The sequence below is a fragment of the Haliotis cracherodii genome, unplaced genomic scaffold (genome assembly GCF_022045235.1).
Source record: "Haliotis cracherodii isolate W230 unplaced genomic scaffold, xgHalCrac1.p SCAF_27, whole genome shotgun sequence".
NCBI lineage: Eukaryota > Metazoa > Mollusca > Gastropoda > Lepetellida > Haliotidae > Haliotis > Haliotis cracherodii.
Window position 1 is genome coordinate 1261050 of NW_027266283.1, and position 69794 is coordinate 1330843.

Genomic DNA, 69794 nt, shown 5'->3' on the forward strand with positions numbered 1-69794 from the left:
ATTTACCAATAAGTTAGCATGTCTATATTTGGGCATTTTAGTATTCATGCGCAACCAGAGTTAGAGCCAGTTTGCGTTTGGCGTAAAAAGTAACGAAAACGCTTTTTTTCGTGCATAGAAAAGTGGGTAATAAATAAAATACTACACTCGTTCTCGTGAGATATATTTTTACGAAACTCGTGAACTTTCTATGGTATCTGACCTCGCTTTCGCTCCGTCAGATACCATAGAAAGTCCACTCGTTTCGTAAAAATAGTATCTTACGAGAACGAGTATCTTACCACCAGCATCTGGTGGGCAATAAAACATCGTATCGCACTTTTTAATGAATTCGAGAAACGTTAATTTATAACAGTCTCCATGTTTAGCTGCCAACTTCATATCATCGCAGTTTAGCATCGTATTTGTTCTTCGTTCTTCGTCTTTCTGCAGCATTTTTGTCCTCAGATTTCACATTGTGATAAAGGCGTAAATTGACATCACATTTATATGATCTAAACTTGTTCAGCAACCTATGTTTTCTAGATTTTAGATTAGTACACTTTATATGAAACAAGGGCGATTGTTGCCTATCGTGTTTTGTAGCTTCTTGGACATATGCCCCTGCATTTTTACCACAATGAATTAATATATAACTAAATCTTCCTGCAGCAGTATCAACATTATGTTCTAATGATATAGAAGAATCATTAAACATTTCTTTACTCGCAGTGCTGCATAAATATTTATGATACGAAGTGGTCTTATCTACAGGGAGCCGTAAATAACTATATGATTTATTAACAAATAGGTAGTTTCAGGCCTCTTATTGGGTTGACAGGCTGAAGGTAGGATGTTCTTCAGAGTACATAGGATTGGCAAATGATCTGACTCAGTTTGCTAAAGAACCGACATAGCTATTATATTTGTGAAAATATCAGTAGAAATAATAAAATAGTCAACAGCGCCGCATCTAGGATGTGATACATAAGTCAAATCGCCTATCTGATTTAAATCTTCCATTAACTATATGAAAACCAAGTATCTTACACATATCTAATAAATTTAAGCCATAGTTAAACGTTGTTTATGCCTTTATATAGGTATTGTCGAGGACGAGAAAAGTTATCGGTTTTATAGTCCATGTCAATAGGTAAGTAATCAACATTATCATTTATTATATGATCTACCTGATTTCGATTCCTGGGTAGAATAGGTCTTCAGCAACCCATGCTTGCCGTAAAAGGCGACTATGCTTGTCGTAAAAGGCGACTGACGGGATAGGGTGGTCAGGCTCGATGACTTGGTTGATGCATGTCATCGATCCCAATGGCGTGGATCGATGCTCAGGATATCAATCACTGGATTGTCTGGTCCAGACTCGATTATTTACAGACCGCCGTCATGTAGCTGGAATATTGCTGAGTGTGGCGTTAAACAACAAACCAACCAACCAACAACCTGATTTCCACTCCTGGCATTGAAATCTCAACATAAAATGAATTTGCATGAATCGCCATTATCATGAAGAATGTTAGTAAGTTCCCTGTAAAGACTATCGCAGGAACGAACGGGAACCAGTCTAGGTTGATGTAAACAAACACAAGGAAAATATGTAAGGGAGACAACTCATTCTTCATCCTGAAAATAGAGCATTATCGCTATGGCCGTAAACTCAAGAAATGGGGTCATACTATGTTTAATACATACTGATATTCCTCCTGAAAACCTTCCACGCGATTTCTAACGTTTTGGAGTGCAACTGAAGATGTCATAGTCTTTAAATAAATTTTGCAAAATATCATGCACATTCATACACATTGTCTCTATTAAACAAAAATGTCATATTTTTTACAAAAGGCAGAAAAAAATCCGGATCCATATTTTTTTTATTTCAAACCGTTAATACTCTGGCAGTCGTCTAAGGTGCTGTGATTTGCGGTGCAGAGTTGCGTCCCTTGGGCACGCCAGAAACCTATCATTGTGGGTTCGAATCCCGGTTCGCCCCAATTATGTTTCTAGGTTTGTCAGCACCATACCCGTGCTCGTGGGTTTCACCGAAGTGGTAAACGTCTGAGACCTGCATCACTTCGGGCTTTCCTCCCACATTAAGCTGACACGCCGTGATATAACTGGAATACTGTTAAAAGCGGCGTTACACCCAACTCACTCACTCACTCACTCACTCACTCACTTGGGTAGCCAAGTGGTTGAAGCGTTCGCTCGTCACGCCGAAGACCCGGGTTCGATTCCCGACATGGGTATAATATGTGCAGCCCATTTCTGGTGTCACCCGCCATGATATTGCTGGAATATTGCTAAAAGCGGCGTAAAACCATACTCACTCGTTCGGTCTAGAGGGCGGGATTGGCACCCTCAATCCTGCTACCATGACAACGTCCAGAAGGCCTATAGTGCACTCCCTGCCTCGACGTTTACAGGAGTTACTTTGGTGCAGGTGGTAGAGTGCATGTAACTAACACTTTGGGGCTGTCGACTATACTGACATGTGTTCACGACTCACATCACTGAACAGGTGGCGCAAATGCAACCGATCACGTGACTTTACTTCCTTGTTTCGCTTCAGATAAAACTTAAAGTAAGGATTGGGATAGCAGTTCACCAGTCACTAGATTACACTCACCGTGCAAGTTTTAAGGCTGTAAACACGTGAACAGGTAGTGTTGTAGAATGTCGACAAGCGTTCGGTGCATGGATCTACCCGACATGTATGTGTTCTGAAGCGCTAACCATTCTATTGCAGGTAGGTTATCTGCACAACAGTTCAACTGACAGTGTCAATGGGGTTTTATTGTCCTTTTCTATGACAGCCGGGTATGGCAGTACAGTAGCCATTTGTGTACAACATGCAAGCTATTTACGGTATATTATGGGATAACGGTGGTGCACGAATCTGACTCGGCAATTCCAGAGAACAAACTGATTTGACCGGTATATGGTGTCTGGCATTGCACACCAAGTTGGCGGACAGTGACGTCGTGACGCCGTGCGACATTACTGGACATCAAACATGGGTCCAACTATTTAACGCCCGGGAACGTCCGGGAGGTTTCATCAGACGTCCGGGAGTTTAATTATACAGGTATCAGTCAATAAAACATTCTTTCTCAGTTTGGTAAGATCGTGAGAATATCAACGGACGTTATATAGTAGGACCGTCATACACCTACTGCCGTTGTATGACCTGTTAGGTGTATGTACTGCTTGTCGCATAGCCAGTATTAATATAACCTGCACAGTTCGTGTAGCGTGACGCCAACACTACCTGCGTGTAGCTATTCGCTCCCGACGGAGTACAACAGAGTTAGAGGGGGGGGGGGGGGGGGGGGGGTCAGTGTCATTGATACGGTGACGGGAATCAGACACACATTATTTTGTTTCATCAATTAGGCGCATAACCTTTTAATGACTATAAAAAATAGCTGTAACTTCAGTTCAATATTGGGAAAGACTTCCACCCATATCACCCCTCCAAAATATTTTTATGTATACATTGCCACCTTTTCATCATATATATTTTTAAGGGGGGAATACGGGTCTTACCCAATATTGTTCTGGTTCAAGGACCTTCCACTACGCTGCACATTCTTTCGCTCGTTATCGACACTCCACTATCTAAAGTCTATACTGTGTCACTACAGGCAGCTCATTGTTGAGATTGAACTGTGACTGAATGTTAAGATAGGCGTGTCAGCAATGCTGCACTTTGTATGGGGGTTCTGTAAATAATGTATTTTATCTCTAGCAAATTCATTCATTGGACCTGATCAGACATTGTGACCTACCGATTCTGACCCATTTTGTCAGGCCTTAAACAAGGATGGGGAAACGAAGACCAATTTGACCCTAGATGACAAAGCAGTACATATTCGCTCTACAAACACGTACAGTAGCATACAGTAATATAATAGCGATTGGACAGTCGAGCCATTAAAGTATCGGCTCATCGTGCCAAAAGTCCGGGTTTGATTCCCCACATCAGTACTATGTGTGAAGCCCATTTCTGGTGTCTGCTGAAAGTAGTTGAAATATTAGTAAAAGTGAAAACTTCACTCATTCACTTTTCCTACCCCCCTCCCCTTCCATCCTCACCCCTCCTTCACCCACCCACCCGCCCCAACTGGCATGAAAACCTACATTTATGCAAAAACTTTTTGTCTCATTATGTCATTAAGTAACTGTTACTCAAACTGTGCAAGGAACTATCAAGGCTACTCTAAGTGATATGCACTCTGTTACTGTAGGTGTTGGAGGTATAGTACCTTCTACCTTGGCAACTTCATCTTACCACTCCTTGGTTCTGGGGATGATGAAGCTCACTCAAAGTACAACTTACATTAGTTGCTCAAGTCCATTTATTGTTCACGATTGACTGTTACACACAACAGGTCATCAGGTGTTTCTGTAGCCTGACTTATTTATGCCAAAGGGATGCATAGAAGAGTCTGATAATACTTCTTATCTTTCTTTAACTCCACCACTTTATCTAATCTGGGCTTTCCATGTACAGACAGAACCTCTCTGGTCAGCATTTCAGGACAACTAACAAAATACTGTTAACAAAAAATGTTGAATGTGATGCGAAACGAGTCCTAATGCTTATCTCAATTATAACTAACTTCCATTCCCTCAAGTTGTAGATTTAGTTTGTGATATCAAACTCTTGTTGTCTTCTTGCCATCAGACCTAGGAACACAGCTCCTCTCTAATCGGGGGATGTTCAAAACTGTCACAACTGAAAACTTAGTTCCAGGATACATCCAAATTTAAGGCACCGTGAAGAGTGAGTGAGTGAGTGAGTTGGGTTTAACACCGCTTTTAACAGTATTCTAGTTATATCACGGCGTGTCAGCTTAATGTGGGAGGAAAGCAGTGATGCAGGTCTGAGACGTTTACCACTTCGGTGAAACCCACGAGCACGGGCATGGTGCTGACAAACCTAGAAACATAATCGGGGCAAACCAGGATTCGAACCCACAATGATAGGTTTCTGGCGTGCCCAAGGGACGAAACTGCACAGCGAATCGCGGCACCTTAGACAACTGGGCCACCCGTGCCCCCGGCACCGTGATGTATGCTCATGTAAGACACACTATGTGGTCTTGCAAAATATCAGTGAGAAGGTATCGGCACATGGTACTGGTTCAGGTATCCGCGCATGCATGCTCTGATATTAGATTGTCTATTACTCTTAAGAGAACTTAGCTATTAATTGTCAAGTCGCCATTTATATACCTTTAAATTCTTCTGTAATAGATGAAAGGCACACTTTTTGAGTTACCTAATATTAAATGGGGGACAAAGATGGCCCAGTCGCCTAAGGTGCCGGAATTTGCTGTGCAGTGTTGCGTCCCTTGGACACGCCAGAAACCTATGATTGTGGGTTCAAATCCTGGTTCACCCCAATTATGTTTCTAGGTTTGTCAGCACCATACCGTGTTCGTGGGTTTCACTGAAGTTGTAAACGTCTGAGACCTGCATCACTTCGGGCTTTCCTCCCACATTAAGCTGACACGCCGTGATATAACTGGAATACTGTTCAACGGCGTTAAAACCCAACTCACTCACTCTCTCCTGTTACACACCGTCTCTGTGGTCTAGTGGTAGAGCGTCCGCCCGGAGAGCGCAAGGTCCTGGGTTCGATCCCCGACCGAGTTATACCAAAAGACGTTAAAAGATGGTACTTGTTGTTACCCTGTCTGGCCCTCGGAGTTAAAGGGCTAAAAAAAGGACTGGTCGGCTCGGAGTCAGTATACTGTGTCTGAGTGGGGTGTTCATGTTAAACTGCAGCATGGTATCTCAGTGAGCTAGCACTATAAATCGGCATCATTCCGGACTAGTACAAGCAGCCACACAAACACACACACGTGCATGCACGTCGCTATATAAGTGCAATAATCTTGGCGCAACGTTAAACCCCATTTCACCTCACCTCACTTCTCCTGTTACAGTGACTAACGATGGAGGACAAGCACCGGAATATCCTGCGTGTGAACCGCACAAAGCTGATGGGGGAGATGGATGATGTCAAGAGCATCATGGACAGGCTGATGGAGAAGGGGACGTTCTCCAATGCTCTTAAAGACAAAATACTTGTAAGTCTGTTCATCAGATCTCTGTACCTAGCAGTAATTTCCTTCTTTTTCCTCCCACGTTAAACCGGCCGCGTCATACCAATAGACGTTAAAAGATGGTACTTGTTGTTACCCTGTCTGGCGCTCGGCATTAAGGGGCTAAAACAAGGACTGGTCGGTACTAGTCAGTATACTGTGTCTAAGTGGGGTATTCATGTTAAACTGCGGCATGGTATCTCAGTGAGCTAGCACTATAAATCGGCATCACTCCGGACTAGTACAAGCAGCCACACAAACACACACACGTACATGCACATCGCTATATAAGTGCAATAATCTTGGATGCGATGTTAAACCCCATTTCACCTCACCTCACCTCACCTCACCTAAAGTGGTGACATCATTGGTCATCTTGGGGAGGAGGAAGGAAGAGCCAATACAACAGAGTGGTCAATAAGATTCCAATTTGACAGATGGTTTATTTAAGAAGTCAGACTCTTGACCGATAGATTTGCTGCGCAGGGCTTCACACGTTTCATAATTCATAATAAATAGTAAGGATTAGTCCTACATACAATATCAATTTAGTCAAACAATGCACAGCCATCAAACTTGGTAATGGAAATTCTAAGGACCGCATGTCTTTGCATCATACATTCTGTATCATAAGGACACGCTGACGGGAGCTATAGTGACTTAATCAAGTGCTTCTTATCCCAATGTTTTATTGACCAGATGGTATATATTCATCCAATCACAATCGGTATTGCATTTATTTTTATGTTATGGTTTGTCCACAATTTGTGTTGATTTGACTTGTTGACTTTGCCATTGACTTATTACATTTATTTGGTCCAAGTCATTGACCTACATACAGATTTTTATACACCCGACCTTTTAGGTCGGGAATATATAGTTATACCAAGGTTCCGTCCGTCTGTCTATCCGTCTGTCTGTCCGTCCGTACGTCCGAAAACTTTGTCCGTGCGATTTCTCTTAAACTATTCAGTGGATTCATCTCAAACTTAATACATATAATCTGTGTCACATGGAGGGGTGCAGTCAAAAGAAAAAAATTGTTTTTATTAATTTTACATTTTTTTATTAATTTTTCATGACTAAAGCAGAGTTGAAAAGGTTAAAGTTGGGGGGGGGGGGGGGGGGGGGGTATTTGTAAGCTCTGGTTACTTTTTCACCTGAAACTTGGTATTTCCAGGTGAGCTACAGGGCCACCTGTGGCACTATTTTTAAGCTATTTAATTTGAAACTACTGACACACTAGGCAGGCAGGGGGTATTAGTGAGCCACGCTCACTTTTGCCCTTGTTTGTGTCTAAATCACAGTCAAAGCAACACTCACTGACTCTCCTGATAACACACATTCGATTTTGGTTAAACTAATGCTACGTCTATGAAATAATTATGTGTGAGTGATTTTTGTCTTAGAAATCGAGATTGAGTACATGTCAGTAAGCCTAAAGTGGGGACGTCATTGGTAATCTTAGGGAGGAGGAAGGAAGATCCATAACTCATCCGTTTAAGTTAAACTTGACATGTCTGAAATTCAATACAAATGTACCTCCAGTATGCAGGCAACCCGACTGAGGTGAAAAGAGAACTGCTAGACTGTTTGCCACGAAGGGGTCCGACAGCATTCGAAGAGTTTTACCAAGCCCTCATCGAGTCGCACATGGGACACGTGGCTGATATTCTGAAACCAGAAGAATCTGAAGCACGGAAAGCACGGGAACAAAAACATCTCCAAGCCTTCCGTCCAGTCCAGGAGTCCCACCTTGGTATGGAGGCGACATATCACCCAGACGACCACCTCGACGACGACCTCCCGGCTGGTATGTAAAAAGTCTTTCCCAATAGGACTGAGTGAGAGGTGGGGGGCAGGGGGGCACTAGAAATGGGTTTCACATATATATTGTACCGGAACCGGAACCGGACCTCAGACGGGAACAACAGATGAACCCAGAAATCCACACCCCAAAGGAGAATCAGATTGTGTTATTTTGTGTTATTTTGTTACAGTAGAAAAAAAACATATGAAATTGCATTGTGGGGAAAACAGTAAAGTCAACACTACTTTGCATGCAATCTCATTATAACCAGATCTTAGTTCTCGCTATCGCTAAACAAAGATCTAAGGACATCCCATTACGGGTCACATCAGACCGACCTTGCGCGAAGTTTGATCAACCAATGGAAGAACTGACAAGAAGTCGACATTAGCTAATCAGAACGCAGCTTTCTCGTGCTTTATTGCACTAAATCCACATTGGCGACTACGCTCCGAAACATTTCGACAAATTCTCGATTAAAAAATTTAAACCCGAAAAAAAGAAAATTCTGGAATGGCAAATATGTTGTCTATATTGTAAGGATTCAGTCGTTAAACCCATAACTGTCGTTCGGAATACCCCGTTTTAAAGTTTTGGAGGTTGCATGAATCGAAATAACATTCCGATTGTTACTTTCATGATCTGGCCCCCGACGCTCTGATTGGTCGGATGAAAGGTCGTTCTGACGTGACCCCTAATGGGATGTCCTCAGATCTTTGTTTAGCGGTAGCGAGAACTAAGATCTGACTTTAATGAGATTGCTTTGCATGCAGATTATTATTGATAAATTACAGAGCTGATGTTACAGAGCTAGAGTTATTCACAGGGGAAAGGTTCTCAAAGACCTGCATGATGGGGACAATGCAAGCTATAGCCAACACAAACATGGACAAAAGGCAAAAACAAGGGTACCTGTCCATAATTAGACAATACAGACAGACAATAGTTTATTAACGTCTCACTCCTGTACATAAAACAGCTTTATACAACCTGACATAGATAAATACATTCATTAAAAAGAGTTGCCCTGTTATCATCATAAAATGCGCAGTGAAACAAAACATGGACCTCGTCTTCTACGCTGTCATTACAGTGAAAACATTTTCTATTCTTGACAGGTACACCTTCGTATCGACCGGTTTCATCTAGAATAGGAGCCACTCCACGTCTAAACTTGGCTAGTGCCGATCTATAGTTTCTGGGCATCTTATTTGAAACATAGTATTCTGTCCCATATTCTTGTTTGTAACATCGATACATTCTCAATTTATTAAGCCCATTTCGCCCCTCTTCCTTTCTTAACATATCACTCCAACGGGTAACATATTCATTTTTACACCATTGTTCCACCTGTGTACAAACAGAAAATTTATCAATAAAACCTGTAGCGTTTAATAGATGACCTAAATCCATAATTAGACAATACATGTACACAGAATACACAATGGCTGATGTGGGGTTTATGTCTCCAGGATGGCCTGACGAGAATTACAACCCCCTGGTGGTCAATGTTCAAGAGGTCAAGGAAGATGCAAACATGAAGAAAATTTTTAGGAAGTCATCCGAGCCCAGGAGTACTGTGCGTACCTCATGCACCAAAACCAAATTCCAGGAAACAAAATATTGTGAACTTTGTATGTTTAACTGTGGAATACTGACTACACTGGTTAAGTTGTTGAATACTGACTAAACTGTGAATACTGATAAACTGTTTAAAGTGTTGAATACTGATAAACTGGTTAAACTGTTGAATATTGACTAAACTGTTGAATACTGACTTACTGGTAACTGTTGAATACTGACTAAACTGTTGAATATTGTCAAAACTGTTGAATACTAACAAAACTGTTAAATACTGACTAAACTGTTGAATACAGACCAAACTGTTGAATACTCACTAAACTGTTGAATACTGATAAACTGTTTAAAGTATTGAATACTGACTAAACTGTGAATACTGATAAACTGTTTAAAGTGTTGAATACTGATAAACTGGTTAAACTGTTGAATATTGACTAAACTGTTGAAAACTGACTTACTGGTAACTGTTGAATACTGACTAAACTGTTGAATATTGTCAAAACTGTTTAATACTAACAAAACTGTTAAATACTGACTAAACTGTTGAATACAGACCAAACTGTTGAATACTCACTAAACTGTTGAATACTGATAAACTGTTTAAAGTATTGAATACTGACTAAACTGTGAATACTGATAAACTGTTTAAAGTGTTGAATACTGATAAACTGGTTAAACTGTTGAATATTGACTAAACTGTTGAAAACTGACTTACTGGTAACTGTTGAATACTGACTAAACTGTTGAATATTGTCAAAACTGTTTAATACTAACAAAACTGTTAAATACTTACTAAACTGTTGAATACAGACCAAACTGTTAAATACTGACTAAACTGTTGAATACAGACCAAACTGTTGAATACTCACTAAACTGTTGAATATTGTCTAAACTATTGAATAGTGACTAAACTGACGAATACTGTCTAAACTGTTGAATACTGTCTAAACTGTTGAATACTCACTAAACTGTTGAATATTGTCTAAACTGTTGAATACTGTCTAAACTGTTGAATACTGGCTAAACTGTTCAATATTGTCTTAACTGTTGAATATTGTCTAAACTATTGAATAGTGACTTAACTGACGAATACTGACTAAACTGTCGAATACTCTCTAAACTGTTGAACTCTCACTAAACTGTTGAATATTGTCTAGTTGTATACATCTAGTTCTACAACAGTGTGTGTTTATTGTTACATAGAGGTATTGTTTATTGTTACATAGAGGTGTTGTTTATTGTTACATACAGGTGTTTATTGTTACATAGAGGTATTGTTTATTGTTACATACAGGTGGTGTTTATTGTTACATACAAGTGTACAGTGTGCAGAAGGACTTGAGTGGTATATATATATATATATATATATATATATATATATATATATATATATATACATATCTAGTTCTACAACAGTGTTGTTTATTGTTACATAGAGGTGTTTATTGTTACATAGAGGTGTTGTTTATTGTTACATACAGGTGTTTAATGTTACATACAGGTGGTGTTTTTCGATACATACAGGTGGTGTTTATTGTTACATACAGGTGGTGTTTATTGTTACATACAGGTAGTGTTTATTGGTACATACAGGTGGTGTTTATTGTTACATACAGGTGGTGTTCATTGCTACATACAGGTGGTATTTATTGTTACTTACAAATGGTGTTTATTGTTACATACAGGTGGTGTTTATTGTTATTTATAGGTGGGGTGTATTGTTACATGCAGGTGTTTATTGTTACATACAGGTATGTTTATTGTAATTTATAGGTGGGGTGTATTGTTACATGCAGGTGTTTATTGTTACATACAGGTGGTGTTTATTGTTACATACAGGTGTACAGTATGCAGAGGAACCCGAGAGGCATGGTTTTAATTATCAGCAATGAAGACTTCTCACAAGCCAGAGCGAATAAGGAAAAACTGGATGACCGGAAAGGATCAGAAACTGACACCACATCTTTGGATGTGTTATTTAAACAGATGCATTTCCAAACTATCATTTATAAGAATGAAACAAAAGAAGTAAGTTGATATGAGATAATCATGCATATGAGAAAGCTACGCAATAACTCGCAAAGTACATTGAAAAACAAAGTGTGATTTATTTCACAATAAAACATTGTTCTATCATGACGTCATTTTTGGAGATTCGAACATGCGCTTGCAATTTGATGACGTCGCATATTGGAAAATGTTTTTGAGGGGAGTGTCTAGTGAGTTGTTCCCCATAGATGTAGCTGGGCAACACAGATAAACGCGATGGCCTAACGATGGCATCCAAAAGTGGGAGAGATATGACAATTGGAATTGTGAGAAAAGGTACAGGTTATCTATGTGAGGATTGTGAGAATATGCAGCAAATACCCACCTGTGCATAACATTTCTCCAAAATCGGATTCTATTGAGGGAGTCATCATTATTAAAATATGAGTAAATATTTTAAAGCATGTACATTTCATCAACATATTTAAAGAGACTGTGCCTAATATTGATATCTCATATGAAAAAAGAAAGGACGAGTGGGAGTTGATCTAATTGTTGTTATTATTTGTCCAACTCGTCATTTATTTCTTAAATAAACTAGTCACGATAAATGTAACATTTTAGGGATAATTATGATAATACCACAATGGTAATCAGTGACTTCATGGTTGTGTTGGGGTTTAATGATTTGTAGGGAACTGGGGTTATCCCAGTTCACCCTGATTAGTGAGTGAATGAGTGAGTATGGTTTTACGCCGCTTTTACCAATATTCCAGCCATATCACGGCGGGGGGCAGCAGAAATGGGCTTCACACATTGTACCCATGTTGGGAATGGAAACCGGTTCTTCGGCGTGACAAGCGAACGCTTTAACCACTAGGCTACCCGACCACCCCTCATCCCGATTATGTTTCTAGGTTTGTCAGCATTATACCCATATTGTGGCTTTTACGAAGGTGGTAAACATCCAAGATCTGCATCACTTCCGGTGGTCCTCCCCCATCAACCTGACACGCTGTGATATAACTAAAATACTGTTCAAGACGGCATTAAACCTCACTCGCTCCCCCACCTACTGTTCATTATCAATATGGGGTAGAATAGATCTTCAGCAACCCATGCTGGTTGTAAGAGGCGACTATGCTTGTCGTAAGAGGCGACTAACGGGATTGGGTGGTCAGGCTCGCTGACTTGGTTAATGCAGTCATCATATTCAAAGTGCGTGGATCGATGTGCATGGCGTCAATCACTGGATTGTCTGGTCCATCTGGTCTTATTTACAGACCGCCGTCATATACCGTATTCGACGTAAAAAACGCCCAGGGCGCTCTCAAAATGAGAAATAGGGGGCTCTTATTAGAATATTATTTTGGTGAAAAAAAAACAGAGTTAAAGGATAAATTTCGTGGTTTATGCTGACAGACTGAAATGTTTATATACGACAGATATATTTTTCCAGAATTTAATTGCCCATAATTAACGGTGCATATAACACACGAGTGCGTATTATACGCGAATAAATAAGTCTTGTGTACATTGATCAATCGGAAGGGGTGCTAATTAGGATTGTTCACTAGCCAATATGTTAGCAAATATCGTCGTGGGCGCTTATTAGAGTGGGCCGCTTATTACATTGAATACGGTAGTTGGAATAGTGCCGAGTGTGGCGTAAAAAAACAAACAAACATTATCAATATTTGATTGCAGGGGATCCTGAAGGCAGTGAGGGAGGTACAGGACACCATGGCCATGGAGCATCATCAGCAGGAGTGTTTCATCTGCTTCCTCTTGTCCCACGGCTCGGACGGGGGAGTGTACGGCGTCGATGGACAAGTGGCAGACATCATGGAAATCACGACGCTCTTCGACAACGAGAACTGCAAACAACTAGCAGGAAAACCCAAGCTGTTTTTTATCCAGGCATGTCGGGGAAGTATGTTCAAGCAGCAGCACTTCTCCGATTTTCAGATGATATCCTCTGTATGTTCATTAGCAATACGGGGCAGTCAGGTAGCCTAGTGGTTAAAGCATTCGCTCGTCACACCGAAGACCCGGGTTCGATTCCCGACATGGGTACAATGTGTGAAGCCCATTTCTGGTGGCCCCCGCCGTGATATTGCTGGAATATTGCTAAAAAACGTAAAACCATATTCATTCACTCACTCACTCATTAGCAATACTCGGACCTGGAGATTCACCATCTTCCCGAGGCAAGTTTGTTAACTGACTATAAAAGCCCAGTTTCCACCCTTGCCGAACTTGGCTGGTCTTATGGAGTTTCAATTTGGCTGGACTAACGAGTCTATGCATAGTCCAATTAAAATCGTGCAACGAAATCGAAAATCGGGTTCGTAAACTGTCATGCAGATTTTGGTGGATTGCAGGATTTGCAAAGCATGTACACCGCGGTTGCCAACTCATTGTCAACAGATATTTTCAAACTCTTTTCATGTTTTTAAACAAGGTGCTCATGTGATTTGACGTTTTATCCATAGGAGAGGCTTAGAAGGGACATAACTGGTAATAGCCACTGGTGGCGCTACGATCGAGCCAAGGAATTCCAGCCTTGTTCGGCAAGGGTGGAAACTGGACTTTTATAGTCAGTTAACTCACTTGCCTTGGGAAAAAAGTGGGGGGGGGGGGGGGGGGGGGGAAAGAGGCGAGGGCTGGGATATCTGAAACAGACAGACTATTCCTCACGGTCTCTGCTTATCATTGTGGTTATTTCCAGTATTCTATGAATCAACTTTGACACACAACCCGGAGTGCCGAGCAAACTCTTTAACCAATAAGCTAACCCTCCTTAAGCCGGAATAACCTCAACTCTCCCTGTGCTGCAGACAAGTGTGACATGGGCGTGGCCCTGCCCCCCGACCAGCAGGAGGACCCAGCACACGGCGACATCAGACTGAGAGAACAGAACCAAAACATGGAGGGCGTGGTGAAGTCCTTGAAGGGTGTGACGATTTCCCAGCCCAGTGATACCGTGGCAGACGCATGCTCAGAGACAAGGGTGCCCAAAGGAGCAGATGTCTTTGTGGCATTTGCAACTACCCCAGGTACAGAAAGTAGACTTTTGATCCCCCTGGCATATGATGCCTTGTCTGTCTGTCTGTGTGTTCATCCATCCGAAGCACAACTAAAAAATTGTTCAATATCTTTCAACAAAACTTGCCAGATGTACCAAACAGATCCTAAAATGGTGCCCTTTAGTATTTGCAGATTTTTGGCATTTTGACTTTTCTCCATTTCCATGGAAACAGTTTGGACTTAGTCTCAAGAGGGGTGTCATTTCCAGAGCACAATTTGAAAACTGAAATACTTTTCATCCAAACCTGGTACATGTGTTAACCAAGGGCTGATGTTGTGCCCTATATTATACAGGATTTTTTCAAATTTTGATTTTTCCATGTTTCCATGGAAACATGTTAGACTTAGCTGAAACAGAGGTAGGTGTCATTTCCGAACTTAAAAACTACTCACCATTTTTCATCCAAACTTGGTACATGTATTAATTAAGGGCTGAAGTGGTGCCTTTTGCTAGGAAGGATTTTTTTTTAAATTCCAGTTTCCATGACAACAAGTTTGACTTTGACTCTGTTCAAAGTGGTGCGTTTGTCTGGACCATTTCTAAAAAAGTAATAGGTATTCTTTCATGACACTTTACATACACAAAGACCAGTTTGTCAAATGATGCCTTTTGTTACTTAGGGGTGTTTAGAATTTATATTTTTTTCTGTTTCCATGGCAACAAGTTTGATTTTGACTCTGTTCATAGAGGTGCCCTATAATGGAAATACAAAGTTCCGATTCCCAATCCCATGGTATTAATTTGTAAGACTGTAGAAAGTACTTGCTAGATTACGTGTTCTTGAGCTAATGTCGTGTTCAACATTCTCAGGAACCAAAAGGCAAAGACAGCTGAACCTGTGCATAATAATGACAAGATGAAGGCTAGATGAAAGGCGTTTGACTTTGCTAAACACAGACAATTTTTCGAAATCAAGTTTTTTCTTTTCTTTCGAATTGGTTGGTCGAAATTTGCTGAATTGTGTGTCTCCATTATAAGGTAGAAATGGTTAAATCAAAATCAAATATGTTACTATATTTAAAAAGAATTTTGTTGTTGCAGATTAGATATTGCAGTGGACAATTATCGAGTTGTCAATATTCGTACAGACCATATTTGGATATGAATGCTGGCATAGACTTTGTGAGGCGTCACTGAGCTACTGTCATTATTTTTAGACAGTTAGTATCAGTACCTATTACGGAATTACCGAATGTTCAGTTTTCTGAAGCTGAATGTTGGAGCACGGGTGGTCGAGTTGTCTAAGGCGCAGCGATTTGCTGTGCAGAGTTGCATCCCTTGGGCACGCCAGAAACCGATGATTGTGGATTCGCCCCAATTATGTTTCTAGGTTTGTCAGCACCATACCCGTGCTCGTGGGTTTCACTGAAGTGGTAAACGTCTGAGACCTGCATCACTTCGGGCTTTCCCCCCACATTAAGCTGACACGCCGTGATGTAACTGGAATACTGTTAAAAGCAGTGTTAAGCCCAACTCACTCACTCACTCACTCACTCACTCACTCACTCACCTACCCTCATACCCACCCACCGACTCGCTCACTCACTCACTCACCTACCCTCATAACCCACCCACTGACTCGCTCACTCACTCACTCACTCACTCACTCACTCACTCACTCACTCACTCACCACCCTTGTACCCACTCACCAGCCGTCAAACCGCCCGCCCGCCCACCTACATATCTATATCTATGTCGTAATGGTACATCTCACACTTCCAGAGTACATGTCGTACCGCAGCACGCGGCGAGGGACATGGTTTGTCCAGGCCATCACCTACATCTTCCAGCGCTTCGCCTACCGGAAGGACCTGTCCGACATGATGACTAAGGTAAGTTGTAGGTCGAGGTCATGGGTCTCTCTCTGAGATATCTAAGTTTCCTGATATTGTCAACATTATTTTCTTAGCGGGTAACGGGGGCACGGGTGGCCCAGTCATTTAAGGCACCGCGATTCGCTGTGCAGAGTTGCGTCCCTTGGGCACACCAGAAACCTATGATTGTGGGTTCGAATCCCGGTTCGCCACGATTCTGTTTCTAGGTTTGTCAGCACCATACCCGTGCTCGTGGGTTTCACCGAAGTGGTAAACGTCTGAGACCTGCATCACTTCGGGCTTTCCTCCCACATTAAGCTGACACGCCGTGATATAACTGGAATACTGTTAAAAGCGGCGTTAAACCCAACTCACTTACTCCCTCTAAGGGGGTAACATTTGTTTCTGAAACAAATTGAATTGGGTAACAGGTAAGCCAAATGTTTAGACAAGAAACCATGAGCCTGCCAACATATTGGACTTTATATGTAAACAAAAGCTCATCTTCCCAAGGCAGGGGAATTAACTGACTATGAAAGTGAAATTATGGAGTTATATTTTGACTGGACTAACAAGTCTATGCATAGTCCAATCAAAATCGTGTAACGAAATCAACATCTAGTTTGTAAGCTGCCGTGCAGACTTTGGTCGATTGCAGGATTTGCAAAGCATGTGTAACGTCATCTTAGCGTCAACCGATATTTTCCAAATCTTTTCATGTTTTTAATCAAGGTGCTGACGTGATATGATGCACTTCGCAAAAGTAAGACTAGATGCCACTATTTTTTTTTAATAAAATGCAATTGATATCAGAGGTGGAATCTGATTGGTCAATAGGAGGGACATAGAAGGGACATAACTCATAATAGCCACTAATGGCGCTACAATCAAACTAAAAAAATCCGGCATAGGGTGGAAAGTGAACTTTTACAGTCTGTTAACTCCCTTGCCTCTGGAAGATGACAGAAACTACTAGATTGCATTTCTTTTGTTTATGTATCACAACATGTTTTCAAAGTAGAGTTAATAATGTGAAAATGTTCCGACCTGACCAATGAGTTAATGCTAAGCACACCTCTTGACAGGTGAATCTTCTGGTTACCCGTGGCAACGTGATGCAAGTATCTCAGTGTGTGACGACGTTGCGGAAATCCCTCTACTTCTTCCCTGGACTCTACAGGAGCGACGACGACATCGTCAACCCAGTGCAGGCCTCCGACTGATGTTGATGTTCATTGTCTTCAATATACACTTGAATCTAGTTGAATCAACCTGGGTTGTGTCAAGTGTGTCAGCTCACCTGAATAAAAGTCAAATCGGTTTGTGTTATGGCCTGGTTGTAGTCAGTCGTGTGTCAACACCTTCTCATGTCATTGTATCCGAAATGTGTGGAGCAATGCACATGGTGTCAAGCACTGGATTGTCTGGTCCAGATTTGATTATTTACAAACCACCGTCATGTTGCTGGAAAAGCAACAAACAAACAAACAAACGAATCTGTTTTCATATGACTGCCCTATACTGCTGTTTGTGTTTATAATCCAAACACTTTTATCCATTTTTTTAAAATTGTTTTCTTATTCTTTGGAAGTGGCTGTTAGTTAGCAGTATTAGTTTTTAGTGGAAAGTGAATGAGTGAGTTTGGTTTTACGCCGCTTTAGGCAATATTCCAGCAATATCATGGCGGGGAACACCAGAAATGGGCTTCACACATTATACCCATGGAATCGAACCCGGGTCTTCGACGTTACGAAAGAATGCTTTAACCACTAGGCTACCTGACCGCCCCTTGTAGTGGAGAGAGATGGAAATAATTGTTAAGTAAACAACTTGATCTTGAGGCATCTATAATGTAAAACAGGACAAGTTAATTTAACTGTTGATCTGAGAATGTTATCTAGTATAACACAATACTCATTGTGACAGAAACATTGATGAAATTAGTTACTCCTCGCATATCTGTCATTTGATGCCAATATATATGAAGAAATGTATCAAACCTGTTGATAAGTGTCTGTATTAGGGCTGGGACGAGACCAAATTTACTACCCAGGAACCCACCTCCCTATTACCCGACCCCACCCGGGTACCCGCTGTACAAATCAAGAGATAGGTACAAACTGTCCGATTGGGAAAAGTTTGACCGTAGCCCTGGCAAAATGTATTTAGATACTCGTATTAAACGATCTGGTCATGCATACACTGAAGTTGACTGGATGATGTTTTATTTTTGTTTAGACATATAAAAGTTAGAAAAAATGGGTGGATTGTCGGAAAGAAATGGGAACATTAGTCACTTATAGTGTAACCATAGAGGTTCAGATAATTTTTGTCATTAAACAATATATCACGGGTCTGGGTAGTCCTGTGGGTACCCGGGTCCTACTCAGTACCCACCCGAGTACCCAAGTTACCTGTCTCAGCCCAAGTCAGTATTGTTGACAGAATATATACTTCATTATAGGGAGTATATATATACTATGTTATAGGGAGTATATATACTACATTATAGGGAGTATATATACTTCATTATAGGGAGTATATATACTATGTTTTAGGGAGTATATATACTACATTATAGTGAGTATATATACTATGTTATAGGGAGTATATATACTACGTTATAGGGAGTATATATACTATGTTATAGGGAGTATATATACTACATTATAGGGAGTATATATACTATGTTTTAGGGACTATATATACTACATTATAGGGAGTATATATACTATGTTGTAGGGATTATATATACTACATTATAGGGAGTATATATACTGTGTTTTAGGGAGTATGTATACTATGTTTTAGGGAGTATATATACTACATTATAGGGAGTATATATACTATGTTATAGGGAGTATATATACTACATTATAGGAAGTACATATGCTACATTATAGAGCTGCAACGGGTAACTCGGGTACTCGGGTCGGGTGGGTCCCCTGGTCGGGTGGGTCCCCGTGGTTAGTCATGTTTCTTTACAATAACAAAACTCCATGGTTACACTGCTAGTCAATAATTTTCGCATTTCTTTCTAACTATGCATGCTTTTCTTCTTCCAAATACCGTATTCGACGTAATAAGCGCCTTGGGCGCTCTCAAAATTAGAAATAGGGGGCTCTTATTAGAATATTATTTTGGTGAAAAAACAGAGTTGAAAGATAAATTTCGTGGTTTATGCTGACAGCCTGAAATGTTTATGTACAGATATATTTTTCCAGAATTCAATTACCCATAATTAACGGTGCATATAACACACGAGTGCGTATCATAAGCGAATAAATACGTCTTCTGTACATTGATCAATTGGAAGGGGTGCTATTTGGGATTGTTCACTAGCCAATATATTAGCAAATATCGCCGTGGGCGCTTATTAGAGCGGGGCGCTCTTATTAGAATATTATTTTGGTGAAAAAACAGAGTTGAAAGATAAATTTCGTGGTTTATGCTGACAGCCTGAAATGTTTATGTACAGATATATTTTTCCAGAATTCAATTACCCATAATTAACGGTGCATATAACACACGAGTGCGTATCATAAGCGAATAAATACATCTTCTGTACATTGATCAATTGGAAGGGGTGCTATTTGGGATTGTTCACTAGCCAATATATTAGCAAATATCGCCGTGGGCGCTTATTACGTCGAATACGGTAGTTAAATCCAGGGCCCTGGTACTACAATTCTTGAGACCTACAAATGGTATCCGGGTAGGGTCAGGTTATAGGGGGTCGGGTACCTGGGTAGTAAATGTGGACTCATTCCAGCTCTACTTCATTACAAGATGAGCAACAGTGCCGTCTCATTGTTTCTGTGTGTTACTGATCATAGTGTAAGATGGAGTCCAACTACATCTGTCATCATGGTATTTGTACTGACCAGGAATCAGTATTTGTCTCATATCACCAAGCAATTGTTATATATTTCAAACAGTATTGATAGTTCACAGTGTATATATCGATGTGTGTACCAGTGTATATATCAGTGTTCCAGTGTATACGGGTGTACCACTGTTGACACTTTGATATGTTACAAAAATAGAATAAAAGATGTACAAAGTGTATGTTTTGTGTGTTATAGTTACATCGTCCTGCGAGGTTGACCCAACTACCAGTGTGAAATGTGTCATTAATAAGGTTGCTTGCTGAACTAGTTTCTGAGGATATATGGGTTTGATCATAGCGATCAAACTGTTAGCTTTGTGATATCCTGTATTAGATACATATTGTCGCCCCAGCTTGTGTTAGACAAGCATTATAAGTGTTTGCTTGCATTTCCTTGAGTCACTATTTCCCCTAACTACACCCCTTGCTGAGGTCCCTATGTCACTATTTCCCCAAGCTTCAACCCTGGTTGAGGTCCCTATGTCACTATTTCCCCTGGCTGAGGTCCCTATGTCACCATTTCCCCCAGCTACACCCTGGCTGAGGTCCCTATGTCACTATTTCCCCCAGCTTCACCCCTGGCTGAGGTCCCTCTGTCACTATTTCCCCTACCTACACCCTGGCTGAGGTCCCTATGTCACTATTTCCCTAGCTACACCCTGGCTGAGGTCCCTATTTCCTCTAGCTACACCCCTTGCTGAGGCCCCTATGTCACTATTTCCCCAAGCTTTACCCCTGGCTGAGGTTCCTATGTCACTATTTTCCATAGCTACACCCTGGCTGAGGTCCCTATGTCACTATTTCCCCCAGCTACACCCTGGCTGAGGTCCCTATGTCACTATTTCCCCTAGCTACACCCTGGCTGAGGTCCCTATGTCACTATTTCCCCTACCTACATCCTGGCTGAGGTCCCTATGTCACTATTTCCCCCAGCTACACCCTGTCTGAGGTCCCTTTGTCACTATTTCCCCTAGCTGAGGTCCCTATGTCACTATTTCCCCTAGCTACACCCCTGGCTGAGGTCCCTATGTCACTATTTCCCCTAGCTACACCCTGGCTGAGGTCCCTATGTCACTATTTCGCCTAGCTACACCCCTTGCTGAGGTCCCTATGTCTCTATTTCCCCTGGCTGAGGTCCCTATGTCACTATTTCCCCTAGCTACACCCCTGGCTGAGGTCCCTATGTCGCTATTTCCCCTAGCTACACACTGGCTGAGGTCCCTATGTCACTATTTCCCTAGCTACACCCCTGGCTGAGGTCCCTATGTCACTATTTCCCCTAGCTACACCCCTGGCTGAGGTCCCTATGTCACTATTTCCCCAAGCTTCACCCCTGGCTGAGGTCCCTTTGTCACTATTTCCCCTAGCTACACCCTGGCTGAGGTCCCTATGTCACTATTTCGCCTAGCTACACCCCTTGCTGAGGTCCCTATGTCTCTATTTCCCCTGGCTAAGGTCCCTATGTCACTATTTCCCCTAGCTACACCCCTGGCTGAGGTCCCTATGTCACTATTTCCCCAAGCTTCACCCCTGGCTGAGGTCCCTTTGTCACTATTTCCCCTAGCTACACCCTGGCTGAGGTCCCTATGTCACTATTTCGCCTAGCTACACCCCTTGCTGAGGTCCCTATGTCTCTATTTCCCCTGGCTAAGGTCCCTATGTCACTATTTCCCCTAGCTACACCCCTGGCTGAGGTCCCTATGTCACTATTTCCCCAAGCTTCACCCCTGGCTGAGGTCCCTATGTCACTATTTCCCCTAGCTACATACTGGCTGAGGTCCCTATGTCACTATTTCCCCTAGCTACACCCCTGGCTGAGGTCCCTATGTCACTATTTCCCTAGCTACACCCTGGCTGAGGTCCCTATGTCACTATTTCCCCAAGCTTCACCCCTGGCTGAGGTCCCTATGTCACTATTTCCCCTAGCTACACACTGGCTGAGGTCCCTATGTCACTATTTACCCTAGCTACACCCTGGCTGAGGTCCCTATGTCACTATTTACCCAAGCTTCACCCTGGCTGAGGTCCCTATGTCACTATGTCCCCCAGCTACACCCTGGCTGAGGTCCATATGTCACTATTTCCCCTAGCTACATCCTGGCTGAGGTCCCTATGTCTCTATTTCCCCAAGCTTCACCTCTGGCTGAGGTCCCTATGTCACTATTTCCCCTAGCTACACCCTGGCTGAGGTCCCTATGTCACTATTTCCCCAAGCTTCACCCCTGGCTGAGGTCCCTTTGTCACTATTTCCCCTAGCTTCACCCCTGGCTGAGGTCCCTATGTCACTATTTCCCCTAGCTACACCCTGGCTGAGGTCCCTATGTCACTATTTCCCCTACCTACATCCTGGCTGGGGTCCCTATGTCACTATTTCCCCTAGCTACACCCTTGTTGAGGTCCCTATGTCACTATTTACCCTAGCTACACCCTGGCTGAGGTCCCTATGTCACCTGGCTGAGGTCCCTATTTCGCTATTTCCCAAAGCTATACCTCTGGTTGAGGTCCCTACTTCCCCAAGCTATACCCCTGGTTGAGGTCCCAATGTCCCTATTTACCCAAGCTTCACCCCTGGTTGAGTATTTCCCCAAGTTCCCCCTCTGGTTGAGGTCCCTCTTTCCCCAAGTTACACCCCTGGTTGAGTTCCCTCTTTCACCAAGTTACACCCCTGGTTGAGGTCCCTCTTTCACCAAGTTACACCCCTGGTTGAGGTCCCTCTTTCACCAAGCTACATCCTGGGCTGAGGTCCCTCCTTCCCCAACCTACATCCCGGGCTGAGGTCCCTATTTCCCTAAGTTACATCCCGGGCTGAGGTCCCTATGTCCTTATGTCCCCTAGCTACACCCCTGGTTGAGGTCATTATGTCCCTATTTTCCCTTGCTGAGATCCCTATGTCTCTATTTACCCTATCTAGAACCATACCACTGAATTCAAAGATACAACTGTCTTCAAGATCCTCAAAGTTAGAATCCTCTGTCCAGAAGCAAACAACAAACACAGTTTTGTATTATACACATTTTATTGTTAAAAACAGAATAAATATGGCTCTATTTTGGTTAAATATGTCCAAACAGAACAGCAATATTAACAAGTGTTTACATCAAGTCTTCATTTAGCGAACACAAAAATAGACATGTTAAACGTTACCTATCCCTCTACATTTGGATACTCAACATTAAAATCAAACCTGTATTCACATTACATTGTGTGAAGAGAACCAGTAATGAGTAATAATGTCAGATTTAAACTTGCATTTTTCAAACAGCAGAATTCTGTTCCGTTCATTTTTGAAAGAGCCTCTAGGGGTCCAACTGATAACCAAATGTTAAAAATTTATGATTAAAGAAGACCCTTGATGAAAATAATCACAAGAACCCATTAAATACCGTATTCGACGTTATAAGCACCCAGGGCGCTCTCAAAATTAGAAATAAGGGGCTCTTTTTAGAATATTATTTTGGTGAAAAAAACAGAGTTTAAAGATAAATTTCGTGGTTTATGCTGACAGCCTGAAATGTTTATGTACGACATATATATTTTTCTAGAATTTAATTGCCCTTAATTAATGGTGCATATAACACACAAGTGCGTAATCTACGCGAATCAATAAGTCTTGTGAACATTGATCAATCGGAAGGGGTGCTAATTGAGATTGTTCACTAGCCAATATATTAGCAAATATCGCCATGGGCGCTTATTAGAGCGGGGCACTTATTACGTCGAATACCGTAACTGTTTCTACATTGAGCTGTCCTATGCAACGCCTTTAGCCTGAGTCTGGGGGGCCATGGCCCTTTCTCTCTTCAGTCTCTCCATTTCATACATCATGGAGTACGTCGAGTTCAGCAGATCATTAGTGGTCTTCCGGAGTCCCTCAGACCCAGCTGACAGACTGGAGGACCCCAGGGACTGGATGAAGTTGGCACACCCTGGAGGCCGCGTGACATTGGCGTTGGACAGGTTGACCACGGAGTCCTGGTAGCCCTTCCTCCAGGAGGGGAACATGTCGGGCCGGTGGGTGGTTGCCTGGGGGAATGCCCACTCGTACGAGCTTGCCAGTCGCTCTGCATCTGCCAAAGTCTGAAGAATAGAGTGAGTGAGTGAGTGAGTAAGTTTAATACTCATTTCAGCAGTACTTCTTTCCTATAACATCAAAATCAGATGTTCATTGGTAAAACCCACCACTTCAGAGACGATGGTATCACCCATCACACCCACCAGCTCAGACAATGGTAATACCCATCACACACACCAGCTCAGACAATGGTATCACCCATCGCACCACCAGCTCAGACAATGGTATCACCCATCACACCACCAGCTCAGACAATGGTATCACCCATCACACCACCAGCTCAGACAATGGTAATAACCATCACATGCACCATCTCAGACAATGGTATCACCCATCACACCACCAGCTCAGACAATGGTATCACCCATCACACCACCAGCTCAGACAATGGTATCACCCATCACATGCACCATCTCAGACAATGGTATCATCCATCACACCCACCAGCTCAGACAATGGTATCATCCATCACACTCACCAGCTCAGACAATGGTATCACCCATTACATGCACCAGCTCAGACAATGGTATCACCAATCACATGCACCATCTCAGACAATGGTATCATCCATCACATGCACCAGCTCAGACAATGGTATCACCAATCACACCCACCAGCTCTCAGACAATGGTATCAGCCATCACACCCACCAGCTCAGACAATGGTATCACCCATTACATGCACCATCTCAGACAATGGTATCACCCATCACACGCACCATCTCGGAGAATGGTATCAGCCATCACACGCACCATCTCAAACAATGGTATCACCCATTACACCCACCAGCTCAGACAATGGTATCAGCCATCACCTCCACCAGCTCAGACAATGGTATCACCCATCACACGCACCATCTCGGAGAATGGTATCAGCCATCACACGCACCATCTCGGAGAATGGTATCAGCCATCACACGCACCATCTCAAACAATGGTATCACCCATTACACCCACCAGCTCAGACAATGGTATCATCCATCACCTCCACCAGCTCAGACAATGGTATCACCCATCACACGCACCATCTCAGAAAAATGGTATCACCCATCACACTCACCAGCTCAGACAATGGTATCACCCATCACACCCACCACCTCTCAGACAATGGTATCACCCATCACACGCACCAGCTCTCAGACAATGGTATCACCCATCACACCCACCAGCTCACACAATGGTATCACCCTTCACACCCACCACCTCTCAGACAATGGTATCACCCATCACACCCACCAGCTCTCAGACAATGGTATCACCCATCACACCTACCAGTTCAGACAATGGTATCACAATCTTCATCAATACTCCATTCAGTATCAAATATATGGTCCAATAATATAAAATATCACATCACTGATAAATTGATCCTCTGGATATAAACTACTTAAATGCCAGGACAGATTAACTATAGCAAATTTGAAAGAATCGCCACGACAGATTAACTATTGTAATATGAAAGAAACTTGTTTTTTTAGTAAGATAGGCGACGTGAGAGGCACAGTATGTCTTTAAGTGTGCAGTTTAATTACCGTAGCCATCTTGGATGTAATGCCATGCGTGGCGTCGCTGATGCCGAGGTTGGATGCGGCTGGCATCATGGCCGGCCGGGAGTTCTCCCACCCCAGAAGGCAGTGCTGGAACACATAGGCAGCTAGTTTAACATTGATCGTGTTGTAAATACCACACTCAGCAATATTTCTTATGTATGAACAGAAGAACATTTGTATTCAACATTGGCGATAACATTATTGACTATAGTAGCACATATAAGTATCTGAGAGTTTGGCTGCAAGAAAATGTGGCTTTAAGTTTTACAACATTGCTGTCTGTAGCCGAGCACTCTCAGCGCTACAACTATCTTAAGTCTGTGTTGAGTATGGGAGTAATGATCATCGTAGTGCTAAGACTGCTTTGTGCAAACGGGCCCTGTTAACATTAGTCAATAGTATCTCAATGTATGTTCTCTCTATGTTCCAAGAAGCTATCACAGTTTTCCCATAGTTGTGAATCTTACACTCCAGATGCTCTAGGAAAGCAGGCGGTGGGGTAGCCTAGTGGTTAAAGTGTTCACTTATCCAGGGATGTGAGCAGGTTTTCCCGAAAAAAGAGGAAAAGTCTAGGGGGGTCTGGGGGCATGCCCCCCCCCATAAATTTTTTAAACATTTGATTGCATTTTAAGCAATTTCATGCAGTTTGGACAACATTCACACCAAGAAATGTAATAAGTCAATGGCAAAAGTCAATAAGTCAAATAAACAAGATGGCAGATGCAATAAAATTTTGAAGTTAAATCAGTACTTTTAAAAAATCGGGCATAGCTTCCGCGCACCTGGCGTCCCGCTAGGTCTGGGAGCAATACTGCCATAAACTTCAACTCCCATCCCCCAGACACAAGGACAACTGTCACAAGCTTGCAATGTCTGACCCTTTCCCCACGTTGAAGCATATTGAAAAAAACTTACCTAGTACTTACTTACCTTTTATACAATATATATCCCCATGTTATGGGTTTTTGGAAGCTGAAGAAACATTCAGTTTTCTCGCTAATTACATGAACAACTGTAACACATCTCATTCACTTACAGGCTAAAACACAACTTTATATTAAAAACAAGCCATCATCTGACTCTGAGTAATTTCTGTGTGACGCCGCACCCCACGTTATAGTGCAAGTATTCATGACAGAAAACGTATGATGTCGGAAAACCTATGCTGCTGAAAGCTCTGATCGAAAACAAGACAATCTGCGACGATTGTCCGGTTTTCGATCATATTTTTCGGAGTGTTTTTAAAAAAATCTTTGATTATATTTTTAAGAGGAAGATGATTTTTCCCGAGGACTACTGTTTTAAAAAACGTGATTTTCCGCGTTTCCGCGGAGATTTCACATCCCTGCTTATCAGACCGAAGACCCAGGTTTTACCCGCCGGTACAATGTGTGAAGCCCATTTCTGGTGTCCCCCTGCATGATATTGCTGGAATATTGCTAAAAGCGGCATAAAACCATACTCACTCACTCACTCTAGGAAAGGCTAACAATTGTCAGGCATTGTTTGAAAGCCCAAGCCAAGTGAAAAAATTGAATGTGATTTTGTTGCCAGTATCAATTTTCCTAATTAAATTAGGTCAATTTCGGAGTGTTTCTTGTTTAAACATTCTCCCAAAACAATGTATTGGAGTGAGACTGTAATATAAAATCTATCTATCATCAATTTTTTCGGGTTTCTAAATTTCATTTTGATCAAGCATTTGTGATTATGCAAAGTTAATTATCAAAACCTGCAAAGTAGCTACCCGTATGTTCATTAGACCGTCCTACCACTTTGTGTTTGGATCAACAATCATAACGTTCCCAAATGTAGTTATAATTAACCAAAAATAGATATTTTTCCTTCCGGCCAAGTTAAGTTACTGTGAAACGTTACCATGTCATTAAAACCATTTGTTTGAGTATGGTTTTACGCCGCTTTTAGCAATATTCCAGCAACATCATGGCGGGGGACACCAGAAATGGGCTTCACACATTGTACCAATGTCGGGAATCAAACCTGGGTCTTTGGCGTGACGCTTTAACCATTTGGCTACCCGACCGCCCCTCTCTTCAGAAAGGTTTTGAAAAGTAATCATTTAATGTTATTTGTATTCTTTCTCTGACCAGAAGCCTACAGTTTCGAAAATGTAAAAATTGAGGAAAAGAGGCTTCATACGGTCTGAATCAGGCCTCTTTATGCCGTGTCTTGTATAAGTTGATGATGACTTACCTCCCTTAGTCCACAGGAATCTGTGGGGTCGAAGCTGTTTCTGCGATGTGGCTTGAAGCGGTAGGGCGTCTCTAGGGTGGAGCGGGGGATGCTCACCCTGCAACACATGGAAAGCAAATTTGCTACAAGAAAGCAAATAATTTGTGAAACAATGTGTTTGGTCGTCATGTTAATTTTTTTTGAAAATAAATCACTAAGTGACACAGTTAAGTCGGCAATGATCACACTTTACAAGGCTTAAAGTAAAACCCAGGTGTGCCCTCCAACAGATTTATAAGAACATTCTTACTGTCCTTCATACCCAAACAACTCCATGTATAGAAATATCCATGTCTACACATAAAGTGTCTCAATATATTTTATCAATAAAAGATCTTTTGCTAAATGTCATCACACATATGTTAGAGAAACAAAATACTTCTAAACAATCATCTAAGTGCAATGGTTTCCAAATTCAAGGCCTTTTCAAGACAGGAGCCCTTATTCAAGGCAAGACTCCTAATTCAAGGCTGATTCCTAATACAAGACAGAACTCCTAACTCAAGACAGGAATCCTAATTCAAGGCAGAACTCACTATTCAAAGCAGGACTCCTAATTCAAGACCTTTTCACAATCTGAGTTTCAGGTAACATTTAAATCATCCTGTTTCTATAGTTACCTGACAAATCTCGGGTCCTCTGCTGTAGGTTCTTTCTTTGGCTCCTTCTGCTCCCCCTCCTCCTCCTCCGTGCCCCCCTTGAAGTCCTCCAACAGGCACTTCTTGATGGGCACCGTGAACAGCCGCTCATTCACCATGTAGGGCTTCACTTCTGGAGTGTTGGAACGTTTGTTAACAAGGAGTGCGAAAACTGTGCTAAATGCAATACAAATATCCCTCATTCTGGCCCCGACAAACCAAAGTCTGATGATCCTGTGACACACGGTTTCAGAAGAGTGTACTGGCATGAATAAAGCAAAGGTACCGTATTCGACGTAATAAGCGCCCCGCTCTAATAAGCCCCCACGGCACTATTTGGTAAGATATTAGCTAGTAAACAATCCAAATTAACACCCCTTCCGATTGATCATTGAAACACAAGACTTATTTATTCGCATATAATACGCACTCGTGTGTTACATGCATCCTTAATTATGGGCAATTAAATATTAGAAAAATATATCTCTCGTATATATACATTTCAGGCTGTCAGCATAAACCACAACATTTATCTTTTAACTCCGTTTTTTTCCCCAAAATAATATTCTAATAAGAGCCCACTATTTCTAATTTTGAGAGCGCCCTGGGCGCTTATTAAGACGAATACGGTAATACTGTAAATCTGGAAATTAATGCGTCTCTAAATTAATAAGACTGCTGACCCCTAGCCAAAAATGTGACTCAATATCAATGCGACTCTCTCCACTCCATCCCCAGTGGAATAATACATGTCCTTACCTTAATCCAATCAAACACAAATAGCATTGCTTATTAGCACTGAGTAAAGTACTTCTGTAATAACAATAAACAGTGTTTTCCTAAAAACAACACACAGTTTATACGTTTACTCTGTTGACGTATAAGGAAGCTCAAAGGCAATAAAATAATTGAACCAACAACAGTTCACAGATTGGTATGTGGAGAAGGTGTCAACAAGCTTGACACGAGTGGGTAGAACTCTTGACCACAGCAGTGACAACTCACCGGATATCTATTGTGCAATTCCTATTCTTTGACTGACATTGTTATATACTTGTTACAACTGCTGCTCAATAAACTGTGTCTGTGTTTATATTCAAGTTGGTATTTCCGCTATCCAAAGTGTGCAGTGAGTCTTATTGTTGGATAGTCATTTGGAGACATAAATGCGAAGTTAATTAATGCGACCAAGGACCACTCGTATTATATTCACGTTCGCATTAATTTCAAGATTTACAGTATTCAATGATTACTAAACATAATATCACCTATAACTTTGCCTCCATGGGTTGAACAGCTGCAAGAATTGCTGATTCAGCAGTGTTGTACTTACTAGTGTCCGAGATAGCCTTGGCTACCGGCGATGGATCTCTGGTAGCTGCCAGGGACGCAGGACCTCTACAATAAAACACACACACTTTCAGGGTAAACGGTGAGATGAAATGGGGTTGAACGTCGCATCCAAGATAATAGCACTTATATAGCGACGTGCATGCACGTGTGTGTGTGTGGCTGCTTGTACTAGTGCGGACTGATGCCGATTATATATGCCGATTTATAGTGCTAGCCCACTGAGATACCATGCTGCAGTTTAACATGAATACCCCACTCAGACACAGTATACTGACTCCGAGCTGACCAGTCCTTGTTTTAGCCCCCTAATGCCGAGCGCCAGACAGGGTAACAACAAGTACCATCTTTTAACGTCTTTTGGTATGACGCGGCCGGGGATCGAACCCCGGACCTTCCGCTCTCCAAGCGGACACTCTAGACCACAGAGGTGGTCCTCAGGATAAACACTTATGATGATCAGTTGATTTAAAAATGTGATACTATATTGAAAAAATATTAGTAAAAAGGGTCTTAATGACTTTAATATCAAATGGGCAATGTATCAATGTTTATTCGCATAAGAATACATACCAATTACCACTTAGAGAAGCTGTTATGACATGTTACAATATAATGTTATGAATTATCCCTGATCTAATGTGTGAATGGTGAGTGAATGCTGTCTTGTAAAAAAACTTCCCCAAAAATACCTGTATCTTGATTTGAGTGAGTGAGTGAGTGAGTATGGTTTTACGCCGCTTTTAGCAATATTCCAGCAATATCACGGCAGGGGACACCACAAATGGGCTTCACACATTGTACCCATGTCGGGAATCGAACCCCGGTCTTCGGGGTGACGAGCGGACGCTTTAACCACTAGGCTACCTGACTGCCCCTATCTTATCTACATGGCTTTGTTTTCTCATGTTTAGCTCTGTAGTTCCCCTGGCTGCAGAGATATATATGCAACAGGGATACAGGAATAAACAATTATTAATTAAAAATAAAGATGATCAGCCCATATACCCTGTATACCAGTATCACAAATGAGATAAAGATAATCAAGAAATTTGAAAATGGTTCTGAATTTTTACCCACTGGTCCATCTCAAATATAAAAACCCAGAATCCCACAGGTACTGAAGCACACCTATATCCAGTGATAAAATGCGAAGGGTTAGGATGTCCCAAACCAGTTATTTTGTATAAAGGATACTACCTACAACTGCAACCAAAAGGGTTTGTTTTTTTAAATGTTACCATGGTTACTTCTCAGGACATTTTGTGATGTAAATAACAAACAATAATACAGTCAAGTCTCGTTAATTCGACACTCGGTTCTCGGACAATTGGATTTATCCGACACAAATGATGGGAACCGATTTAATGAGACCCGTTAATCCGACAGTCTCGCACTCCGACCGACCAATGAAAGGAAGTCGACATTAGCCACTAAGAAGGCAGCTTTCTTAAGCATTGCGGCACTCGTTTCAAATTACCGACTTCCATTCCAGAATATGCTTTAAAAATATTTTGAATCAGTCATACAGTCCTAACAGTAGTTTTGTGTTTAACTTTAGAGGTTGCATGATTCGAAAACATATTCTGCTAACAATGTAACACAACAATATTGATTATTTCCTTTTTCCTTTTTTTATTATGTGTTCGTATCATTATCTATCGTTTATTTCGTTTATCCGACATACTCGTCAATCCGACATAATCATATGCAACCAACAATGTCGGATTAACGGGACTTGACTGTTTTTGTTTTTTTACATGTTACCATGGTTACTTCTCTGGACATTTTGTGATACCTTTTTTGTAAATAACAAACAATAACACAGTACTCACTCCATGTAGACCATGTTGGAACATTCCTCTCGGTTGACTCGCCGGAACTCCTTCAGGTCCTCGAAGTAAGCCTCCGACTCATCAATTACGTCCTTGTCATTGTCCAGCAGAGCGGCGATCCAGTCATATCCCAACATCTTCTTCTGAGATTCCCGCCGGATAACACTGGAACTGTCAGCCGAGGAACGGAAGCTCACTTTGGTTGATGTCTGCACAAGGATGGGTATAATTAAAGCTGCGTTTAAAATACTCCAGCAATATAATGGAGGGGAGTACCAGGTTTGAGCTTCAATCATTGTATCATGTAGGGAATCGACCCTTGGCCGTCGGCATGATGAGCGAACGCTTTAACCACTAGGCTACCCAACAGCCCCTAAACATGGAATAAATTCAAGATAATGAAACCCCTTCATTATTATCGTCTAACATCTAACATGTCCAAAACACCTTGTTAAATCTAGATGCTGAAAAGACATTTTTTTTATTCAACTTGTACTCACATCATACCTCGCGGTGATCCCATGGCAAAATATGATTCCCAAAACCTTACAGGCTTCTAATGACGAGTGACTTGGAATAAGATGCTTGTCCCAACTCATTAGGGCAATAAAGACTATAATAACACTATCACAAATTTTCCATGAACGAATATACGTCTTTACAAGTTACGTAACATCAATAAGTAATCTTGCGAGTATAGATGGAAATTCCTGACATCTGATAAGCTGAATGGGTTTATTTCTTTTGCAGTCATTTCTCAATGAATGTAAAGCCAAAAGTCGCGTATACTCAGATGGACTTTTTTCACCACAAAATGGAAAGTATTGAAATCCCAAGTTAAGGGATTGCCTTGTCCCCTTTTTCCTTGACCCACTTGCACAAATCAATTACTATAAATCTTAGATTTCGGCTACAGTTCCCATCCACTTGCACAAAGTGGTTGAATGCTAAGATCATTGTAAGCTACAATCGAAATTTACTAATATATATCTAATTATAGGTGAGGCGAAATGGGGTTTAACGTTGCGTCCAAGATTATTGCACTTATATAGCGACGTGCATGTACGTGTGTATGCTTGTGTGGCTGCTTGTACTAGTCAGGACTGATGCCAGTTTATAGTGCTAGCTCACTGAGATACCATGCTGCAGTTTCAAATAAATACCCCACTCAGACACAGTATACTGACTCTGAGCCGACCAGTCCTTGTTTTAGCCCCCTAATGCCGAGCGACAGACAGGGTAACAACAACTACCATCAACAAGTACCATCTTTAAACGTCTTTTGGTATGACGCGGTCGGGGATCGAACCCCGGACCTTCTGCTCTCCGAGCAGACGCTCTACCACTAGACCACGGAGGCGGTCATATCTAATTATAACTAGCCTATTATATATATATCATGTTGTCCCTCCTGCCATTCACATGATGAAGGGGTAGGAGTGAGTGAGTGAGTTGGGTTTAACGTCGCTTTTAACAATATAACAGTTATATCGCGGCGTGTCAGCTTGTTGTGGGAGGAAAGCCCGAAGTGATGCAGGTCTCGGACGTTTACCACTTTGGTGAAACCCACGAGCACTGGTATGGTGCTGACAAACCTAGAAACATAATCGGGGCGACCCGGGATTCGAACCCACAATCATAGGTTTCTGGCGTGCCCAAGGGACGCAACTCTGCACAGCGAACCGTGGCGCCTTAGACGACTGGGACACCCGTGCCCCCAAAGGGGTAGGAAGTAACCCTCAAACTTTGTGTATGTAAATAAATGAAGAACTTGGCATCCATAACATTTCTTGTCATAATCTTGGTTTGCAATGTAGTTGGGAGTTACTTCCCTCTGCACATACGCCAGCAAGCTCCTTCCCAGCGTGTGACACCTTCGTTACACTCTCGGTAACATCGCTATCACCAGTGTGGGCACGGCCATTACAAGAAGAGCTCGATACGCCAGCAAGCTCCTCACAGCGATAGCCCGTTCGCCGAGCTCTCTATGCTATCGCTGCCACCAGTCAAAACTCCCCACTGTGAATAGGTGGCCACAACCATGCTTGGAGTTGAACTCGCAACTGAATGACCGTTATGTTTACAAACAAGTGACGACTTTCGTGACGCCGAATACACTTACCGCTGCTACATTACTTTCCTTGGTTGTCAATTTAAATTTCTATTTCAATAAAACTATCATGTAATTGATATAGTAAGAATGTAAGGGAGAAGTTGGTTGATTTTCTGTAAGTCTGCAATCTGGAACCAATCTGACTTTACAGACAACAAAGTAAATTTTTCTGGAAAAAATGGTCCGCCGGCAACCTTTTCAAAATGAACAATGATGGCATTCCCAAAAGAAATAAACAAAGGTATGAATGTTACTACATTTGGGGTTAGAGGCCAAATTTCAAGATTCTTGTAATGGCCGCGCCAACACTGGTGGCAGCGATGTTACCGAGAGTGTAACGAAGGTGTCACATGCTGGGAAGGACGTTGATACGCCAGGAACGTTAATTGATCCCATCACAATCTATCTGTTTTCAATCAAATGATTGTTTGTCATTAAAGTGAGTGAGTAGAAATCTGTGTCAATAATAACACACAGTAATACACTGAAAGAGTGAGTGAGTGAGTATGGTTTTACACCGCTTTTAGCAATATTCCAGCAATATCGCGGCTGGAGGGCACCAGAAATGGGCTTCACACAATGTACCCATGTCAGGAATCGAACCCGGATCTTCGGGGTGACGAGCGAACGCTTTAACCACTGGGCTACCCGACCGCCCCATACATTGAAAGAACATGAGAAGGTTGTGTTATGCCCCAAAGGGGAATAATCACAGAAACAATTTAACACTGACCTTGTTTCTACTGCGTGAAAGCGTTGTATCATTGCTGGTGAGTACGGACCTGGGTCTTGTCATCGTCTCTCGGACAAACCCCGCCATCTCCTTGTTGTTGCCTTTGTCCACCAATTGCTTGGCGTACGTCACTTCCGAGTCCATCGCGGCAGATGGCACCCCTGACCCTCCGTCTCCCTCTTCAGGTAACCCGCCCCGTCTGTCTTCCCACCGGATATCTTCCCATCGCGTGTCCCCAAACCTAAAACTGTCAGACTTTCCAGCCCTCCACTCATCATTGACTCTCCGGTCGGAGACGTCCTGGAACACTTCCTCTGGGGACTGGTTGAGAGCAGACTTGAGGAAGGTCATGTCGTCATCCATCACGTCAGAGTAGCTGAAGTTGAGGCGGTCGCCGGTGTCAACATCTTCGGAGCTGCTGAGTCTGCTGTCAACCTGTTACAACAATCAAATATTCATGTGAATTGTGGGTACAGCATCCATGTTAGGAATGAGGGGTTGTCCTGGTCTTCTGAAGTATTGACTCAAGGGACAAGATGGCTGGTATGGTTAACTCGGCTACTCGGGTGGGGTGGGTATAGCATCCATGTTAGGAATGAGGGGGTGTCCTGGTCTTCTGAAGTATTTGACTCAAGGGACAAGGAGGGCTTGGACGGGTAACTTGGGTACTCAGGTTGGTTGGGTACTGAGTAAGACCTGGGTACCCACAGGACTATCCAGACCCATGGTTAGTCACGTGATATATTGTTTAATGACAAAAATGATCTAGAAGTCCATGCTTACACTACAAAGCACAAATATTTGCATTTCTTTCTGACTTTTACATGTTTGAATAAAGATAAAGCAACTTCACACATTGTACCCATATCAGGAATCAAACCCTGGTCTTCGGCGAGATGAGCGAACACTTTAACCACTAGGCTACCCCACCGCCCTTTTCCATATATGGTCAAAAGAAGAAGGTAGAAATGCATAGTATGAGATAGGATAAGTTTAAAAAACATAAAGCACATTTCCATAGAGGATCGAAAGAAGAAGGGAAAAATGGATAAGATGAGATAGGATCAGTTCAAAAATCATAACTTTGTTGATTCCAAAGACATTGACTAGGTTATCATGGTTATATTAACAAGGGCTCACTGCATTCATGGTATTAGTCACTCTCAGTTACTGTAATTATTGTCATGAACATCAGGATTAGAAACTAACAGTTTTTGTCCACTAGTCCTTATAATGATAACATATAGCAAAACCCTTAAAATGGGCCAATTTCTACTCGTCCTTAGGATACCTTTGCTATTGAGCAGTTTGGTAAGGACTACAGGACTAGTGCCAATTTCTAACGCTGAACATTCACACCTTCACATTTCTGTCAATGAGCTCTCTCCTCCGTCTTGTCCTCGGCGTCGTGGTGTACCCACAGGAGTAGGTCTGTCCACTTGCTGAATTCCCGTCAGTGGTGTAAGAGGGCGCTGCTGGGACGTCTCTACCAACACCTGAACACCCTTCACTCCCTAAACTCCCAACATGTCTCCTATTTGACGTTTCATTCAGGAAACTGTTGGCCACTTTGGTATATGAAGGTCTTGTCTGGTTCCCATTATATTTGTAGCCTGAATAGGAGGTCTGTTGGTCTCCTCTGTCTGTGGATCGGACTACACTTCTCAGTTTGTCTCTTGCATACTCGGGCTTGAGATCACTGCAGTGGTTGTACAGCTTGTTTGATGATAGTTCCTGATGAGTAGATGATGTACCCGGTATCATCACCTTCAGTTCACTTTGCTGGAACTTGAGTCTCTGCAACAGGCCCTGACACTGTCGACGCAGTTCTTCATCCCTCGACGCCATCATTGGCTGCTGCACAAGATGAGAATACACAGGCTCAGATGGTTACTAGACTTTCTTGAAACTGGAATGAAAAATACATCCAAAGTTAATTCCTTGTCAATGTTATTACGGTTTTATATTGTTCTGATGATAAATCACAATAATCCATCAGCTACTGCTGTTATTGTTAACACAAACTCAGTAATAAAGTTTTGAATGGGCCTTTGATGATGGAATACTTCTTTTCATGACATGAGTTGAGTTTTCATGTGTTGTATATAACATCATACAACCTAGCTTTTGAGATATGGATCCTTATAAAGCATAGTTTTACCATGGTTACAGCCTTTATATGGTGATGCATATGCACATATTGCATAACAAGTATCTACTGTGGTCCATAAATATTAATGATAATTGTATTCAAATTTATGGTGGAGCAATCTTGGTAGATGCAACCCAATGTTTCTCATGCTTCATGTCATCCACAATTGTGCAACTTTTGCACAATTGTGCAACTTTTGCAGTAGTGCACTTACTAGGCACACCTTTTCAGGTTTCAATTAGCGCTGCATCATGTGCATGGAGGACCGAAATTAATCAGGCTCTATCACACTTAATTAGTGCTTGTTTATCAAGTGATTTGCACCCAATTGTTTACCTTTATGCGCAGTAGGCATTTTCTCTGCGAAACTCTAAACTTGATTAAAATTGTATAGATTTTCCTCAAATTACATTGAATCAATTTGATAAAAGAGACACTTAACCTATCCTACCCTAAGGATCATAAAAGAGTGCCTAAACCTTAGGATACTAAAGGGTTGTTTTCCTGGAAAGTGGTGCCCAAACCAAAGGACTGTGAAGTGGGTATTTGATCGGAAGAAGGGTACTTCACCATATTGATCATAAGTGGTATCCAAGGGCTAAGGATAGAGTGAGTGTAACCTACCCTAACACAACTAATAGAATGTTGTTGTGGTATGTACTAAAAAATTTAAGCCTTATGCTGTCAATTTAATTAAGCTTACAAAAACTTACAAATATTACTTCATAATACTATAGATCTAATGCTAGGATATTTATAACCTACATTTATCAGTGGTGGTTTTTTTTGGCATGTACAAATGCATAAGTAAGATGTGGCTGCATGCATTGACAGTACGAAAACAGTTAAAGTCATTATTGTTAGTTTATGTTGCAGTCCATCTCAGTCTATAATTCGTGTGCATTTTCGCAAGCAATAAACCTCGAGGGATTGTGAATTGTCGTGTCGTGCATAAATATAAACTAAGGATCGAAGAGGCACATGAGATCTGTGAAGTGAGAGCCAGAGACGGCAGCCTGACAATAAAGCGCTTTGTAAACTGTATTTTTGCCCACTTTTCTAGTTATCAACCATTAGTAGTAGACTGTAACTTTGATCCATTAGCTTTTCCATTAAGAGAACTTTTGTAAACATGGCAAACACCAGTGCTGCATTGTGTACCGTTACTACAGGTAAAGGCACTTCATCTTATGTTAGTAGAAGACTAGTACAGGGATTCTTACTCCAAAGGCGTTTCAAGAAATCACATTCGAATATTTACGATAATCAATTTCACAACAATTCGTCTATTATTGATTTCAACTTATCCGTGAAACCTACATTTGGTGATTTGACATTAATATAACAACATCTGATTCACATAATTACTGAAATTTAAGTGTTATACCTACAAATTCAAATATAGTTAATTCCTTTCGACAAGCACTGACAGGCCACAGGACAGCGCCATTTTCTGAAATTTGTTTACATCACGTGATGTGTTGGCAACCCTGATTGGTTAAAATGAAACATATAAAACATGAACCCCATTTCGAAATGTGGACACATTATCGCATTTTCCTACTCCATTCATGTGATATTTAGTGATATTTACTTATAAGTGAAATACTATAATGGTGAATACCCTTTATAAATTAATTCAGCATATCCCAACATGTCTCTAGATTATAAGTTACAATATGAACAGTTGTTCGTTTTTATTTTCTAAGAAAAAATCTTTGTTGATATGATTGATTCCGCTGGTCGGTGAAAAGATTACAAGGCTCACAGTCACACAGTGCTGTGTCGTTGTCGTGTAATCAGTTTGCCGATGTGGCACAATGTCGACCCTTTCAAGATTCTTTCCAACTAAACCATCAAGTCTCGTGTTGCTAGGTGTCATCTTGGTGGGCGTCGTCTTTCTGTATTACAACAGCGGACAAAATAACTCATTTACACGTGAAAACAAACAATTTTACAGAAAAAATGTGCTTGAAGAGAAGGTAAAATCTTTGAAAGAAGGCCGAAAACAGGAACAGGTTGAAGAAAATAATTCCCTTTTAACAGGGGAACTCACAAAAGAAGTTGAAGAAAAGAATACACTCCCATCGAGTGACGGAGATTTGCCTGATGAAATAAATGTCATTATCACATTTACTAACGCTCAATCTAGTCCTTCTCTTCAGAGGAAATTTACAGTTACTGTAACATCAATGCTGGCTGCAACATCTGCACCTGTAGCTCTACATATCCTGGGCGACATAGAAAGTCAGAAGCTAGCTGAATCCGTTATGAAGGAAAACGTAAAATCAACCAACTACAGGGTAATATATTTTATACATCTATTAAACATCCTGCTCTAAGAGAGACAATTATGTGTTTGTTACGTCAAAGATTCTTAATATTTGATAACCATATTTTCCTAATTATTTTGTGACAGAAATATTTGTTTAACAGAGCTCCAGATAAGCTGCGTATCTGCGTGAAATACGCATCAGAAATGCAGAAATACGCAGTAAAATATAATCCAAGCGTATCAAATAGGCAACGAACATTACAGATAAGCTACAAAAATAAAACTTGTGCGTATCATCAAAATATTGTGAAGTAACCCTGCTTATTCGATTAGCAAATCAGCAACTTATTTTGAAATTATAAACAGGCATTCCGTCAACCTTGCCAAACTCCACGATGACAGTTACATCATGATCATTTGCCATCACACTTTCTTGTGGAAGTATCGTGGTATTTTTGAGTCCTATAAAGCTCTCGAACACACACGACACCAGTTTGCAGGGACTAGATGAATAGTGTTTTTAAATATTTAACTTAAATACCCACATCTGTAGAAACTAGTGGGTAACAGAAATTTGAATACGCAGATTGAATTACTGATACCAAATGATTTTAAAATGCATGGGTAAAATACCCACAACACCAAAAGCTTATCTGGAGCTCTGGTTTAAAATTGTTCCTTGTTCCTTACTAGATATGGTCCATGATAGCTTTACAGTGTTCCTTCCAACACTTTTCTGTCACAAAACCGCCTAACAAATTATAAATACTCCTGTGTACTCTTGAATTCAACGTTCAACACCTGGAGCTGTTTCCAGTTGGTGCCTTATCTGCTCATTCCCTACCGATCAGTATCTTGTACATTTCGGAACTGACAAGTTTTCCAAATGGAACCAGATAAATCGCAATTGTCTGTAGACTGAAATCACGAGACACCATAGCTGTCCGTAACCTTGTTTCGCCCTTTCCGTTCATTTTTCTGGCAGTTTGAGCATGATTAAGTATATTTGCACTTAATTTAACAGTGTGGTGTAGCTCAGTCAGTTATCTTATCGAGCTAAACATCCGAAGATTGCAAGTTCGATCCTTGACTGATTCCCTAAAAAATTGGTTGCTTGTCTCACAGCAGAGATCGTCCTCACGAGTAGTTGTACTGAATTCTAAAGGTGTATCAGAATCAGATATTGTCCAAATTCATTGTAGAATAAGGATTGTTTTTCCAAAATGGCAGATGAATATGGGTAGATTAGGTGATCTACCGTATTCGACGTAATAAGCTCCCCGCTCTAATAAGCGCCCACGGCGATATTTGCTAATATATTGGCTAGTGAACAATTTCTATTCCTTCCGATTGATCAATGTACACAAGACTTGTTTATTCATGTATAATACGCACTTGTGTGTTATATGCACCCTTAATTATGGGCAATTAAATTCTGGAAAAATCTATCTGTCGTGTATAATACACACAGACTTTTCTTTTGTATCATTTCAGGCTGTCAGCATAAACCACAAAATTTACGATCTTTCAACTCTGTTGTTTTTTTCACCTAAATTTTATTCTAATAAGAGCCCCCTTTTTCTAATTTTCAGAATGCCCTGGGCCGTTATTATGTCGAATACCATATTTTCAATGTGATTTGGCTGAAATAGTTGATCATCACATGGCTGCATGCATTGATGCAAAACATTTTAGGTTTTTAGGCTCACTAACACAGGGGGAAACTGTCTGGACAGGAACTTTAAACAACTGGGAATTCTGGGTTATGTTTCTTGGGTGAAATAATGTCCCGAGCCTGGACATATTATGTCACTCATAGGAAGGGCTCTTTGTCATTCTCAGCATTGAATGTTGTCCTTATCGCAGTAATCAAGGTGAAATGAGATATATTTAATGAAGATACCTCAAACTAGTTCCAAATTTATGATGATAAGGACCATATGCAGCCATCCCAAAGATGACAATCCTACAATGTTGCCATGGTTAACTTATCTGCTAACTTCATAAGGGAAACACTGCAAACTTCTGAACAGTTGGACCAAGTTTAGAGTCTTTGACAAAATATGTTAGAAAAACATTTTATATTATTTATTATCTTTTCTTATGTCAAGTTTCAAAGCCCAGTATTTACAGTCTTGAGATTTGGTTGTCTTCATTGATTCAAAATTGCGAAATTGTTTCCACTGGATCAGCATGATTATCTGCAACATTATCATTATCAATTCTGACCAGTGAAGATCCTGGGTAGAATAGGTTTTCAGCAACCCTTGCTTGCCGTAAAAGGCGACTATGCTTGTCGTAAGTGGCAACTAACGGGATTGGGTGGTCAGGCTCGCTGACTTTGTTGATGCATGTCATCGATCCCAATTGCGTGGATCGATGCTCATGATGTCAATCACTGGATTGTCTGGTCCAGACTAGATGATTCACAGACTGCTGTCATATAGCTGGAATAATGCTGAGTGCTGCTTTAAACAGACAAACAAATTATCGATTCTAAGCTCATGATTCTTTTACAGATGGTGCACCTTGACATTGAGGACATCACACACAGGCTCCATGACATCGTGAAGGACATGCAGAACAAATTCAGTGGCCAGAAGTCGTACTACCATGATGCATTGTTCTTCATGTCTATCGCTATACACAGAGTCCTTCCCACGGACATTCACAAAGTCATCATGCTAGACGCCGATCTGAAGTTCCATGGAGACATCAGGAACCTACATGCTCTGTTCGATGAGTTCTCCGACACGAATGTGATGGGGATAGCCCACGAGGCCCAGCCAGTGTACCGCCACCAGTTCTACCAGTACAGAAGCCAGAACAAGGGGACACGCGTCGGAGAGCCCCCACCCAATGGCCTGACAGGATTCAACAGCGGTGTCCTTCTCCTTGATATTGACAGGATGAGGTCATCAACTGTCTACAATTCTCTCATCACAGCTGAAGTGGCCGAACAGCTGAAGACGAAGTACAGCTTCAAGGGTCATCTCGGCGATCAGTGCTTCTTCACTCTTCTGTCATTGGAACATGAGGAACTATTCTACGTTCTTCCCTGCAGTTGGAACAGGCAGCTGTGCACATGGTGGAAGGGAAAAGGATACGACGATGTGTTTGATCTGTATTTTAAGTGTGAAGGTCATATCAATATTTATCATGGAAACTGTAACACAAAAATTCCAGATTGATACTCATCCAAGATTCATACCCAATAGCTTGAGTGACATGCCACAAAGTGATGGCTTGTTTATGTCTGTGTTGAAGTGTGGGATTTGGGAGGTTAATGCACTAAGATTAAGAGATCCTAGATCCTTGACCTGGTTGGTTGGTTGGTTGGTTTGTTGTTTTACGCCGCACTCAGCAATAATCCAGCTATATGACGGCGGTCTGTAAATAATCGAGCCTGGACCAGACAATCCAGTGATTAATATCATGAGCATCGAGCTGCGCATTTGGGATCGATGACATGCATCAACCAAGTCAGCGAGCCTGACCACCCGATCCCGTTAGTTGCCTTTTACGACAAGCATGTCAAAGGCTATATTTCCTGTTACTCAATAGGCACAAGCCTTGTGTCTTAGAGGCCAAATCATCTCCCATAAATAAGAACATACATGTATGAGGTGACCACTTCTCGCAGCCAACACTTTTCACTTTCCCGTCAATACCTCGACCCTATGTCCAAGGCATCTGTGTAATTCTCGTAGTATATGCAGCTCGAGCAGCTGTTGTATGAACGTTGTGTTTGTTGTAAGACATTATCAGGGTATAGCATCACATGAACCCATTAGACCGGAGCATTTAGCTGTGCTCTATAAATCAAAAGAATATGTTGGTAACAGCAGAATATTAAGAAAAGCTCCCGGGCCCACTTGCACAAAGAGGTCTTAGCGATGCGACTATTGTAAGCCTGTGTTAAAGAATGGGAGTTATGATCATCTTAGCGCTAAGATCACTTTGTGCAAGTGGGCCCTGAACTCCAGCATCAGCGATTCTACAGTGTGTGATGCCTCCATTCCATTAAATTGTGATAACTTTACCCCTGATTCATCGCACCACAGTTAAAAAAAATAACAATAGTCTTGGTTCTACGGCACCACCCGCATCATCATAAAGTCCACCAGACATTTAATTTTTATTTCCTTTAAAAAAAATAAAAAATTGCTTAAATATTCCAAGTCTAGTTTGAACAACCAAAAAAAAGAAAAGGAAAAAACCCGCCTGCCCCACTATATGTTCAAAAGCCATGGCCTGAGAACCAAATCTTGTATTAAAAGGGACATCACTCCTATCTCTAGCTGATAACAGAATTTCCCTCACTCGTCTGGCTAATTTAATTGGACAGCTATAATTTGCATCATACTGTTCTAATCAAACTCAGAACGAAACTATGATGGCAAGTTGGTCCGGGGTATTTGTCATGATCAAAAGGAGATAATGTACCAGAGCTCCAGATAAGCTTTTGGTGTTGTGGGTATTTTACCCATGCATTTTAAAATCATTTGGTATCAGTAATTCTATCTGGATATTCAAATTTCTGTTACCCACTAGTTTTTAGACATGTGGGTATTTAAGTTAAATATTTAAAAACACTATTCATCTAGTCTCTGCAAACTGGTGTCTTGTGTGTTCGAGAGCTTAATGGGACTCAAAAATACCACGATACTTCCACAAGAAAGTGTGATGGCAAATGATCGTGATGTAACTGTCATTGTGGAGTTTGGCAAGGTTGACGGAATGCCCGTTTATAATTTCAAAATAAGTTGCTGATTTGCTAATCGAATAAGCAGGGTTACTTCACAATATTTTGATGATACACACAAGTTTTATTTTTGTAGCCTATCGGTAATGTTCATTGCGTATTTGATACGCTTGGATTTTATTTTACTGCGTATATCTGCATTTCTGATGCATATTTTACGCAGATACGCAGCTTATCTGGAGCTCTGATGTACATCGGATAATCGAGGATAGAGCTTGGTGGAGGAATGTTTGTTGTTTCATCACCGTCTTCAGACAAGTTGTGCTATTTATATCAGTAAGGCGTTCCTTGTGCTCAGTGGTGGACGTAGAGTCCTGGCCTTGAGGATGGTTATTTATTGTTTCTGCAAGTGCCTTGAAATTTTTGTTTGTTACTAGTCATTGATCTTTTTTACTTGTGTTAGGCATGTGTTGCAAATGTTGTGCCTAGGTATGAGTGTGACACCCAAGTGTGTCGTGTGATACTGAGGTATGAGTGTGACACCCAGTTGTGTCGTGTGACAACCATGATTGACATGTGATGCCCACAGATGTCATGTGACACCCAGGCGTGTGTCGTTTAACACCCAGGTGAGGGTCGTGTGATACCCAGTTGTGTCGTGTGACAACCATGAGTGTCGTGTGATGCCCACAGATGTCATGTGACACCCTGGCGTGTGTCATGTAAAACTCAGGTGAGGGTCGTGTGATACCCAGTTGTGTCGTGTGACAACCATGAGTGTCGTGTGATGCCCACAGATGTCATGTGACACCCAGGTGAGGGTCGTCTGATACCCAGTTGTGTCGTGTGATACTCAGGTATTTCATGTGACACCCAGGTCTGTGTCGTGTAATTCCCAGGTATATTGTGTGGTACCCACAAATATCGCGTGACACTCGGGTGCATCGTGTGATACCGCAGATGTCGTGTGACAAACATTTTACCTAAATATACAGGGAGTCACATTTTGGTAAACTACCAACTTGTGATGATCGAAAAAATAACCGGGTGCATGCCTCTACAAACATTTCCATGTTGAGTATTCTTAGTTTATTTGTGTAGATGAAGAATCTGTGTCCATGTTATGTTTTCCAGAAATTACTGAATATTTAATTTCAGAATTTGCCCATACTTTACAGAACAAGTTTTGGTTCACCTTGTTTGGACAATGAAGCATTCCCACATATAAACCTCAGAGTGGCATACTGTAGAGTTGTGTAAAAGTGCAGCCTTCAGTGTTTTATATATATACGGTAGAATCTGTACAGTTCGTACTCGATTTGGACCGTTAAAATTGTGTGGTTTACAGTTGGTTGGTTGGTTTGTTGTTTAACGCCGCACTCAGCAATATTCCAGCTATATGACGGCGGTCTGTAAATAATCGGCTCTGGGCCTGACAATCAAGTGATTGATATCATGAGCATCGATCCACGCAAGTCAGCGAGCCTGACCACCCGATCCCGTTAGTCACCTTTTACGGCAAGCATGGGTTGCTGAAGACCTATTCTACCCCGGAATCTTCACAGGTCGTGTGGTTTACGGAGTGGTCCAGAGTCCATTTGAGTCAGTTTAAACATATTCATTTTCACAAAAGTGTGAAAATGGATCGGTAAACAAATGAATTGTACATGCCAAGCTAGATGTGTATATATGATAAATATATTTGCAGTTAATTTTAAACAATTCATTTAATTGAAACTCTGCCAGATTTTAATGCAAAGTTTTGATTAGAATCTAATAACACCTTGATTGAGTCGCTGCAGTTAAAGAAGTGCAGTTAGGGGACAAAAATTCAATTTTCATGTTGCTCAATACAATGTTTGGATGAGATGTAGTGTATCTATATAGACTGCAGAAGTGACTCCGACCACGCATTTCTCTGCCAATCAGGGGGGCACGGGTGGCCCAGTCGTCTAAGGCGCCGCGATTCGCTTTGCAGAGTTGCGTCCCCCGGACACGCCAGAAACCTATGATTGTGGGTTTGAATCCTGGTTCGCCCTGATTATGTTTCTAGGTTTGTCAGCACCATACCCGTGCTCGTGGGTTTCACCGAAGTGGTAAACGTCTGAGACCTGCATCACTTCGGGCTTTCCTCCCACATTAAGCTGACGTGCCGTGATATAACTGGAATAAATGTAAAAGCGGCATTAAACCCAACTCACTCACTCACTCACTCAGCCAATCAGAAAAAAAACTAGGAATTCATCCAACAGGTGACTAAATTCTAATTAAGTAAGTGGACAACAAAGTGTTAAGATCACTGGGATTACTTGCAGGATTAGCATTGTTGTTTAGCTGACAATGACTGAGCTTACTCCAAAGGGAGTGAACGGCCAGTCTGGTCCAGTCCGATTTACACAGCTTCTTTTCGCTAGTAATTTGGTTGTTGAGACCATAATTTTAGTCTGAAGTGTAAAACGCTCGAAGTAGACAGTTGTGGGTCATTTTGAGTAATGATAATTTATTAAGGAACTGAGGCGACCGGAGTAAAAGTCCAGTTTTCACCGAAATCCGAATTTGAGATAGTCCGATTTGGACAGATTCCTGAATACGAGTATATATAAGACCGCAGATCAGTTGCAGGCTTGAGATAATAATCTGATTATCGAATGGACTCTGATTATCTGGGGATCAGACAGTAATCAAATGACAAGACAAGTACTGTATTTCCTCCATTTTACGCTGGGTCAAAAGCAACTTGGGAGAATATATTTTATATTTATGTGTTTGTGTTAGATAGCGTTGGTGTGGGGGTTCTCGGTGGATAATTTAGATAGTCAGGTGGCAATATGATACAGATTAATCTTGACACTACAAGACTTGTCATGTTCTTTCATACAATATTAGATCTGTTGTGAACCAACCAAAACATATTTGGTATACCTGAACTGATGATACAGCAATATTTGATTATTTTTGAAGTATTTTGTACAAATCAATTTTGATATCATTCATGTCAATATACAGTAAACTACGTTTATAACGAACATGCTTATAACGAACTGATGGATATAACAAACTGTTTTTTGGCCCTATCCATATACTGTAATTATGCTGTATATGTGCATATAACAAACTATGGTTATTATGAACTAAATTTAGTGGTCCTTTTAAATTTGTTATTACCGTAGTTTACTGTAGGTACCGTCTTCGACGTAATAAGCGCCCAGGACGCTCTCAAAATTAGAAATAGGGGGCTCTTATTAGAATATTATTTTCGTGAAAAAAACAGAGTTGAATGATCGTAAATTTGTAAATCGTGGTTTATGCTGACAGCCTGAAATGTTTATATACGACAGATAGATTTTTCCAGAATTTAATTTCCCATAATTAAGGAGGCATATTACACATATTATACACCAATTAAAAGGGTCTTGTGTACATTGATCAATCGGAAGGGGTGCTAATTGGGATTGTTCACTAGCCAATATATTAGCAAATGTCACCGTGGGCGCTTATTAGAGCGGGGCGCTTATTACGTCGAATACGGTAATAGATGTGTCCACACATTGTAACAGAATTATGTTCCCACACATGTGTGTTTGCCAATGAATTGATGGATCTACATGTTTGGACTGATAAGAAATGGTTTCTACTTGTATGTTTTGGGTTGGAAAGTTTCTGTCTGTTCCTCTGTACTTACACACACATTTATGTGTTCATCTTCCTGAGTCAAGTGCGTCGACTATATCAAAGTCTAGTTTTCACTTTGCCTGCTTTTTTTGTTCAATGGTGGCACCAGCGAGTGTAAAACACAAGTTGTGTCCTTCGTGATGAAATTGCAATATCTAATCAGATCGATGTTCACATTTCAAATGATAACTACCATAGAAGAAGACCTTGTGTATCAGATAACAAAACTATTTGAGATTTTATCCCTGACAAACAAACTTATTACTGCTGCGTTCTGCTCTAAATAATAATAAGTCCATTTATACTGTGCCAGATTCCATTCAGTTAATGCTCATGGCGCTACATAGTATTAGCAAGTAATGCTAATGAAAGGGGAGTAGAGTTGATAGTGTTGTCTGAAAAGGTGTTTTTTCAGATGAGCCTTAAAGGATGAAAGCGATGGCGACAGCTTAAGGTAGTTTGTTCCATAGCAAGGAAGCGCAGAACTGGAAAGATCTCTGACCAAAGGTTATGAGATGGGTTTCCGGGACTTGTAACAGGAGGTTATTCTGAGAACGGAGAGATCTGGAAGGCAGTAGTTCGGTGAGATATAACCTTTCAATATTAGAGGCATACAAACTACACTATTTCAAGTAACAGGGCACATCGTGGCAACATGGAACACTCAGCAGTGTTCATCTAAAAATAGCTCTGCATCACAGTCATTGCAAGTAGTGCTCAGTCGGTAGAGTTAAAAAACAATTACGTTTGCACTCAAATATATGTATAAAATTAGGCTAGACATGGCACGGGTGAATACTTGACTTTGATATAGACCAGCAGACACTCTTGCCCTGATTTGTGTTGTTACACACAACGAATTTTACAACATTGTTGTTATGATATGATGTGTTATGTTATTGAAATATATACACCTGTTATCAAATGGGGGGAGGTCTCAAAAGTTTGGATGATATTTACATATGCAGTTATACTGAATACAATGTACAACGAATGTTTCTCCCTTCATGACCTTGCCAAATATGTAACCAAAGCTGTGTTTTATATAATTATCATGTTTAGCCAAACAGCATGTGTATTCATTTTGTACTACTTCATTGAAATCTATTGCTGATTTTAAAAGCATCTTGGTTAATGATATTATGATTTAAGAGTAGCCATCGGATGCTTATTCCAGGTTTTATCCGAAACAAGGCTTACACTATTGTGCTATTGTTAGCATCACTATTTTTCGACAGTAGTCTCCAAGTAGAGTACTATCGGAAATGCTTGAAAAATACTTTTTGCCTGTTAAAAACAAGACAATGTTTCACAGACTGTTGCTATTGAAATATCGACTACCTATACAAAAATTTGAACGTAACCGCAAGTTTAGATTTATTCAAAGTCCAATGAGGGAAGTCTTAAGGGGACTATAGAAAGAAGTGCATCTGACTTCAACATCCGTTATGACAACAGGGATGCAGTCTGTGCAAATGCAGGGGCAGGTGTGAGGTCATCACCTCGGGACTGGTGTGAGGTCATCACCTCGGGCGGGACTGGTGTGAGGTCATCACCTCGGGACTGGTGTGAGGTCATCACCTCGGGACTGGTGTGAGGTCATCACCTCGGGACTGGTGTTTGTCCAGACTCCGAGACAGACACCAGCAAGGAGAAATATCTTCCTTGGCATTAGCAGATGCAGTAGGAATCCTTATTAGATTACATTAAAAAGATTCTGTTAGCTTGTATTTCTCTGTTGTTGGACTGGTTCATTTTCATCACTCTGGGGAAGACGGGTAATTAGTGAGTGATCAACCAACCGATTACTTACCGTAATTAAATCCTCTAAAAGCGTAGGCCAAATGGGAAGTAGGCCAATGGGGAGGACGCCTTGGTAATTACCTCAGGCTATAGGCCGTTTCATACTAGCATGACAACACATGAATATTTTCTAAGTTTATCATCATTTTACACGTAACTGTATCTTTTAGGTGTCGGTTAGGATTGGCTAGATTTGTTAGATGTGTGTTATTTTGATATATGCTAATTTCATAGTTCTATGAATCATATTTAATAAATTAAGCCAGAAAAGCATTTTTCTAGCATTTTCGACAGTACTTCAGTAGTTATACCACTTGTGCCATCACTGTGCAGAAAGGGAATTCCACTGTGACCTATTTAGGTCACATGTTACTGTGGATCTTCAAGCCTTTGGGTATTGCTCAATGGTTTTCTTTAAATACATACGCAGAAAAATATGATAGTGGAATACCCTGATTATTACACACAGAAAAATATGATAGTGGAATACCCTGATTATTACACACAGGAAAATTTGATAGTGGAATACCCTGATTATTACACACTGACTGAAAATTGCCAAAAGAAATGTTTGATGTCAGATGTAAATGTTTGATTTCCCAAAGATATTTGTCATTTTGTATGCTCAGCACTTTGCAATGGTGAACTGGTGATTTTTTCAAAGATGTGCCTTTTAATGTATGTATTTGTTATATTTATCATAATTTGTTGATTCTAGTCCCAATACATTCCAGGCATTGTATTACTTATGGTTATTACTTACGCTTGTCATGGCAACAGTGTATTTACCTGCTTGTGGTGCATTGTGGGAAAGGCGCCTGTTTATGTCAGCCATATTTTCTATTTTAACAGATGAAAGATCTTAAGGAGACAGTACGTCAACGGTTCTGTGATGTTTAGATCATGCATGAAATAAGTTCCGAGTGTGACATCACATGCCCGATTCAATTCTCAAACCAAAACAATAGAGCTCCACACATTGAAGCCGACAATACAAGGGCTGCACAGAGTAAACTGGCTTCAGTCTTGCCTTTTGATAGAGAATGCTTGTGTGTTTTTCATACAGCTGAGTTACAAAATACCAACTGCCAGATTGATTAGATTAGAAGCCACTGTTTTTCAAAGCCTAGATTAAAATATAGATATGCCTCACTCGTTTGAAGCCAAACTCTCTCCTATACCCAGGGTTCCTTGCAGCCAGCCTAGTTCACATCATCACATCTTACACATTCATGTGTTTTTCATCTGTTTTAGGGCTGGGAAGAGTCCAAATTTACCACCCCCTATTACCAGACCCTACCCGGGTATCCGTTGTAGGTCTCAAGAGAAAGGTACAAAATGTCCGATTGGTAAACGTTTGACCGTACTCCTGTCAAAATGTATTTTGATACAGGTATAAAATGATCTGGTCATACATACACTGAAGTTGACTGAAGTTTTATCTTTATGCAAACATATAAAGTCCAAAGGAATGTGTGCAGAGTCGGAGAGAAATGTGAACATTTGTCACTTATAGTGTAACCATAGAGTTCTAGATAGTTTTTGCCATTAAACAATATAATCACTTGACTAACCACGGGTCCAGGTAGTCCTGTGGGTACCCAGGTCCTACTCAGTACCCACCCGACCCGAGTACCCAAGTGAGTGAGAGAGTATGGTTTTACGCCGCTTTTAGCAATATTCCAGTAATATCACGGCGGGGTACACCAGAAATGGGCTTCACACATTGTACCCATGTTGGGAATCGAACCCGGGTCTTCGGCGTGACGAGCGAACGCTTTAACCACTAGGCTACCCGACCGCCAAGCCCTACATTAGGCCCATCTGTTCTGTTTTCAGAGGGGCGGTCGGGTAGCCTAGTGGTTAAAGTGTTCGCTCGTCACGCCAAAGACCTGGGTTCAATTCCCGACATGGGTACAATGTGTGAAGCCTATTTCTGGTGTCCCCCGCCGTGATATGGCTGGAATATTGCTAAAAGCAGCGTAAAACTATACTCACTCACTCACTACATTCACCATCATTTGTATTGCAGTAGATTGCTAGAATATGAAAAAAAAGATGCAGTGTTGGATTTGCACATGTCTATGTTATCATATCTACAATACTGATATACACTTTTATAGTTTTCCTGAAACTATTGCGACATAACTATTCTATTTACATGTACGAAGTCTAGGAAAAGGTTATGTGTAGCCGGATCTTGGTCAGGAGAGGTGCTTTATTTTATTGTAGGATAGATAGATATATACATACAACATATATATTACTACAATATAAAATACAAAAGTAAAAGATATATATATAAAATACAAAAGTCCAAAGATGAGCTGTATAATTTGCTCAACCGGTTTCATGAATGTGATTTTCATGAGTTATATTTATAGGTGGTATGCAGAAGAGGGATGGTTGAAAAGTTCTGAACCTCGCAACAGAGGATGTATAGTACACCCTTAAGAGTTTGTGGGGCACTGGTGGCCCAGTCGTCTAAGGCGCTGCAATTCGCTGTGCAGAGTTGCTTCCCTTGGGTACGCCAGAAACCTATGATTGTGGGTTCGAATCCCGGTTCGCCCCAATTATGTTTCTAGGTTTGTAAGCACCATACCCGTGCTCGTGGGTTTCACCGAAGTAGTAAACGTCTGAGACCTGCATCACTTCAGGCTTTCCTCCCACATTAAGCTGACACGCCGTGATATAACTGGAATACTGTTAAAAGCGGCGTTAAACCCAACTCACTCACTCACCTTAGCAGTTGGCATGTATCAAGTGCAATACGTTTCATGCTTCTGACTCCTAATTATGGCCTCGGTTTTCTGGGATTCCAAAGGAATCCTTCTGATGGACTACCTCCCGAAATGTCAGACCATTAATGGCAATACTAGGCCAATCTGCGTAGAATTGAAGGCTAATTGTTATATTCAGCAACCAGTTCCATCAACACAGTCCTTCACAGATGGGCTCAGAACATTTTGGCCTGCCCTCATATCTATATATATATATAAAGCACAGGGCGTTATATGCCATGAAACAGTGCAGGGCAATATTTGCAAATACATTGAGCAGGGTAAAATATGCAATATTTTTAAATTTTTAATTTGAAGATACATGTATTATGATATCTTGCACTACATTATATGAAGATTGTTCCTGCATGGTCGACTGTTTTTTCTTGTGATGTTTGTTTGCTTGTTAAGTGTTGCATTCAGCAATGTTTCATTTACCTGAACTATGATTGATACAGCTGTATTGAACATCTTGATACTGCTGTATTGAACATGTTGATACTGCTGTATTGAACATGTTGATACTGCTGTATTGACCATGTTGATAGTGCTGTATTGACCATGTTGATACAGCTGTATTGAACATGTTGATACTGCTGTATTGAACATGTTGATAGTGCTGTATTGACCATGTTGATACAGCTGTATTGACCATGTTGATACAGCTGTATTGACCATGTTGATACTGCTGTATTGACCATGTTGATAGTGCTGTATTGACCATGTTGATGCTGCTGTATTGACTATGTTGATAGTGCTGTATTGACCATGTTGATACTGCTGTATTGACCATGTTGATGCTGCTGTATTGACTATGTTGATAGTGCTGTATTGACCATGTTGATACAGCTGTATTGACCATGTTGATACAGCTGTATTGACCATGTTGATACTGCTGTATTGACCATGTTAATGCTGCTGTATTGACTATGTTGATAGTGCTGTATTGACCATGTTGATACTGCTGTATTGACCATGTTGATACTGCTGTATTGACCATGTTGATACTGCTGTATAATCTGTGTGATGTCATATCGCTCAACTGACCAAACAACATCATCAATTTATAAAATGCAAATGAGCCTGTGTCAATCTTTCTACGTTTATGGATAATATTACCTTGTTTTGACTGGCACTATCAAAGCCTTACAGTCACATCCGTTTGTTTCTTAGAGTGAGTGAGTTTGCTTTAACACTGCTATTCAGGTTATATCAGGGCGTCACGGATTAGAAAATGTATGTCAGGAAAAAAGATTGTCTACACCAATATCTGTTTTGAAAGCATGTGAACTGGCTCACTGATTGCATACAGTGAATACGTGGAGGATATTTCATCAACATATATGTGAGGAATTTGAATAGTGGTTGATAACATAAATCAGTTAAGTCATTGACAGCTCATATTGTGTGTCATGTTCAATTGTTACTGTACAAGACAATCTTGCATTCCTATTAAACTCTACTATGTGGGTACAATAAAAATGGAATTTTGTGTGTTGTTGGTGTATTTCTATACCCAAAACTAAGGGTGTGCTGTTTTATCGGTATATCGGTAAAATGAGGTTCATTCTTTCCACAATACGTATCACAATATAATTTTTTCATGCTCGATATATCGGGTGATTTTATCATGTGTTTAAAGTTATGTACAAATGCCTTCCTGTGCATCCGGGGCCCCAAGATGGCTGCGTATTCATCATGTTTATTGACAGAGTAAACATTATATTGTACCAGCATCTTGTTTTGTTCCATTTATGAACTTCAATTCATACCTTAATGTATTAGATTGCTTCTGAATTCAAAATTTAGAATAATACAATATATCATGATAGGTAACGCAATACGGCTTGTGCATCGCAAAATATTATAAACACTTTAAACCTCTAATACCCATCCCTCCTTAAGACACACTTTGAGGATGCTTATGTCCCTGTTAATTGTTAGCTCAATGGGACAAAGACTTTCCAATGTCAAAGGAATTTAACCACCGGGGTAACAGATAGTCGCCTATGGATTAGGGGTCAGTTTTGATGGTCAAATTGGTAAATGATTCCAATGTCAATGTTTATATGACAATGGCTATCAAAAACAGATCTTGTTTGATTTCTGGATGATAAATTGGACGGAATAAAAATCACATTCAATCAAATTTTAGTTGTATGTGATTCATATGTTAGATTTGACCTTCAACCATCAGTCAGTTCAAATACAGTGAAAGACATGGGTTGCATGGAAATGATGAGAAATAGCTTATCATTCATTTTGACTTCCAACACATATTGATTGGTTTGATCTGGTCAAATGTTATTTAGAAACATTGCGATCAGGCTCAACAGCTTGCTAGATAATTCAGTTTGAACAAAGCCATCGGTCACTTGCATGCAATTAATAAAATGGCTTGGGACTGGTTTCTGAATATGTCAGTGGATGGAAAAACAAAATTGAACCAATTACCATATGTAAGTGGGCAAACAGATTACATTATATACAGACAACCATGACATAGCTTTAATGTTGGTGACCGCAGCATGCAACTCACTCACTCGATCACTCACTCACTCAATCACTCACTCAGACATTTGTGACTTTCATTGCCCCAAGCAATACATGTGTTCCCAGCATTCACACACCTGGACATTCACACACTCTGAGAGGATGTGAATGTCCAGGTGTATCAGAGAGGGTGTGAATGTCCAAGTGTATCCGAGAGGATGTGGATGTCCATGTGTGTCGGAGAGAGTGTGAATGTCCAGGTGTGTAAAAGATGTGAATGTCCAGGTGTGTTAGAGAGGGTGTTAATGTCAAGGTGTATCAGACGATGTGAATGTCCAGGTGTGTGAAAGTCCATGCAAATCAGAGAGGGTGTGAATGTCCAGGTAATTCAGACAGACAGGATGTGAATGTCCAGGTGTATCAGAGAGTGTGTGAATGTCAAGGTGTATCAGAGAGGGTGTCAATGTCAAGGTGTATCAGAGAGGGTGTGAATGTCTAGGTGTATCAGAGAGGGTGTGAATGTCCAGGTGTATCAGAGAGGGTGTCACTGTCAAGGTGTATCATAGAAGGTGTGAATGTCCAGGTGTATCAGAGAGTGTGTGAATGTCAAGGTGTATCAGAGAGGGTGTGAATGTCCAGGTGTATCATATAAGGTGTGAATGTACAGGTGTATCAGAGAGGGTGTGAATGTCCAGGTGTATCAGAGAGGATGTGAATGTCCAGGTGTATCATAGAAGGTGTGAATGTCCAGGTGTATCATAGAAGGTGTGAATGTCCAGGTGTATCAGATAGGATGTCACTGTCCAGGTGTATCATAGAGGGTGTCAATGTCCAGGTGTATCAGACAGACAGGATGTGAATGTCCAGGTATATAAGAGATGGTGTGAATGTCCAGGTGTATCAGAGAGGGTGTCAATGTCCAGGTGTATCAGAGAGGGTGTCACTGTCCAGGTGTATCATAGAGGGTGTCAATGTCCAGGTGTATCAGACAGACAGGATGTGAATTTCCAAGTATATAAGAGATGGTGTGAATGTCCAGGTGTATCAGAGAGGGTGTCACTGTCCAGGTGTATCAGAGAGGGTGTGAATGTCCATGCCAATCAGAGAGGGTATGTATGTTAAAGTGTATCAGAGAGGATGTGAATGTCCAAGTATATCAGAGAGGGTGTGAGCGTCCAGGTGTATCAGAGAGGGTGTTAATGTTCAGGTGTGTCAGAGAGGGTGTGAATGTCCAGGTGTGTCAGAGAGGGTGTGAATGTTCAGGTGCATCAGAGGATGTGAACGTCGAGGTATATCAGAGAGGATGTGAATTTCCAGGTATATAAGAGAGAATGTGAATATCCAGGTGTATCAGAGAGGGTGTGAATGTCCAGGTATATCAGAGAGGGTGTGAATGTCCAGGTGTATCAGATAGGATGTGAATGTCCAGGTCTATTAGAGAGGCTGTGGATGTCCAGGTGTGTCAGAGAGTGTGTGAATGTCAAAGTGTATCAGAGAAGATGTGAATGTCCAAGTATATCAGAGAGGGTGTGAGCGTCCAGGTGTGTCAGAGAGGGTGTGAATGTCCAGGTGTATCAGATAGGATGTGAATGTCAAGGTCTATTAGAGAGGCTGTGAAAGTCCAGGTGTGTCAGAGAGTGTGTGAATGTCCAAGTGTATCATAGAGTTGTGAATGTTCAGGTGTATCAGAGAGGGTGTGAATATCGAGGTCTTTCAGAGAGGCTGTGCATGTCCATTTGTAACAGAGAGAGTGAATCAGAGAGAGCATGAGTTTGTTTGTTGTTTGAGTTCGTTATAACCGTTGTTTACTGTATGTGCGTGTATGTGTGTGTGTGTGTGTGTGTGTGTGCGTGCGTGCGTGCATGTGCGTGTGCGTGCGTTTATTTCTAATGACATATAATACTTATAATAAAATATTTATTCATAATATATATATATTTGGAAAGCATATTTGTATTCTTATTATATGATATTTACGATACGGAAACACGAGGGTAATACTCTTGCTATCATATTTTGTATTTCTTACATTCATTGATGTTTAAGACGTAATTTACTCAACGAAGTAGCTTCGTAAACCTTGTATGAATACAATGATTGAGTGAACTGCCCCATGTATCATACAGTGCCAAATGATTTGCAGCCAGGTTTGTCAAGACTCGCCCACGTCATGAAACCCCTTTCCACACAAATCGGAAACGACAGTCAACATTTTAGTTGGAAAGAAGACATTGCATCTGTGAATGAAGCTGGAAAGCCGTTCATATACTTGGTGACCTCACTAGCAGTTTTATCGGATTATGATACCAAAACTTTATGAGACTGGTTCATCTCATTAATATCTGCTACTATATAATAAAGTGATATATCCTTAGGCCAAGAAATGTAAACAATGTTTTCATAAAATAACATATAGATCTGAAAATTACACACCCTTTGTTTGTTTGTTTGTTGTTTAACGCCGAAGTCAGCAATATTCCAGCTAAATGACGGCGGTCTGTAAATAATCGAGTCTGGACCAGACAAACCAGTGATTGACATCGTGAGCATCGATCCACGCAATTGGGATACGTTGACATGCATCAACCAGGTCTGCGAGCCTGACCACCCGATCCCGTTAGTCGCCTTTACCGCAAGCATGGGTTGCTGAAGACCTATTCTAACACGGATCTTCACGGGTCACACACACACACACACACACACACACACACACACACACACACATAAATTATATATACCGACGTTTCAGATAACCAACTATAAATCGTGTACCGGTTTTGTTTTTCCTTTCGTTAACGCCGTACACAGCAAGTTGATGGACACTTGACCACACGAACCAGGGACTGATCAACGGCTCATGGCGACGGGTACGATGACACGCAAAAATAGCAGCTACAAGACATGTTGTCACACCATGGTCATGCAGGATACTACAGTAAACTACGGTTATAACGAACTCAAAGGGACCACTAATTTTAGTTCGTTATAACCGTAGTTCGTTATAAGCATATATACAGCATAACTACAGCAAATAATCGGGACAAAAAGTAAGTTCGTTTCATCCGTCAGTTCGTTATAAGCGTGTTCGTCAAAACGTTGTTTACTGTATATAAAAGGATAGTATACTGCATGACACTAAGCAGAACTAAAGGGAATAGCAACAGACCTACACAGGCCCAAACTGACAAAAACACACCAAAAAACCTTAATCCTTACAGACTTTCTGATTTGGCTCCAGGCAATAAAAACTAAAAACACAACAAAATAACGTCCAAGACTACTACTTCAGATACTTAAAAGCGCTAACAATCTCATCAAACATGGCAAAGAGATATAGAGCTGATATGGGTCCCTTCCAACGTTGGTGTGTGTGGCAACGAACACGCCGACAAATCAGCACTAAAATTAGAGAAAATAAGCGTTTAACTTACCAATATCTAAAAAAGAAATTTAAAATATCACTAAGGATAAAATCTTCCAAAAGTGGCACATCAAATATCAGAAATCAAACTGCAAATTAAAACACTTGCTACAAAAGTCACTCAAAAACATAATCTATCACAGAACCAAAAGAATTGATAGGGCAATAACCAAATTTCAAACAGGCCACACTAAACTGAACTCACACCAACACCATATAAATATTATAAAGAAAAAAACCCATCAAACTGGTTAATGCCCACATTGTAACCTACCAGAAACACACGAACACTTGTTACTACATTGCACACACTACCAACAACATAGGACAACACTAAAAACTACACTAAACCACAACAACCAGTTGACACTTCCAAATCTTCTAAACCCATTAAATAACTTACAAACAAATAAGGCACTATGTATATATATCTAATCAAAACAGGTCTACTCGGCCGCATCTAAAATAATCCAACAATCTACAAATAAAAAATTCCTAAATCTATAAACACTGAAAACCACACCAACTCCCCTAGTCCGCCAACCTTATGGTATGGCATCTTTCAAAATTCCAAAATTTCCACCGAAAATAATTAACCCTAAAACCCCTTCTAGTTACCTTCGTTTCGAAAATCCCCCTTTCGACCACCTCACGAAATGGCCTGGCGGGCCCGTGTGCGAAATATCCTCATGTCGGAAAGCGCACGTTAAATCTCTAGAATAACATATAGTCTCTAAAATGAACATATCGTACAGAAAAAACAGTTGTTCAGTTATCTTAAAAAAATATAATAAAAAGGGAGCCCAGTGATTCTCTTCATTGTCAGATGATACTGCAGTAATCTAGACTTGCCAAGCATTATAGACTTGCATGAGCTATAGTTGATATATTTGTATCAGGGTCTGTAAGACAGACTAGTTAAATCTCCAACAGTAAGTTAGCATGAAACTGGGTGTGACAATATATCGTGTAGCTGTCATTTTTGCGTTACAAGCCCCTGTGCACACAATCAACCAAGTCACCGAGACAGCCTCATAATGTGTCGCTCGGAGGCTGTAGGTTTATGTTCTTGGACCATCAATTAAAGTAGGAGTCATGTGGGAATAGAAGCTCAAAGAGTGTACAATTTATAGAATTTGGTAAGTGATTCACTGGTCTTGACAACCCTGCTCAGTTTCTAAGAGAAACTGTGTTCCCGCGATGCGAGCATATCGTCTAAACACGACTTAGGGGATTCCCCTTACATTCGGAGTGGCGAAATATGACACAGTTATTACTGTAAACAAAATCGTGAAAGTGCCCGATTTGTTCCGAATGTCGTTTTCGCAATTAACGTGCGCATACGTGTTGCGCAGTTCATCATGGCGGCCAGTACAAACTGAGAGACATGTCAGCACAAGTTTCCTGTTGTATTTGACGGGAGCTTCGGGATATATTCGGTGTCAAGTATTCATCCCACTGTTGTGATAAGACGATTGAAGGTGAGATAGATTAAATTTGAGGATACTGTTCATTGAGACGGTTGAATCAACTGAAGTCAGGAATGGTTCCTGGAATTATTCTTTGAGTTGCAGATCGGCGTTCTTCAACTTGCGTGTCACTTCCAATGTAGTGTGACTGTTGGCATATTTCGCACGAGTCTCGTGACGAGACGTTGACATTTATGCCTTCGGGATGTTGTTTTTGCTGTGATTATAAATTCGTCGCTTTTTTGCAATACGAAAATGATAATTGTCAGTTCGCGGTTAATGAGTAGCGGTTACCATGTTACTAAATTAGTAATCTGCATATCAGCAATCAAAAGTATCTATATTGATTGATAATATACAATTCGATCATAGTGACTCAAAACTGCCAATTGTGATTTAGCCTTACCATTTTTATAGTAATTATTTAATATGATTATTTTCAGTACAGAAATTTGTTCTGGTGATATTTTCTGCTTTCATATTTTAACTTGTTGACATAAGTGTTGTCCTTAGTATAAACACTGAGCTTGCTGCTATTAGAGCTTGGAACCCTCTTAAGCTTTTAACGTTTGATTTATGACAAGGATCCCTTGAAATTCTACCATGTTCAGTTTCAATACATCTGATTTAGCCATTTTTACCTTGTTTTAATAATATGAAGTAAGGGTTCAAATCTGTGTATTTTCTAGAACATGGTCTGATTGTCATCCAAAATGTCCTCATGGGCGGATACAGCTTTTTTTAAAAGGGGGGGTGCATCTGTATCCGCCCATGGTCCTTAACATTTTCCTTCCAATTTAGCTATGAATGACCCATCTAAAGTTCATAAAATCCAGAGCAAAATGACTTTAACAAATGGAATTCTATTATCCAAGCTTACTTGACCGAATAAAGTCATGTCATGGCTAAAGTCACAGCCATGGATGGTGCAGTTATGCCTCAAGTGAAATTATGTTAGCAAGTAAATCATGTAAATAGTCATCAATTATATATCAAAGGTTGATCAGTGGTAGCTATGGTTAGTTTTCTTGTGTTGATTGTGAGATATATTCATGAAATAGTCGGATTGGTTTTTTGTTGATCCAACAATCCAAATTCTAAAACTATTTTCTTGAGAATAAATTAAAACCTTTTTGTTAATCTTGTGGTTTATCATGGTAAGAGAATGGTTTACATAGTTGTTGATGATGATGATGTAGATTTAACAAGCGCATCCGGTGTTACAGGGCGGTCGGGTAGCCTAGTGGTTAAAGCGTTCTCTTGTCACGCCGAAGACCCTGGTTCGATTCCCGACATTGGTACAATGTGTGAAGCCCATTTCTGGTGTCCCCCGCCGTGTTATTGCTGGAATATTGCTAAACCATACTCACTCACTCACTCAGGTGTTACACATAGTTACCATATTCTTAGTAAAAATCTTAAATGTTTCAATTATTTCTTCTAGTTTGACAAGTTGATGAATACATTAACCTTTAGTCTATAGTGCTACTGCCAGTTTCTAACCTCAGTCCGTATATTGATTTATGTACAGGATATATGATTATATTGTCACTGTGTAAAACAATCAACTCACACCTTGCCAGTGATAGAAATGTTTATCAAGCTGTCAGTCATGTTATTTACAAGCAGACCTTTATGGTTCCTTCCCTGTCACCACAGGTTGTGCAGTCAGCCATAACAAAATACACAGGAGATTCAGGATATACTCTTGACTTTGATCGGTGTCTAGCCGGGAGAGCCACATTTCAGAAATGGCTATTGCCGGTAGAGCCACATTTTCAGCTGAGTGCATTTCACCTATTCTACCGGGTAATTAATTAATCCGATTACCGATACCTGTATATGAGTGTCCCACATTTTAATTATACTCCTAATTTAATACTCCCAGACTGAGGGAGGCGACCAGTTCCTACACCGTGTTAGTGACGACATCCTCATCTTCACTACAGAAAAGAACATTGAACATTTGTGTACTGCAGACATTGTATTTCGAGATGGTATATTTTATGCCTGTCCCAAGCTGTTTGATCAGATTTATTGTTTACATGCTGAGGTATTTGGCCATATGTTTCCATTAGTTTACTGTTTGTTGTCCAATCGAACAAAAGAGTGTTATGTCAACATGTTTCAGTACCTATGCGATTTTGCTAGTAGAGGAGGTCTAGAGTTTGCACCACTTACAATTCAGTTGGACTTGGAACGTGCAGCTCACAATGCCGTGACTGATGTATTTCCTGGGACATTAGTTAGAGGGTGTTTCTTTCACTTCACCCAATGTATCTGGAGGAGGGTGCAGAAAGAAGGTCTGGTGATGGACTATAAGGAAGATGAGGAGGTGAAGAAGCTGGTGAGAAGAGCTGATGCCCTCCCTCTAGTACCTCGTGACAAAGTGGATGATGTGTGGCTTGATGCCATTGCTGACTCTCCTTCTGGCCCTAAAGTGACTGCCTTCATGGACTACGTGACAACCAGTTGGGTTCAAGGAGGGGCCTTCATGCCAGAGATTTGGAACCATTTCGAAAACCAAGGCCACCGTACCAACAATCCCTTGGAAGGGTGGCACAACAAGATAAAGAAACTTGCCAAGAAGTACCCGAACATCTACGAGGTAGTGAAGCTATTTCAGCGAGAGCAGTCACTCAAAGAGGTTGCAGTCCTGAGACTCTCTCACCAGCGGTGAGAACATTCACGAAGAAAGAAGTACAAGGCAATCGATGCATGTATTGCAGTAATGCAGTAATGACATTAAATCCATTATGATATTCATATGCTATTCATATTCATCAATGTAAAGTTTTGATGAATATGTTATCCTTGTTGAATAATAAATGAGAAAACAAGCCTTGTTTTGTTATATACGGTAACCTGTTAGAATCACAAAGCATGTTTTGACAGCATAGCCGCGAGAGCCACATTATACAATCACGCAACCATAACCATTGCCGCGAGAGCCACATCAATTTGGGCTATCTATTTTCGAAATGTGGCTTTGCCGGCCTGTAACCCTTTGATCACTGTTTATCAATGATGCAAGACACCCTTCCAAAACCAGCACACACAATTACATTTTTGCTTCTACACCTTAATTGTCCTCATGCATAATTACTGAATATCCTAAGTGTTGACTATTTTCTTTAGGGTCATAGAACATATAGACGTTAAAACATACAATTTGTCAAAGTTTAATGTTAAAAGATATGTAAGATTTGTGAAATGTTTAGACACTAATCAAGATTACCATGTAATAGATAGTAGATTACTGGTCGATTGCTTCCAAATACCAGAAGCTCACCTCATCACATGTTGTTCCTGTCAGTTAGTTTCCCATTATTTTGCATGATTTGGACCCGTGAAGATCCGGGGTAGAATAGGTCTTCAGCAACCCATGCTTGCCATTAAAGGTGACTATGCTTGTCGTAAGAGGCGACTCACGGGATCGGGTGATCAGGCTTGCTGACTTGGTTGATGCATGTCATCGATCCCAATTGCGTGGATCTATGCTCATGATATTAATCACTGGATTGTCTGATCCAGACCCGATTATTTACAGACCGCCGTCATATAGCTGGAATATTGCTGAGTTCGGCATTAAACACAAAACAAAACAAAACATGATTTTAATTTTGAAAGACCAAAATTTTGTGTGCATGCATGTGTTTTCATTCACTGTACTTTTGTCCAGTAAGATCAGTTCATATTTACTGTAAATAGGGCCAAGATTCAGACTAACGCAGTCAGTAGCCCTGAATGATTTGGCACAGACAAGAGTACACATGATTGAAAACACAGAGCTCCAGATAAATTCTTGAGCAATTGAGTTTTCACTCCAGGGTTCCTATTATAATTGGGTTATTACATTTTTCAATGGGTAACCAATATTTTTTCACTCATCTATTCATCACTCTATTGGTTTTTTTCCAAAATTTGTGAACATTTCAAGATTTTAAAAAAATTAAAAAATGTTTTAGATGTATATAACTGTTCTCAATATATAGGCTTAACTTGGAAAGTAAATTAGCTCATAATTGTGTTACGGAAATTAGCTCCTTTGTACGCATGCTGAAAAAGCTTCATTGGGTATTTACGCATGCTGTTTTTATACATTTGAGTTTTTCATATAATGCATGCCTTTCTGCACGCAAGTTAACATGGTTAATCGAAAGTAATTGGGTTTTAAATATTTTTGGGGGGTATTTTACGCAAATAATCAGCTTATCTGTAGCTCTGGATACATATATAAATTGCATTCCTGATTATTTATTTCAGCTGTCTACGTTAACATCTAAACATGCTAAAGAAAACAGTTATATATAAACATGATAGATAAACAATCAACTTGAGCCTAGACCATTCAACCATATTATTAATTCAGCCTGTCCCCATCAACATGTGTCAGTGTTCATAATTACAAGTCTAGCGTGTTGCTATATTCCTGTTAAAGGCAGCTCATGGAAATATATGTCCCAGTCATCATGTCTCAGTCAACAAGGTCTCTATGTCTGCCAGCCCTTGTGCAAACACACAGGTCAATTTCAGTTGATAAGCACAAGCTGGGATTGGTCATCAGGTTGGTCATTGTGCTGCACACAAAAGATCTAATTGACCAGTTACCTGTGTTAATAACACACTTTGCCTCACTGCTTGCCAAACAGTTGTAAACTAATATATGCTTTGGCTGCGTTTCAAGTCTTCTGTTCCTGATTTTGACTTGTTTGGAGGAAACTTGCAGGAATCATAGGTCTATGTATTGATGCTCTAGGTATGTTGAAAACAGCTATAATATATGTATAATCATGTGATCACAGAAAAGAGCGAATTACAGTCGGCCTTGCTGTATTTTTCGTTACTTGCAAAGTAAAAATATGCTATTGTTTATTTGTACAAATATGTGATATGCATGTCAAGATAGCTTTTTTAAAGGGCTGGGGTATATGGTTTTTCAAAGGAATTCTGTCTTTCCTTCTGGGAACATTTTGTGTGTGACCTATCATTTGAAAATTCTTTTCTAACTTAGTGAACACTTTCTATACCAATAGGCATGATAGGAGGGGTGCAGTGCGAAGTTCGTGTCAATAATTGGATTTTCTGAAAAAATACAGCTATTTTTCCTATTTGTGATTAGGTTTGTTTTACTTAAACATTTGTACAACCTATAACTTGAAAACTATTGCATGGATTCTTAGAAAATATGAATTTATTCATGTGTTGAACATAGGATTTTTTTGTACTTCATTATTCATGTTATTTGTGCAACCTGAAAACTACTTAATGAATTTTGTCCATTTGGGGGTACAATTTCTATACCAATTAGGAGAGGTGTACTGCAAAGTTTGATTTCGATTAGTTGATTTTCTGAGAAAATATTACGTTTTTCATGTTTTGAAGTTGAACTTAGAAATATGTTGGAGTTGAAGTCAGGGGTATTCCTTGTTTCTATAGTAGCAGGGGGGCACAGATGGCCCAGTCGTCTAGGGTTCAGCAAATTTGCCGCAATTCGCTGTGTCCCTTTAGCATGCCAGAAACCTTTGATGGTTCAAATCCCGGTTCTTCACAATGGTGTTTGTAGGTTTGTCAGCACCATAACTGTGCTTGTTGGTTTTGCCAAATTGATACATGTTTGAGAGAACAGCATTAGAAATTGGCACTAGTCCTACACTCCTTGCCAAACTGCCCAATAGTTAAGGTATTACTAGGATGAGGAGAAATTGGCCCTTTTTAAGGGTTTTGCTATATGTTATCTTTATAAGGACTAGTGGACGAAAACTGTTAGTTTCTACCGATGCTGCATCCTACTACAACAAGCTGACACGCTGTGATATGACTGGAATACCATCAAAAGCGTTGTTAAACTATACTTACTCACTCACTCACTCACTCTATGCAGGGATTATCTAGGATGCTAGACTATGTGCCTTTGGCAGGCAAAAACCATGAATTATTTGAAAGTGGTTATTTTAATGTTTTATCTTTGTAAATTCTGAGGAATTGGGAATTTTTTAATTGTAACTGGGAATTGTTTATGTCATTTTCTGCAGACTTGGGGGCGAATATCTGCCTCTATATAAATCCCTGCTATGAAAGCAAAAGATTATGATCTCATAACTGGTCTCATACAATATGTACAATGTCTTTTATTGAATGTATCAGTCATAGCCAGCGTAGCTGAAGGAGTTGTATAGCACTATAAATTATATAGAAATGTACCCCAGGTACACTGATAGTGTAGCGTAGATGTTAACTATTGACGTTTATGTTGTCATTGATCAGCTGTCAACAGGCCATGGATACTTCCAATACATCAATACAGGCACTTTGATCAGTCGTTACACTGATCACACCCTGCCAGCCCGTTTGTGTTTACATGGAAGAAGAACAACAATCTGGGACAAATATGACTGAAGAGCAGGTGTGACACACAGTACAGGATAGGCTGATAGTCAACCCTAGTCCACAGCAAATTAGGGCTGCAACGAATACACTATGAGGCGAATACGATTCTTATCACGAATATAGGGTAACGAATACGAATATTAATTCACAATTACAATAACAAGTCAGCAGTTTATGTTTGATTTATTATATTCAGTGAAATAAAAACATCATAATTTATTTGACATGGTTTGTTAATTATTAATAAATTATACATTTATATACTGCACTTATCCAAGTACTAGTATCTGCTCAAATGCGACAATGACCAGTGAAAAAAATACTATCAAATTAAATATTATTAGAGTGTTGTCATTGAAATACATCTATGCATATAATATGTTGTTATGGATATTTTTAGGTACAGGGTATGAAAATATACATGATAGCATATTCATAAATATTCGATTCTAGTGGCCATGAATAACGAATTCAATTCATGAATGGTTACGGTTCGATTCACCGAATACGCGAGTGAATCGTAACAGCCCTACAACAAATGTCAGTAAAAATTCCCAAATTGGAATTACAAATTTCATACTTCATGTAAATAAAATGAATAAAATGTTATGGCTTTGTACATGTTGTAGAGGTGATTTATCCTTGTACCAATAACGAATATGAGACTTCAGTGCTAATCCAACTTTGGAACAAATTTATTTCATCCCAAATCGCTTGCCAAGGAGACTTAGTTTGGAATCCTAGAATCCCTAGGATATTGACACTGTGACAGTGTCGGCTTATAAAACAGTGTCAGGTCAGCAGCAGTCCCCACATACTTTTCCATATGTATGTGAAAGAGTGCTGTGATCGGCAGTTTGATCTCCGACATACCTAAGTGGACTTAGACAGTCTGACTTGAGGTAATCAATAGCCCAGTGCTTGAGATCTGCTGTGTTACAGATTACAGCCAGACCTGTTAACATAAATCTGCTATAAGGAATATTATTATCAATGCCAACTTCAAAATAGCTTATTTCAAACATAGTGCTGTCAAGGTAATGTGTTTATACAATTGTTTAAATGAGTGGATTAAAAATTGTCTGCAGTGAGACATTTTGTTTTTTATGTACTCTCGGACTAGCAGACTGACTAATTTTGAACCCAAAATGCAAAAGTTGCTATAGATCATGATAGATTAATCATGTTCATATATCATGATATATGTGCCTCATTATTCTGACGGACCCGTGAAGATTCCGGGGTAGAATAGGTCTTCAGCAACCCATACTTGCCGTAAAAGGCGACTATGCTTGTCATAAAAGGCGACTAACGGGAGATCAGACTCGCTGACTTGGTTGATACATGTCATCGATCCCAATTGTGTGGATTGATGCTCATGATGTTAATCACTGGATTGTTTGGTCCAAACTCGATTATTTTACAGACCGCCATCATATAGCTGGAATATTGCTGAGTGCGGCATTAAACAACAAACTAAACAAACATTATTCTGACAACATGGTCGACAATTAAATGCTTGTATGTAAGGCAGCATTACAAATTGGCACTTGTTATGTAGTCCTTGCCATCTGCCCAATAGTTAAGGTATCATAAGGAGTAGAAATTTGCCAATTTTAAGGGTTTTGCTATATTTAATCATTATAAGGACTAGTGGACTAAATATGTTAGTTTCTATCCCTGTAAACATGGTAAAGCCTATATGACGTTTTCAAGCTGGTATATTCTCTCATCTGACTTCGCATGCTCAAGTAGCCATGAGACGGCTGTGTGTTGAAATGAAATTGAATTGTATATCACATTATACCACCATATCAACAGGATATTGCTCTGTAATATACCCGGCAACCCCATTGACAGATGACCTCATAAACTGTGGTGTGTTCAATATTCATTGTGAGATCACCCTACCGTATATTGGTAACGATGTTTAACATAGTGTACATGTATACTTAGTGTGTGGCAACTCCATGACATTGTGGAATGCTAACATGGCTCTCTCACTTACTCTGGCACATCCAGACTTGGACTCCGCGTTCCGATCTGATCCTTTGCATACAGTGGGGTTACAGATTAGGTCTTCTTGGGACAAGTTGGTGTGAATGTTGATGTGCTGTCAGGGTTGGAAATTAATTTTTATTTTCACTAATTGCCTCCAGTCCTGGGCCCACTTGCACAAAGCGATCTTAGCGCTAAGATGATCTTAACCCCAATACTTTAACATAGGCTTACGATAGTCTTAGCCCTAACATGGTGCTAAGATCGCTTTGTGCAAGTGGGCCCTGTAGTCCTTGGGTATATTAATGTCATTCTACTGTTTGAGCACTCCATTATTTTTAGGGACTGGAGAGTTGATTGTGTTCTCTGCCGCTGTTTCACGTGCTCTGTCACAAGCCGATATTTACGATGCATATATTATGACTCTTTAGAATGTTTTGTCAAAGTGTAAGAGTAGAGATGTGTTTTTAAGTAGGGGAATATCCTTGTAACTCTCCATTCTTAAAAAATAATGGGCCTCGGCTCCATTATGTTTTGTATTACATAACAAGTGCAAGTCTGGCATACATCTTATTTAATTTGATCCCCCAGAATAAAGATGCAGTTCTGAAATGATTTCAAGGTAGACTCTTATTACAGGGTTAGAAACTAACAGTTTTTATCCACTAGTCCTTATGATGATAACATATAGCAAAACCCCTAAAATGGGCCAATTTCTACTCGTCCTTAGGATACCTTTACTATTCGGCAGTTTGGTAAGGGCTACAGGACTAGTGCCAATTTCTAACCCATACTTGCCGTAAAAGGCGACTATGCTTGTCGTAAAAGGCGACCAACGGGATCAGGTGGTCAGGCTCGCTGACTTGGTTGATCCCAATTGCTTAGATCGATGCTCATGATGTCAATCACTGGATTGTCTGGTTCAGACTCGATTATTTTACAGACCGCCATCATATAGCTGGAATACTGCTGAGTGCGGTATTAAACAACAAACAAACAAACATAACGCTGTAGACATCACCCTATGCAGGTAAATCCCTATCAGTGATATTTATTTTCAATCCTCAGCTGTATTCAGTTGTAATGCCAGAATTGAGTTCCAGATGGTTTGGTTCAAGACCATGGCTCAAGCCTGTGGGCTTACTTACAGTAAACCGGATTCCGGAGGATTGATCTGTTACCCAATCTACTTCATGATGCTGTGTTTTTGTGTAAGGTGTGTCGGGGTACTAGTGTCTGATCTCCCAGTGCAGAAATAGCTCTTTTAATACACGGTTTCATGTACATAATCCTCCTTTACATAATCTGAGGTAGTCGTCTTGCTTTCCTTAATCTGTCTGAGAAAATGACGGGCTTGGCTTATTTTATAATCCCCATGGTTGATGCCGAAATACAGGTAAGCAGTAATGAAAGACTATTGCAGCGTTAGAAATTGGCACTAGTCCTATAGTCCTTGCCAAACTCCCCAATAGTTAAGGTATCATAAGGACTAATAGAAATTTGCCATTTTAGCTAAGGGTTTTGCTTTATGTTATCATTATAAGGACTAGTAGACTAAAACTGTTTGTTTCTATCTCTGCTATTGACTGTCCCAGTCTGATAGCCACGGATCAGTAGCTGTGCCTGGGACACGTCTCAACGGCATTCTGACCCCCACCCCGATCCTCTTTGACTTAAAGGAATCATTTATCAAAGAAAACAAACATAATGGATGTATAATCATCGGCTGTAGGTAGGGTCGTACGCTTACATACAAGTGTATTCACGGTGTGTACACAGATATATCAGCTGCCACTGCCTTTTGTAGG

General features: G+C 40.6%; 3 protein-coding genes across 4 annotated transcripts; 2 read left to right on the plus strand and 1 right to left on the minus strand.

Moving 5' to 3' along the window:
- Window positions 1-2574: 2574 nt before the first annotated feature.
- Window positions 2575-17862, plus strand: LOC139473269 (caspase-3-like). Of its 2 annotated transcripts, none has more exons than XM_071255805.1 (9): window positions 2575-2743; window positions 5952-6095; window positions 7659-7923; window positions 9393-9499; window positions 11341-11529; window positions 13198-13423; window positions 14331-14549; window positions 16305-16414; window positions 17482-17862. In XM_071255805.1, exons 2-9 carry the CDS (start codon window positions 5961-5963, stop codon window positions 17617-17619), a joined length of 1389 nt encoding a protein of 462 aa, XP_071111906.1. In that variant the 5' UTR covers window positions 2575-2743; window positions 5952-5960; the 3' UTR covers window positions 17620-17862. The 2 variants fall into 2 exon arrangements, with proteins under 2 accessions (XP_071111906.1, XP_071111907.1); XM_071255806.1 differs by lacking the exon at window positions 2575-2743 and adding an exon at window positions 2990-3082.
- A 5558-nt stretch (window positions 17863-23420) lies between these two features.
- Window positions 23421-38429, minus strand: LOC139473223 (uncharacterized). Its single transcript, XM_071255749.1, has 9 exons — window positions 38372-38429; window positions 36188-36737; window positions 34829-35263; window positions 31983-32191; window positions 30131-30195; window positions 28780-28930; window positions 28121-28217; window positions 25889-25993; window positions 23421-24362 (listed from the first exon to the last, which is right to left on the minus strand). The coding sequence occupies exons 2-9, from the start codon at window positions 36677-36679 to the stop codon at window positions 24036-24038; spliced, it is 1881 nt and encodes a 626-aa protein (XP_071111850.1). The 5' UTR covers window positions 36680-36737; window positions 38372-38429; the 3' UTR covers window positions 23421-24035.
- A 318-nt stretch (window positions 38430-38747) lies between these two features.
- On the plus strand, window positions 38748-43095 carry LOC139473248 (xyloside xylosyltransferase 1-like). Its single transcript, XM_071255780.1, has 2 exons — window positions 38748-39283; window positions 41775-43095. Exons 1-2 carry the CDS (start codon window positions 38801-38803, stop codon window positions 42444-42446), a joined length of 1155 nt encoding a protein of 384 aa, XP_071111881.1. The 5' UTR covers window positions 38748-38800; the 3' UTR covers window positions 42447-43095.
- The last annotated feature ends 26699 nt before the right edge of the window (window positions 43096-69794 follow it).

What these genes read in the sequence shown, in the direction of transcription:
- LOC139473269 (XM_071255805.1), top strand. Translation starts at nt 5,961, where the DNA reads ATGGAGGACAAGCACCGGAATATCCTGCGTGTGAACCGCACAAAGCTG. An exon ending in CGACGACGACCTCCCGGCTG is followed by an intron (nt 7,924 to 9,392) that starts GTATGTAAAAAG and finishes TTATGTCTCCAG; the next exon opens with GATGGCCTGACGAGAATTAC. An exon ending in TATCCAGGCATGTCGGGGAA is followed by an intron (nt 13,424 to 14,330) that starts GTATGTTCAAGC and finishes CCTGTGCTGCAG; the next exon opens with ACAAGTGTGACATGGGCGTG.
- LOC139473223 (XM_071255749.1), bottom strand. Translation starts at nt 36,679, where the DNA reads ATGATGGCGTCGAGGGATGAAGAACTGCGTCGACAGTGTCAGGGCCTG. An exon ending in TCCAACATGGTCTACATGGA is followed by an intron (nt 30,196 to 31,982) that starts GTGAGTACTGTG and finishes GTTTTATTGTAG; the next exon opens with AGGTCCTGCGTCCCTGGCAG. An exon ending in TTACATCCAAGATGGCTACG is followed by an intron (nt 24,363 to 25,888) that starts GTAATTAAACTG and finishes TCTATTCTTCAG; the next exon opens with ACTTTGGCAGATGCAGAGCG.
- LOC139473248 (XM_071255780.1), top strand. Translation starts at nt 38,801, where the DNA reads ATGTCGACCCTTTCAAGATTCTTTCCAACTAAACCATCAAGTCTCGTG. An exon ending in TAAAATCAACCAACTACAGG is followed by an intron (nt 39,284 to 41,774) that starts GTAATATATTTT and finishes ATTCTTTTACAG; the next exon opens with ATGGTGCACCTTGACATTGA.